The 70,112-nt window shown below is 42.2% G+C and overlaps 7 protein-coding genes across 9 annotated transcripts in view; 4 read left to right on the top strand and 3 right to left on the bottom strand.

Moving 5' to 3' along the window:
• RNPC3 (RNA binding region (RNP1, RRM) containing 3) overlaps positions 1–8,691 on the top strand; it is a 15,628-nt gene extending 6,937 nt beyond the window's left edge. The window contains exons 8-15 of the mRNA XM_084291090.1: positions 607–732; positions 1,528–1,664; positions 2,533–2,694; positions 2,871–2,965; positions 3,046–3,104; positions 3,634–3,766; positions 4,856–4,928; positions 8,483–8,691. Of these exons, the coding sequence (XP_084147216.1) occupies positions 607–732; positions 1,528–1,664; positions 2,533–2,694; positions 2,871–2,965; positions 3,046–3,104; positions 3,634–3,766; positions 4,856–4,915 (772 nt within the window). The 3' untranslated portion in view covers positions 4,916–4,928; positions 8,483–8,691. The remainder of the gene's footprint in view (positions 1–606; positions 733–1,527; positions 1,665–2,532; positions 2,695–2,870; positions 2,966–3,045; positions 3,105–3,633; positions 3,767–4,855; positions 4,929–8,482) is intronic.
• A 1,618-nt stretch (positions 8,692–10,309) lies between these two features.
• On the top strand, positions 10,310–18,378 carry LOC311211818 (pancreatic alpha-amylase-like). Of its 3 annotated transcripts, none has more exons than XM_084290776.1 (11): positions 10,310–10,582; positions 11,929–12,144; positions 12,984–13,130; positions 13,428–13,625; positions 15,012–15,242; positions 16,140–16,273; positions 16,361–16,483; positions 16,598–16,697; positions 16,857–16,978; positions 17,088–17,213; positions 17,958–18,378. In XM_084290776.1, the coding sequence occupies exons 2-11, from the start codon at positions 11,977–11,979 to the stop codon at positions 18,145–18,147; spliced, it is 1,539 nt and encodes a 512-aa protein (XP_084146902.1). In that variant the 5' UTR covers positions 10,310–10,582; positions 11,929–11,976; the 3' UTR covers positions 18,148–18,378. The 3 variants fall into 3 exon arrangements, with proteins under 3 accessions (XP_084146902.1, XP_084146903.1, XP_084146901.1); XM_084290777.1 differs by having other exon boundaries at positions 10,310–10,607; positions 12,008–12,144; positions 17,958–18,377; XM_084290775.1 differs by having other exon boundaries at positions 10,310–10,607; positions 17,958–18,377.
• Positions 18,379–23,494: 5,116 nt separating this feature from the next.
• Positions 23,495–26,029, bottom strand: LOC311212084 (pancreatic alpha-amylase-like; the record flags this gene model as incomplete). Its single annotated transcript, XM_084291191.1, has 7 exons — positions 23,495–23,603; positions 24,170–24,295; positions 24,405–24,526; positions 24,688–24,787; positions 24,902–25,024; positions 25,112–25,245; positions 25,922–26,029. The coding sequence occupies 7 exons, from the start codon at positions 26,027–26,029 to the stop codon at positions 23,495–23,497; spliced, it is 822 nt and encodes a 273-aa protein (XP_084147317.1).
• A 1,396-nt stretch (positions 26,030–27,425) lies between these two features.
• AMY1A (amylase alpha 1A) lies at positions 27,426–32,451 on the top strand (the record flags this gene model as incomplete). The annotated part of the gene is made up of 10 exons (XM_084290778.1): positions 27,426–27,593; positions 28,210–28,356; positions 28,558–28,755; positions 29,781–30,011; positions 30,443–30,576; positions 30,664–30,786; positions 30,901–31,000; positions 31,161–31,282; positions 31,392–31,517; positions 32,262–32,451. 10 exons carry the CDS (start codon positions 27,426–27,428, stop codon positions 32,449–32,451), a joined length of 1,539 nt encoding a protein of 512 aa, XP_084146904.1.
• Positions 32,452–35,578: 3,127 nt separating this feature from the next.
• Positions 35,579–40,725, bottom strand: LOC311212128 (pancreatic alpha-amylase-like; the record flags this gene model as incomplete). The annotated part of the gene is made up of 10 exons (XM_084291272.1): positions 35,579–36,002; positions 36,747–36,872; positions 36,982–37,103; positions 37,263–37,362; positions 37,477–37,599; positions 37,687–37,820; positions 38,252–38,482; positions 39,396–39,593; positions 39,795–39,941; positions 40,558–40,725. The coding sequence occupies 10 exons, from the start codon at positions 40,723–40,725 to the stop codon at positions 35,813–35,815; spliced, it is 1,539 nt and encodes a 512-aa protein (XP_084147398.1). The 3' UTR covers positions 35,579–35,812.
• A 1,256-nt stretch (positions 40,726–41,981) lies between these two features.
• LOC311211955 (pancreatic alpha-amylase-like) lies at positions 41,982–47,164 on the top strand (the record flags this gene model as incomplete). The annotated part of the gene is made up of 10 exons (XM_084290976.1): positions 41,982–42,149; positions 42,766–42,912; positions 43,114–43,311; positions 44,261–44,491; positions 44,923–45,056; positions 45,144–45,266; positions 45,381–45,480; positions 45,640–45,761; positions 45,871–45,996; positions 46,741–47,164. 10 exons carry the CDS (start codon positions 41,982–41,984, stop codon positions 46,928–46,930), a joined length of 1,539 nt encoding a protein of 512 aa, XP_084147102.1. The 3' UTR covers positions 46,931–47,164.
• A 3,127-nt stretch (positions 47,165–50,291) lies between these two features.
• Positions 50,292–55,122, bottom strand: LOC311212270 (pancreatic alpha-amylase; the record flags this gene model as incomplete). The annotated part of the gene is made up of 10 exons (XM_084291531.1): positions 50,292–50,481; positions 51,226–51,351; positions 51,461–51,582; positions 51,743–51,842; positions 51,957–52,079; positions 52,167–52,300; positions 52,732–52,962; positions 53,793–53,990; positions 54,192–54,338; positions 54,955–55,122. 10 exons carry the CDS (start codon positions 55,120–55,122, stop codon positions 50,292–50,294), a joined length of 1,539 nt encoding a protein of 512 aa, XP_084147657.1.
• Positions 55,123–70,112: the final 14,990 nt, after the last annotated feature.

The raw sequence follows: 70,112 nt of genomic DNA, 5'->3' as shown, positions 1-70,112 counted from the left end.
TGCACTCTGACTTCCAAACTGTTCTTTGTATATCAGTGTGTATTGCTATAAGTAATAATAATGTGCGTGCTGAGGATTTTCTTACAGCTTTAGAGCTGAATTGGTGTAAATTAGAACTGTTTTTTAAGCTTTGTAATAATAGTAAATGAAGAAACAGTCTTCTTTTCCTGCCATTTAAACTGACAGGAAAAGTAAATGAGGAAATAATTAGCTATATGCAGAAAATACATGCATTTGGAAAAAAAACAAAAGGTTCTGTTAGGTGAAAATGGCATTATGACAAAGGTTCAGCTTGGAGCTTTTTAGTATTCTTACTGCTTTGATGTCCAACTTAAATGCATACTTTGGGAAGGAAAGGATGTCACTGAACTCATGATTTTGTTTTTTTCCTTATGTGATGCTCCTTTACTCCAGGTATATCAGATTACTGTAACTATAACAATAGTTTTAGTGTGGTTTAGATCTTAAAGCAGCTTGACAAATAACTTGTGTTCTGAAAAGTTGCATTTCCAGGGTTTTAAGGAAGGGAGAAGGGTTATATTTGCGCATATGCATTCTCAAACCGTGCTTCTTTTTTTTTTTTTTTTTTTTTTTTTTTTATCATAGAATGACCAAATTGATGGAATTAGCAACCCTTCAGCCTAAAAGACCAATAAACACAAAGAGGCGTGGTGTTAGAAAAAAACAAAGAATTAAAGATTTACTCAATGTTCCAGTGTGTGCTCCCCACAGGTTTGTATTATTTCTATGGTGCTTCCTCTTTTTAAGAAAACTATTCTTTTTTACTAAATGTCTTTTTTCTGCGTTCTGTTTGCTTTAGTGTTGTGTTGATAAAAGTATTCTTTTCTCACTGATACGTAATTAGTCCAAATTGTCACATAGTTTGAACTAAATTCTGCTCAACAACTTCAGTGTGTAATGTTTGCATAGTTGAAGCTCTTTATCTTGCTATCAAACTAATCAAGAATCCCTTTTTCATTAAAAAAAAAAAGTCATATCACAGTGCTGACAGAAGTGATCTGGATTTATTGCCTGGGGTAACTGTCTTAAAAAATAAAAACTGCTTTGGCCTAAGTCATTTTGATTTTTGAAATTGCAGTACTCTGAAACAGTAGATATTAGTGAAGTATTTCTATCCAGTGATGATCTACTGAGAATGCATTTTTTTCAACAGCCTTCCTCTTCCTCCAAGTGCTTTGGTATATTTTTATACTATGTGAGAGCAGCAGACGTGATGATTATTTTTCTTATTGAGGTTCCCTACAGCTTTTTGGGAAGTGTCTGCATATATTGTAATATAGGATGTTCTTTTTTTGTTGTTGTTTTCAGTGTCAGTCAACCCTAATGTATTTGCAGTGTTTTAATCAAATTAAATTGTATTAAATGAAATTTATGAAATGAAATTTATGGAACTTGTTTATTTGTGATAAAAAAAAAAAAAGTAGGATGAACTCTATCTGGAATAGATCTTTTATTGAGTATGCATTTGTCAGTCACTGAATCTTTAATGTTTTTTGTTTTAAACAGTAATATGCACCCTACACTGTCACCTTCAGATGTCTTTGAGCAGCCACAGCATGTAGGTCATAAAAAAATTGAGTTCCATATTACTACTGACATCCCATCTGTTCTTCAGATAAACTCGGAAAGAGAAGAAAAAAATGGTAGGAGTATATACTTCAAATGTATTTAATATTAACTTGAAAAAAAAAAAAGCTGTTTTCCAGAGAAAGCTGTTAGAATTCCATTGCCTACATTTTTTCTTCTTTTGTGTTGGAGGAGTTTTCATAAATTGTATCTGTCAATGTCTGTTTAAAAAACAAACCTTTGTTTAAGAACACAAACTTGAATCTTGTCTGCATTTGTTGTTTTTTCCTATTTTAAAGCACAGAGCTCTGTGCTTTGATATAGTAGAGGATCTAGAGGATTTTGAAGGTCTTTTGAAGTTCACCATGTTTAATGGTGAACTGCTCTTTTATAAAAATTTAGGTTACTTTTAACAAATATTGTACGAACGCATTCACATTATAGTGTAATTGAATATATCAAGCTAATTTTAGATTTTCCCTTTCCAGCTCTTAGACTAGTATTCATGTGTTTGCCAGCTGCTTCTCTGTGACACAGTGATAATCTGCTATACCATGCTAACTGTGAAGTGTGATGATTTCTAGAAGGGTTGTGGGTCAGTCTGTTTTTCAGTATTTTATAATAATACACTTTTTTTTTTTTTTTTTTTTAATGAAAATTAAGTAAACTGTTCATACAGGCTTGAACAGTGGGCTCACTTTTAATTTAACCGGCGTGTGGTGCAGCTGTTCTTGGTAATGCAGTTGATTTCATTGAGCTATATAGATCAAATGTATTTGTCAAGCCAGGAAATAAGATACATTTCCTTAACGATGTGTTCATATTTAGTTACAGAGTCAACTATGTTCAAATGTTACTAAAAGGAATATACTTTTTTTGTTTGCTGTTGTTCCTCTTGTGAATAATTATATGAGCTACTTGTTTAATGTGTTGTTCAAATTACAGACCTTCATGCTGCTGCGGAAGAAATCAATAACACAGGATTTGGAAGGATTTTCCCAGCTCCTAGCTCAAATGATAAAATGGAAACTGAGGAAGAAGATGAGGAAATACCATCAGAATTTATTTCTAGAAGGGAACTAGAAAAAAACAGGCTTTCTAGAGAAGGTACAATGACGAGAATAAATTATTTAATAGATCTTTGCTTTGTTGTAATGAAAAGTTTTAAGTATTTCTTCTTTTAGTTTATTGCATACAATTTTATAATTTGTCTTGTACTGAGCAAAAATATACAATAATTACATGACCTAAAATATTTAGACTGTTTTTCTGTCTTCTTCAAGAAATGGAAAAATTTTCTGTCTTCAAAAACTATGAGCCAGGTGATCCAAATTGCAGAATATATGTGAAGAATTTAGCTAAACAAGTTCAAGAAAAGGTAGGTAAACAACAAAATTTGAATATTTATCAAAAAGTCTTTTTAGCAGCTTTCTTCTTATGCCTGTCCTTTAATTGCAGGATCTTAAGTTCATTTTTGGAAGATACGTGGACTTCCAGTCAGAACTGGAACGAAATATGTAAGTGACTTTGATACTTGGTTAAAAGTAAACTTTTACCAGTTTATAATACTGGTGAAAATTATGATTTGAAAACTAGTCGTTTTTACTTTTTTCCCCACTCTTTTCTTTCTGCTTCCGTGTTTTTATGGGGGAAAAATGCTTCTCATCTGAAAATCTTCCTTCATCAGAAGTACAGAAATAAAACATATTTTTTGCACAGTTTCTGAAGACCTCATTATTTTGCCTTTATATTTTGCTTACTAAATTTACTGTTTATTGGCTGAGCAATGCAGAATGAATACAGTGCAGATAATAGTGTGTATCTGGTCAATTTGCATACCTTGTATTTATTGCAGTTGCACACCAACGTCCAGTCCTGCAACCTAATGCCACTAAATAGCTTCTCCCAGCCTCCAATGACTTAATGCCTGCACGTAGGCACTGCTTCTATTTTTGACATTCCTACTTTATGCATGAGCATTGTATCTGTACTGTGAAATATCAGTGTGTTTAAACAATACTTCCTAATTCTCAATTTTGCCTCTAGGTTTGATATACGTTTGATGAAAGAAGGTCGTATGAAGGGACAGGCTTTCATTGGACTTCCTAATGAAAAAGCAGCTGCTAAAGCTTTAAAAGAAGCAAACGGATATGTCTTATTCGAAAAACCCATGGTGGTTGTATCTTTTTTGTCAAATTACATTATATTCTCTGGAATTTCTGTCAGTCTCTAGTTTTGTCTCTATAGAGGGTTCTGCTTTGTTAGAATTTGATGGCAAGAGAAGATACCTTAAGAAAACCAGACAGCATACCCTAGCGTGCTATTGGTAATTTTATTATAACTTATATGTAGACACCCCTTCTGAAATAGGAAAGTAAGTGTGCTTTATGTAAGACTTAAATTGACTTTTCTGCTCTTTGATCCTGAAAACACAATCAAAAAGATAATTTAGCTTGTATAACCATTGCATTTAAATTAGGTAGGTTTTTCAACTTGGTTAAGCATACATTTGCAGAATTGGGAGGTCAAGTGAGTTGTTTTTTTTTTTTTTTTTTTTTTTTTTTTTTTTTTTTTTTTTAGCATAATGTACAAACTCCTTTTGTCAAGGATTTACATTCACAAATATGTGTTCTATTTCAATTACAATGTAAAACCAAGAATATTTAGAAATGCCCCTGTCAGAGTCAGCCCTCTTTGTTTAGATTTCTTTTCCGGGTGGAACTGTTAGTTACTTTGCAGGCAACTATTAGTTACCTTTTTTGTTCGGATTGTCTTTTTTTTTTTTTTTTTTTTTTTTTGTCTTAAGGTATTAAATCTTCACCTGTCCCTTTTTTTCACTTAAGTGTTTTTTAGTTTATTTCCTTTCTTTGTAGTCTTGTTCCCTCCAGCCTGTTCTCCTTTTTCTTTTTTTTCTTTTTTTTTTTTTTTAATCTTTTTTCCTCCCAGGTATCTTTAGAGATCTTGAGTGTGTCCTCTGCTTTTATTTGTCAGTTTGCACCTGCACCTAAACAATTCCTAATTTGTCCTTCTTACTTAGTATTGTGAACTCCTGAATAGCTATCTTAATGAATGCTGCAGTTCAGCAAGGTCCTAATCTTCGACTAGTATACACTATTGTTACCATATTTAATACCATAGTAGAACTCAGTCACAGAAAAACAAAAAGATGGTTTTTAAACTACCCTTTGCTGAAATTACGCTCCCATTTTGCTCCTTGGTTGACTCCTCTGTTTATCATTGACACTTGTGGTCCTTAACAGAATCTCAGCAATTTGCTCGTTCAGCTAGACCAAAGCAGGATTCCAATGAAGGCAAAAGAAAAAAATAGAACGCTGCAGAAGGTATGGATTCTCTGCCTAAAAAAAAAAAAAAAGTTGTGTTGTGGTGGTGTTGTGTTTTATTTATTTATTTAATGTCTGCTTTGGGAATAGTAATGGTGAAATAGAAATATTCCATACAAATTTTCTTTTCTTCAATGTGTTCTACTAGAAAAACAGGCTGCAAGATGCGTAGTTGTTGTGAGATAAAAATGTTGCTTTATCAAACTCTGTTTGGAATCCCGGAGACTTGCCAGTTCCATAATCCTGAGATCCTATGGTGGTTGTCAGTTTTTCTGATCCTTAATCTGGGGGCTCATGACCTGGGGAGAAAAACTTTGTGGAATCTGATCAATTAGCTTATAGTAATATTCTGAGGTTTCGGCTTTGAAAAGGGTTGCTCCTTTGCCCCCTCCCAGACACACACACACGTTGTAAAGGACCTTCGGTAACTTTGGAAAATGAGATCTTAGTAATTTTGCGGCATCCTTCAAGCTTGTCTCATTTGGGAAAGGACAGTTACTTACAGAGTGCACTGGTGCTAATTCTTGGCATTTCTGTCTAAACAGATGAGAAACTTCTAGTAGAAAGCAATCACTTTATTTCCTACCATACAACTTCATTTCTGCTTACTCTTAAGTATTTACTTTATAGTGAGTAACTCTGGCAAAATCAGCTGTAATTTTAACTGTGAGCATTTTCATGGCCCCAAAGATTTTAGTGAACGGTCATATTAGCATTTGAAGTAACTGTTGGAAGACAGAAGCACTCTGTGCTCAGCCTGCACTCTTTGATAGCACCAATAGCTCAAATTTAAAGGGCGTTTATCTGAATTACATATAGTTGGGCATCACTCTGATTATCCATCCTTATATCTTAATGCAATTGAACTTGCAGCTCAGGTTGAGTGTTTCTGAAACATTTTGCTTACTCAAGCATACTTTTTAATCTGGATGTTTTGATGATTATTACTCTTGAAGAAAACTGAAGTTTGAAAGCAAAGATGTAAACAACTGATTTTTATTCTTTAAAAATTGTTTTGATTCCCTGGTACTATTGTTATGAGGGTACTATTTCTATTCATAACAGCCACTTCAGTTGTAGGTTTCTTGTTGTGTCAGTTGTCTAAAATGTTTCATCAGATTCCCATAGAGCTTGTTTACCTCATTTCTGCTGTTTGGTCTTACTAGTTACTTGTTTGTGGTTTGCAAAATTTGTATCTTTTATTAAATTAAAGATAACTTTTTTTTTTACAGGCATTCTTTTGTATTCGTTGTTGAAAGTAGACAAATGAGCTGTGACTAAATTATTCTGTATTATATTTTTTCTAGTGTGGGATAAGAATAATATTTCTTAAAATGCAAAAAAAAAAAAAAAAAAAAAAAGTATTTTAGCTAGTGGAAAGCCTTACAAGTGAAGTCTGAATGGTTTTATTTAAGGCATTCCATACCTTTCCAGGTAGTTTACTCTGTTAAATTTGATTCTGACTTCACTAAATGTGCTAAATAATACTTGAATTGCTTACAGAAAATAGGTGCACACTTGACTATTAATCATGTTGATGATCAACTCAGTAGCTATTTCTAGAATGAGCAAACATTTATGCAAGACTTATTTGTACATCTGAAAGTCTAGATCCGTTATCTTGCTGTCACTGATTTAATATTTCGTGGATAGGACTTCTTCCTTGCCTTGCCCATTTATACGTAAAGATCAGAGTGCACCACAGACTAATGCAGATCCCTTGGAATCCTGAAGGTTTTAGCACAGATTATTTCATTCACTTCCAAGCTAATGATGAGGCTGAACCCTATTTATACACAAATGTGTCCTCCTGTCCCTGCTTTGATGGATGCTGCTGATTTGTGATGCAAAATTCCATAAAATTTGACTGTGTGAGCAAGAAGGACGTAAGAATCTTACTTAAAAAATACACGTGTATAAATAAATTTATGCAAACATCTGGAAGACATCAAATTTGACTGCATCTCAGTATGGTTTTTCTTTTTTTTGTAAGAAGGCTAAATTGATGTAAGTTTAAACTTTGATTATTTTTGAACAGGAAGAAATGGTGATTAAGTCATGAAATTTATTGCAAATACTTTATTATTTTGCAAATACTTTGTTATTTTCTCTATAAAGTTTTTTTTTTACTTGTAGAGAAAATACATATGGTTTGTAAAAATACTGTGACTCGTTAACTGAAATGTCTTTTTCTAATGGATTGACAAAACCTTCCTTCAGTTGGTATTTGGGGTGACTATGTTTTCTGTAGCTAAAATACAATTTATTGGGATAAGGGTTATGTAGAAGAAACCGATGTTGAGAGGTCACCAGCTTCTTTGTAGAGAATAAGTGACCTGAAAGCCTGCATTGAATGGAAACATGATTGGGTTTTGGACCTGATGGAAAAAGTGAGTCTGTAAAACTGAAAGACTTGAAGGAGAATTAATGAGACAGAACAATCTGGTATTGTCCTAGTGGTTACCAAAAGATGTGCTTACTTTTGCGTATGGAGTTTGTGTTGGTGGACTCATCAGCCCTCATTAAATCTTGTAAGGAGTCAAAAACGTATTTTATTAAACGAGGCATTTTTGTTTATGATAGGTAGCATAAAATTGTGTGTGCAATACTGAGAATCAAGTAAAATTAAACAACATTCTGCTGTTCTTCTTTAGAAACATTCCTGCGTAAATACTGCAATAATACTGTCATGCAGAGTGTATCCTTTCTTGTTGTATCCTTTTTTGTGCAATGTTTCCCATAGCACTCAACTACCTCTTAAGTTTTACACCTAGAGTAGGTGTGGGGAGGAGTTTATACATTTTAGAATTTGAACTAATCTGGCAATTTTAAAAGCAAAGGGCACTTTTTCAGGGGGGAAAAAAAATCAGAGTCATCTTTGTTGGGTGAATAGATGCAATGAAGCTTCATAATCCTAAAAGGTGGCCTTCACCTTTTTCTTCAAAGGTTATATAACTTGATTTGTGATACAATTCCTTAGCTTGTATGGGCTCGAAGTGTTACACTGATGTGTGTGGAGCTGTGCTGAGCTCACATTGAGGATGCCTTGCTTTTCTTTAAATAAATATTGTATGTCACAAAGCCATTCTTACTGTTATTAAAGGGTAGGCAAGTGTCTTGGACAGTTTGATTTCTGTTGTCCTGGTATATGAGAAACTGTATTGATTTTAGTCTGTACTTTCCTTTTTCTTTTTTGAGTAGAGAACAAAATCTAATAGTATCTCATAATGAAGTAATAGAGTTTGGCATTGAACTATTAATCACTGCTACTATTTTGTTTTTATTTTTTCTATGCACTGAGGTAGTGTATAGAACTTCTATGAGAGCTATATAGCACACTGACTTATATTTGTCTTGTGGATTTTGTATTACGTTATTGTTTAATTTACTGTAGTATAAAATTAATACAGGCTGTATCTGTTAAGTCAGATTTTTTTTTTTTCAGATAGCAATTTTAGAATATTAAGCATCTTTCAATTTAGTTGTCAAAAGAAAGCATATCGCTACTATTATCTGGCTGTTCATACTTCTAACGTGCCTTTGTGATGTTCCAGGTCCTTTTTGTGTTCCAACTCTTTCAAGTATTACCAAGCTTGGCGAAGAAGCAGTGTAATCATCAGGACTCTGAACTGTGCGTAGTGCATTTCTAAAGTATTTAATGCAGAGTATAAATTTTCTCATCTTAAAGATTCAAAATGTGTTGAAACTGTCATGAGACTTATCCAATAAATGTATGTACGTTGCTTTTGAAATATCTAATAAATTATTTCCTTTCTCTTAATTTTGCGTTTGTTTGTGGGATTTGGGAATGGGAAGAAGGAAGACAATTTTTTTTTAAGAGGTAAAGAATCCAGTTGTAATTGTACAACATGTTCTAGATGATTCACAATATGTGTTCATAGGCGTATAGGGTGAATGTTCTCTTTGTTAAATCTGATGTTCAGTTGATGCTGGTTCAGGGTATAAAAGGTAAGTAAATCTCTAAAATATCTTTAGCGTAAACCTTACCATGGAAACCAAACTGGACTGGTGCACTGGCATGAATTCATTCTGTGTAACTAGCTATTTTGATTTTTTTCCTTAATTCATTGTTTATTCACATGTTGAAAGATGCCACTAGTGCGACTAAAGTAGTTGAAACAAGTTTAACAGTTCAAACACTGTTAGACCAGCATAGGTGCCCTGGTGAACCATGTTTAAAAAAAATCAATGTGAAGGGCACAAAGTAAGATCTGTTGCATACTGAGGCTAGCGCAGCTTTCCAAAATCACATGGGAAACGTTGCAATGACACTTGTCGAGAAGGTCCAATAGATTTAAAGATAAAATTATTCTATAAAATATGAATTCACAAGTGATGGTGTGATAACAAGCTAGTGTAAAGATGTTTTGCCTTATCCCAGTTGAAGACAGTCTAAATTGGTTGCTGGACCAAAAAATACATTATGATAGCTGTTTTTCTGTATGATCTCAATTAACAGATACTCAAAAATTTACTTGAATTTTGATAAGTTTATTGCTGCATTCTTGTGCGGTCACTATACGTGTTTGTTAGTTTCTTACCTGTTTTTGGAGTAGCAGGCCAGGAACAATAAAACTACTTTATATGTGAGTGTCACAGGACAACAGCGTTCTTTGCATGTTGGATGGTAGAATGTCAACAGCCTGTTTCACAGATTTTATAACTCCACCTACTGATTATCAGTGTAATTAAGCCTGAGTGGCATGCAAGCAATCTACGCAAGAGGAAGGGGGAAATGCCACTTGCTGTGTAGGCAAGGCACAATATTGGTACCAATTACTATTATCTGTTGATGAACCACTGATGGGAAAACTGGTGACCTCTTACATTCTTTGTCATGATGTCAGATGTGTTCTTTGCCAGGCGCTACCCCTGGCCAGCCTGCAAGAGCTGCCCCCAGTTGGCACTGGGGCACGCTGTAGGATTGCGGCTCCCTGCCCCTGGCACGATTGGCAGGATGATGTGAGGTGTGTCAGTCACAGCAGTGCCCCAGACCGAAGCGAGGCACGTTTCAGATGCTTCATAAATCTGACAGTCTTGATGTCGTCCTAAGGAGGCTGCTGTTTGGGCTGTCACGGGGCTGAGCTCAGCTCCCTTGGTGTAAGCGGGTTGTACGAGCCTGCTCTGCCAGCACCGGAGAGTGTCTGCCAGCTCTGAGACCTTCAGCAGGGTTCGCGCTGTTAAGATGCGAGAAAAAAAAAAGGGGTCTTTAAATAAAATAAAAGTTAATTTTTCTGTGGCCTGCCCCTCACAACCAAAGCTGTGTTAGCAGGGTTCCTGCTGCCATTACGCCACTAAGCCCTGTCACGGGGGCGAGGCCTCGCAGGGGCGGGGCGGCCCCAGGCCTCGGTGCTCTTCCCTTCACGGGGCGGCCGGCGGGGCCGGGCTGCTTGGCGGCGCTGAGCCGCGGGGAGCCCTCAGGAGCTGCGATGAACCAAGCCCCAAACGCTCCGTTTTTTCCCATCGCGAAGCAAGCCCCGTGCCACACAGGAGTGAACAAGCTGTGCCGGCGGAACACGCTGTGAGAGGCTGCGCGGAGCAGAGCTTCTGGCCGGAGGACAGCCTGGCAGCCCACGCTTGGTGTGGATGGGATATGCTGAAAATGCTGAACTCTGCTTAGGCTGTGGACATTGGTGCGCATACCGATCTGTAATTCTTGTAAGTGTAGCATTGCAGTAACTTCTGCAATGTTTTCATACGCTGGTTTTAAGCCGTATAAGAATTGTGGCTGCTTTTGGACTGTAATTCTGTAAGAAATTTTAGATACTGATAATTTATGATTTTGGATCGTGTCATATTAGTTTTTTTATTAGATAGATGACACCAGGTATGAAAGACAGTGATTAATTTAGTAATGCACGCTCTCTTCTCCCACTTTTATATATACTATTATTAGCACTTGTGGTATTTTGGAAATGCCAGCGGAGTTTTGTACCACTGACTTAACCCAGCAGAAGACAAGTTGGCAGGCCACGGTAGAGTTGTTCAGGAGCAACAATCCCCTCCCATTTCCTCTGACTTGCAGCAGGTGCATCTCTGCCTGGCTCTCTCATCCTCCCAGTGGGAATACAGACCTTTTTTTTTTTTCCTTTTTTTTTTTTTCTTCCCCCCCCCCCATTTCAGAAGCATTTTGAGGCTAGACCCTTCAGTCTGCTGGGGCTTCCAACACCTCCATTCCCGTGTTGCTGCTTGTACTGACACCAGAACAGCCCTAAGCCTTATTCCAAAGAAACAAGATGCTACATTCAGTCTCCTCTTCGAGCACTAGGCCCTGGGCTATTTGGTCAAAATACATTCCTACTGCTTTGTGTAATTTAGTTGTTGCTTTCTCAATTGCATTATTTACATTAAGGAAACAAGGACATGGATCTGCTTCTCTACCAGTAAAATTCTACAGCTATCACTGATTATAACATAAGCACACAACAGGAAAACGTTACATTAAACATTCAGTGGTTTTTAGGTTTGGAGTTGTTATGGTCGCTTCTGTATTTGAGGAATCTTCAATATTTGTGTTTGAATGGTGGACATCACGTCTATCATAACCTCCAAAATACCCTAATTTTCTTGGCAAGTCACAATAAGGAACATACGACTTTTCAAAGTCCTTTTTTAAATATGCACAAGTCATAGTAATGGATTATGAAAAAAAAAAAAGATGCCATGCAAGGATAAATAGCAACAGAGAGTATTATACATTAAAATGAAAAATAAAATGCCAGTTTCAGTCTATATAAACCACTCAATCCTTTGGTGTTTGTGATTAGTTTCATTTTTATACTAATAAAAACACTACTTTGTGCATTAGAGACAGCCTATATTAAGCAACATCACCATTAGTACATGAAGTTCATGTAGCTTAGATAAAACTAATTCTCAAATGAAATGAAAGTCAGGTGAAGTTAAATAAATACGATGCCAGGGATTAACATTTAAAAGTAAATGCCTGTTCTGTAATGTGTACTTTACCCTCTTGCAGGAGAATAGATAAGCAGTAAGAAGAGCACAACTGGTCACAGAGCACACCATGGGTATCTGTTTTCTTCTGTTAATTGTAGGGGTTTGCTGGGCACAGTACAACCCCAACACTCAGGCTGGGAGGACTTCTATTGTTCATCTCTTTGAATGGCGCTGGGCCGATATTGCTCTTGAGTGTGAACGCTATTTAGCTCCTAATGGATTTGGAGGAGTTCAGGTATGTCTGTTCCTATCAGTAGGTAGTAAAATTGCTTCATTGATGGTAATTTCTTTTTCAAATGAAAATATTCAATTTACCAAAGGACAGGTACTGAAACAGAAAAAAAAAGAATAAAAGAAATTGGTAGTGCGAGTAGTAAATGCTGGCAATATGTTCCTCAGCCATCATTATGTTAGAGTGAATTTATTTCATCATTCCAAAGCACATGTTTTGCTCTATGTGCTATTATGTTTAAATGAATTAGAATTGCTTATCACTGGCTAAACCTCTAAATCTTTTTTTTTTTTTTTTTTTTATACTACTGTGAATAACCTAAACTTATCTGCTTGATATTTAAATCAAAAGAAGTGCTTAAGAACTAGATAAACATAAAATTAAACTATGACTAAGAAAAATGAGCTCCCAGGAAAAGTACCAAAGTGCTGAAGATTTCAAATAAATTAAAATGCTACTAATTCTGTTCACCCAAGCTGGCAAGCTTCTCTCTGCCTGTCAGAGTGTCCGAGTACGCCATTAAAAGGCCCAGCTTCACATCATTTCAGACTATTTGATCTGTGAGGCATGCAGTCCAAAAGATGATTAGGAAACTATCTCCATGGACATAATTTTTCTAATATGTTTCTAACTGCTGAACATCTGGGCCTAAGTCTTTTAATTGCAGCTCGCTACAGTTTAAGAAGAGGATACTGGGGATCTGTGTGGGTTAAGTATTGTGAGTTGCTTCCATTAAAGGGACCTTGTTTTATATTTTTATGTTCTTTCTCTAACGATACTGAGCAAACGTAATTAAACCATTATTGGTATCCTGTTACCAAGAGACACCATCTTATTCACAGATCTCACCTCCAAATGAAAACGTTATTGTTGCTGACCCCTGGCATCCATGGTGGGAAAGATACCAGCCAGTCAGCTACAAGCTCTGCACACGATCTGGAAATGAAACCGAATTTAGAGACATGGTGACCAGGTGCAACAGTGTTGGAGTAAGTGCTTAGAAAACCTTGTGGTGTGTGTAGCGCTAGGATATAGACATCAGCTAATGTAGAAGGGAAGACAAGGTAGCTGTGGAGTAAAGATGTTTTTCTTCTATGTGTTGAGCTGTGTGTTGTACCACAACTGCCGTATATTAATAAAAGAAGTATCTTAAATAAAATGTTGAGGGAAGCAAGCAAGCAGAAATAGGAGGATATGGCAGGAGGTAAGAGAAAGATAACATTCTTCAGATAGTAGCACTATGGAAAGTAACTTTCTTAAGCTGAAACATGAGCATCATTCTGTAGGTGCATATTTATGTGGATGCGGTAATCAACCATATGTGCGGAGGTACTGCTGGTGCTGGCAACCATTCTACTTGTGGAAGCTATTTCAATGCAAAGACTGAAGACTTTCCAGCTGTGCCATATTCTGCCTGGGACTTTAATGATGGTAAATGTAAATCTGAAAGTGGAGACATTGAGAACTATCATGATGCATCTCAGGTAAAACCTAAAACTATAAATGCATTTTTATGTCCATCTGTTTCAGGGCTGTTATTTCTTTGCTCCCTTTTACTGTCAGACATCATATAGAAAATAAAACTCATGGAAAACTATCCTAATTGATAATAGAGGTTAGCGTTACTATCATGAACTCCAGTTCTTTATCTAGAGCAAAGGGATAGCTCTACTTGAGCTAATGGCTCACCTTAAGATTTAAGTAATGTGCTTAGGTATTTTATAAGGAGAGTTTTAAAGATCATTAACTCTATTTAGGGATTCTTATTTGTGTTTTCCGTGCTTTAAAAAATATGAATTATTATTTACCCCTTGCTACAATTTGGAAGTTTTCTTTGGTCTTAATTTCAGAAGAGAGAGATTAGGATTTACTAAAGAAAAACAGTAAGGCTAAAATATTGAAAACCAACTTTCTTTTTAGAGATTTCCCTTGCTAAGAAAGACCTCCTTTTGTGCAGATAAGGGGAGTCTGTCTGTTCCTGTGTATCTAATTATATGGTCAGGACTTTAAAACTACCACAGAACTGAAATTATTTTATAAAGATAAATATGTGTTTTGCTTGAGCAATGTCATGCCTTTCAACTGTATTTAATCTTTCCTGAACCTAAGTTTAGGGGAGAGGAGTTTTAGGGAAATGGCAGAAGGGGGGAGATATAAATGTCTCTGGGATCTTGAGCAGCTGTAAAGGGTCATCTCTATTGTAGGTTCTTTAGTACAGGTTGCCACATAGGCTGATGTACCTTGCTGTTTCCACACAGATGTGTCCATAGCTGTGGAAACCCAACATAAGATTTATTAAACATATATTGAGTATACTGAAACACTTTTTTAAAATACTCTTTTTGTGGAAATCTATGACCATCATTCTGTATTTACAAAAACTAAGGCAAAAAAAGAGACAGAAGAGAAGAGTTTAATGTTTAGTAAGACTATAGAATTCAATATATTTTAAATATTTTGAAATATCATTTCCAGAAGTCTTACCTGCATCACAAAAGAAGTAAGTGGACTTGAAATAATAATGAATCCGCGTGTTAATACACTGGACTAAAAATAACATGATATTTTTGCCTTATACTTGCATTAAAAAGCTGATTATAGATTTAATTATGGCTCTCTGGTACATTCCTTCATCACTTGCAGCTGTGTATGCTGGGCAAATGTAGGCTTTGTAATGCTCCTTCTACGTAGAGGACTGTCCATGATGTCAGTCTAGATGACTGTCCAAGGTGTAAGATACGCATGGTGAATGATGAACAGGGAAGGTTTCCTTTTGTCGTTGTAACACAGAGAAATTCAAAGAAACATATGTAGAACATTAGATTTAGGTTGCGGGGTGAAAAATGTTTCATTTCGGAATTTTCATACAGGTCCGAAACTGCCGCTTGGTTAATCTTCTTGATCTGGCCCTGGAGAAGGACTATGTGCGCTCCAAAGTTGCAGAGTATCTGAACTACCTCATTGATATTGGTGTAGCAGGGTTCCGGATTGATGCTGCCAAGCATATGTGGCCAGAGGATGTGAAGGCAATTTTATACAAGCTGAAAGACCTAAATACTAAGTGGTTTTCTGCAGGAGCTAAACCTTTCATTTATCAGGAGGTAATCTCTATTTTCTTAATTGTAGTTTACATACGTCTTTTTTGCAGACAGAGTGTAGACTCAGTCCTGTACCTAAAGCAGTGCTTTGCTTGAGCTGGGCCTGAGCAACTTTCAGTCTTGATCTATAGAAAGTGATGTCAAGATTTAACAACCATAATTTGAAATATCTAATTTGCCTGCAGAAGGTCATTGACATGAAAAGTGCCTCAATTGTTTTGCACCTTTTGGAGCTAGTTAACCTGGAAATCTTATTGAGATGTAATTTACTGCATTGAATTAAATGTAAAAATTCTGTCAATCTCAAAAAGGTAAGATTTCAGTCTCAGAATTTTAAATTATAAGTACATAAATTGCAACAGAGTATTATAAATGGTGATTACGTCTGAAATGGCAACTGATTGCATAATGGTCTGAAACTGTTTTCCCATGGCACAGCCAGTGTTCATTTCACATTCCCAATTTGTGTATGATGTTTCAGAAAGAAATCCAAGTAAGAAAAACAAAAAATAGATTCCAGTCAGTAAAAGCTAAAGTTGCCAGATACATTATATTAAAAATGTGTTGCCAAAAGATCTAAGGCAAATAGGTAATTGTCCTTTACGTATATCATGAAATAAGTAATGAGGTTGCACATGTGCTGGAAGCAGAGGTACTGGTGCTTACATTTTAGATAAAGCTCATGCGGCCCAAGCTATAATTATGCAGTAGTCATCGGACACAGTAAATAGATTGAGGATGGAGATGCAAAAAAAAAAATTTAGTGAGTTTGAGATAAAATTAACAAAATAGCAATCAATGCAATATTGAAAAGAAATCAGATAGTAATATTAGCAAAAGTAGTGACTTTTCATTACCCCTTTCTGTTCTAGTTGTAAGGAATGTTCTTTCACGTATTAGGTAATTGACTTGGGTGGCGAGCCAATCACAGGCAGTCAGTACTTTGGAAATGGCCGAGTGACCGAATTCAAATACGGCGCAAAACTGGGGACAGTGATCCGCAAGTGGAATGGAGAAAAGATGGCCTACTTAAAGTAAGGGCACCCATCGTGCAGCTTGCCTAGGATATGCTGGATGCACAGCTTGGCGGGGTAGATTCAAGTCCTTGTGTTTTTGGCCAGGAACTGGGGAGAAGGCTGGGGCTTTGTGCCTTCTGACAGAGCCCTGGTCTTTGTGGATAACCATGACAACCAGCGGGGGCACGGGGCTGGTGGAGCTTCCATTCTCACCTTCTGGGATGCCAGGTAAGGAATGCGGGGTTGTCTGGCTGATGCCTCTTCCTCTTGCTGATTTGTTTGTCTCTTTGTTCCCCGGCACGCTTTTTCTAGCCACGTCTCATTATGCTTTTGGCCCAACAGGCTTTATAAAATGGCCGTTGGTTTCATGTTGGCTCATCCGTATGGATTCACACGTGTGATGTCAAGTTATCGTTGGACAAGAAATTTTGTAAATGGGCAGGTAAGTTTGTAACGCTCAAGATTCACGTTTGCTAAACTTCTCAAGTGATTTCTCTGTCCAATCTTGGATCGGGTGGGTGGAAATTAGGTGCGCCATCCATCCCGCTTTTTGCTCTGCTTTTTCCAGTAAGAACTTTCAAATGTCTCTTTTCAATAAAAGGACGCCAACGACTGGATTGGACCACCTAGCAACTCGGATGGATCAACAAAGTCGGTTACAATCAATGCGGACACCACCTGTGGCAACGACTGGGTATGTGAGCATCGCTGGCGGCAAATAAGGTAGGAGACTCTGGAGCAAAACGCAGTAAAAGCAGTGACTTTTGCATGATGAGCCTCTTGGCTGTGGAGCTCTTGCAACTCCAGTGACAGCCATTCCTGGCATTTTCAGGAACATGGTTATCTTCCGTAACGTGGTAGACGGCCAGCCTTTCTCAAACTGGTGGGACAATGACAGCAATCAAGTAGCTTTTGGCCGTGGCAATAAAGGCTTCATCGTCTTTAATAATGACGACTGGTAAGTTGGTGGGAGAGACCATATCCCCGAGGAGAAGCAGAGCTCCCCAGCCGAAACGCTGAAAGGGCTCAGGTGTTGGGAGGGGGGATGTCCTTCAGCTAGAGCGCTGACAGGTGAATGGAGAACATCGAAAGCAAGGCTGAGGTGTCTGAGTGGAGCGTCTGAAGATGTACAGATTGCTCGTTAGCATCTTGAGCATCCCATTCCTGTGGTCTGCCGCACATATCGTGTCATCTCCAGTACACCCACAGATGAGTTCGCATGAGAAGAGGCTGGTGCTGTGGACAGAGCAGTGCCCAAGGATGGAAGCAGTAGGAGCTGAAGTTTTGGTAGTTCTGAGCGGGACAGGCACTCTCTCACTTCCCTCATCCAAACTTGCCCGTCCAATCCAAGCCAGTCCAAGCCCGTTCAACCCTAATGGATTGAACGCTCATCACAATTAGGATTACCTTTAGCAGCACGCGTCCTGTTGTGAAGCTCTTTTATGCTTTGATTTTGTCCTGTTCTTTTCTTCCAATGAGAACAACTCCTGCAGCCTGAGCTAGATTCACACAGTGGCCTCCCCATTTCTGGAGGGCTGATAAAGGAGTGCAGGGAGAGAAGCAGGGTCAGGCTTAGTAACTCCCTTGCATCGCATTGCCTTTCCAAGTCATGCAATAGCATCAGCTTCAGAATTCCTTTACCCAGTTGCAAATATCTGTTTTGAAAACAACAGAGAAGCAACGTTCACTGATTTTCACACAGGTACATGAACGTCAATTTGCAAACTGGTCTGCCTGCTGGTACCTACTGTGATGTTATTTCTGGACAAAAGGAGGGCAACGCGTGTACTGGAAAGCAGGTGTATGTTTCTGGGGATGGAACGGCTAACTTCCAGATCAGTAACACTGACGACGATCCATTTGTTGCAATTCACGTTGATGCCAAGTTATAACTTCAATCAGAATTTGTTTCTCTCCTGTCCGTCTGTACGTATGCTGTTTCCCCCATCTGCGATTCCCTGGTGTTCAAGATCCTGTGACTCTCCGTTCCCAGTGAACAATAAATGGCAATCAAACTGAAGAGTGATGTCTTTCCTCCTAATGAACTGGGTCGTAGTAGCATTATCACGTCATAACTGGGGGCCATACCATTGGCAGCTCTTAAGGCTACCAAGAGAGCACTGCATTTCCCAGATCACAGAAACACAGAAGAAAATAAAAAATAAGACAAAAGAAGCCAGCACCTGAGAAAGTTAAAATGTTCTGTGTACAAGGCTGATAGGTGCACGCATAGCCGTAAGCTGGAGCAGGCACATTGGGGCAGGCAGCTGCAAGCAGTGCCTCTGCTTGCCGGCAGAATGTCCTTTCTCTGGGGCAAAGCCAGTGTGGAGCCCAGGTCAGCAGATGGGCTGTGCCAATCAGTTATTCCAGCCTTTGACATCAGTCAAGCCAGTGTGTGGCCTGGTTCACACTCCATTTATGTCCTTTTCGCAAACAAAAGATCAGTTCTCCCACTGTTATCTCCCGTGGCTTCCTGCAAACTAACGGTCATGCTGGCGGTTCCACAGGCTGTTCCACCTCTTTATTTATTTATGTATTTATATTATTTTTTTTCTTTGTTGTTAGGTTGTTTAGTGTTTCTTTTTCATGCTCATGTTAACGTGCAGTCTATCACTCACAAAGTGTGTGATTCTATACTAGCTATGAGATGAACGTTACCTAATCCCAAATGTAAACGTCTAGCCATAAAGATTGCAAGCTCTAACCACCATAACTTTTGTGGAAAATGATTGAAATGACACATATCCACCTGTGGTTTCTGTAAGTATTAGGCAATAAAGGCCTGCAGAATACAGAGAGGGATATATCCCTGCTTGTAATCATTCCTCAATCCAAATGTTCCATGATGTTTGAGTGCAGCATTTATTTTATGTGATGTAGCAATTGAAGAGTCAGTCTTTGCTGTCTGTTTCATTCTAGAACGTCAAAGAAAATAATTCTTGTCACTGTCTTCTTAAGTGAATTCAAAATTTGGTCGCTAAACTGTTCACTGCTTTTGAAAGATCAGGCCTGCACCCAGTCCCTGAAAAGGTGTTGGAACAACTTGTTCTGGACGCTATCTCCAAGCAATTCAAAGAGAAGTATGTTATTTGCAGTAGTCAGCACGGATTCACCAAGGGGAAGTCGTGCTCGACCAACCTTGTTGCCTTCTATAATGGCATCACCAGCTGGGTAGATGGGGGGAGAGGAGTGGATGTGATCTACCTTGACTTTAGCAAGGCTTTCCATACTGTCTCCCATGACATCCTGCTAGCAAAGCTAAGAAAGTGTGGGATAGAGGAGTGGACAGTAAGGTGGGTTGAGAACTGGCTGACTGGCCGAGCTCAGAGGGTGGTGATCGGTGGCGCGGAGTCTGGCTGGAGACCCGTGAGTAGCGGTGTTCCCCAGGGGTCGGTGCTGGGCCCGGTGTTGCTCAACATCTTCATCGATGACCTTGATGAGGGAATAGTGTCTGCCCTCAGCAAGTACGCCAATGACACAAAGCTGGGAGGAGTGGCTGATGCGCCAGAAGGCTGTGCTGTCATTCAGCAAGACCTGGACAGGTTGGAGAGATGGGCAGGAAGAAACCAAATGAGGTTTAATAAGAGCGAGTGTAGAGTCCTGCACCTGGGAAGGAACAACCGCACGTATCAATACAGGCTGGGGGGTGACCTGCTGGAGAGGAGCTCTGAGGAGAAGGCCGTCCTGGTGGACGACACGTTGACCATGAGCCAGCAGTGTGCTCTGGTGGCCAAGAGGGCCAATGGGATCCTGGTGTGCATGAAAAGGAGCGTGGCCAGCAGGTAATGGAGGTGATCCTCCCCCTCTACTCTGCCCTGGTCAAGCCTCACCTGGAGTACTGTGTCCAGTTCTGGGCTCCTCAGTACAAAAAAAAAAGACAGGGATCTCCTGGAAAGAGTCCAGCGAAGGGCCACAAAGATGATAGGGGGCCTGGAGCATCTTCCCTATGAAGAAAGGCTGAGAGACGTGGCTCTGTTCAGCCTGGAGAAAAGAAGACTGAGAGGGGATCTCATCAATGTGTATAAATACCTGAGGTGTGGGAGACAGAGGGATTTGGCCAACTTCTTTTCAGTGGTTTGTGGGGACAGAACAAGGTGGAGCAAGATGGAGCACAGGAAGTTGCGCACCAACATGCGAAAGAATTTCTTCACGGTGAGGGTGACGGAGCGCTGGAACAGGCTGCCCAGGGAGGTTGTGGAGTCTCCTTCTCTGGAGATATTCAAGGCCTGTCTGGACGCCTACCTGGGCAGCCTGCTCTAAGGAACCTGCTTTGGCAGCATGGTTGGACCCGATGATCTTTTGAGGTCCCTTCCAACCCCTACGATTCAGTGATTCTGTGATTCTGTGACCCAGCGTTTGTTTTTGTTCCTTTTGTTTCAAGCTCTTTTTGGTACATATTTGCTTCCTAAAACAATACAAAGAAGGTGAAAAAAGCAAGTGTCTTCCTGAACAACAACAGGTCTTTGAGATGAGTCAGGAAACCTAGAGGTACTGTTAAGATTATTGTTGATCTTCAGGTTTTTCAGAATTAGTTATCACTGTTTTCTTCATTATTATTTCTTCTGCTTTATATGCAGTGGTACCATTAAGTCTTCATGCAAACTAATGCTCGTGCCGGCTGTTCCAAAGGTAAAAGTGAAATGTAGGTCTTTCTCAGGCATACTCAACTTAGACCTTGTGAACCAGTTTAAAGGCAGAAATCCTACTTGCATGTGTTAATATACAGTATTAATTCCAGTGGTACGTGCAGTGCTGAGGCCGAGTCTTCAATTTCTACATCACGTAAAATACACGCTGCAGTCCAACATGATGGAAGATTTGGATTCAGACATGATCACAAGCTAAGACATATCCATCTGACAGATGATGCCAAGCTGGGGAGATGTGTCTATCTGCCAGAGGGTAGGAAGGCCCTGCAGCGGGACCTGTACAGCTTGGATTGATGGGCAGAGGCCAAGGGGATAACGTTCAACACGGCTAAGTGCTGGCTCCTGCCCTCTGGCCACAACAACTCCATGCAGCGCCACAGGCTTGGGGCCGAGTGGCTGGAAAGCAATTATTATTATAAGAGGATATGGGGGTGTTGGTCAATGCTCACCTGAGCACGAGCCAGCAGTGTGCCCAGGTGGCCCAGAAGGCCGATGGCGTCCTGTCTTGTATCAGGAATAGTGTAGCCAGCAGGACCGGGGAGGTGACCGCTCCCTGTACTCTGCTTTGGCAAGGCCGCACCTCGACTACTGTGTTCAGTTTTGGGCCCCTTAGTACAAGAAGGACACCAAGGCCCTGGAGCTGGTCCAGAGAAGGGCTACAAAGTTGGCAAAGTGTCTGGAACACAAGTCTTATGAGGAGTGGCTGAGAGAACTGGGGTTGTTTAGTCTAGAGAAGAGGAGGTTCAGTGCAGGCCTTACTGCTCCCTACAGCGACCCTAGAGGAAGGTGTGGGGAGCTGGCGGCCGGCCTCCTCTCGCACATTACTAGCGACAAGAGGGGATGAACCACCCCTTGCACCAGGGGTGGTTCAAGTTGGAAATTAGGAGACATTTCTTCTCAGAAAGAGCAGTTAGGCACTGGAATGGGTTTCCAGGGAAGTGGTAGAGTCACCGTCCCTGGGGGTGTTCAAGGAAGGATTGGACTTGGTACACAGGGACATGGTTTAGTGGGTGACCCTAGTGGTAGGGGGATGATCTGGGATGACCAGATGATCTGGGAGGCCTTTTCCAACCTTAATGATCCTGTGATTCCACGATCTCTGCATTCTGCATGCCTTTGTTGCCTGTTATTTATGGACACCTCAGGTGGATGTACATGTAGGTCATTTCAATCATTTTCCACAGAAGGTACGGTGGTTAGAGCTTGCAATCTTTATGGCTAGACTTTTACATTTGGGGTTAGGTAATGTCTGTCTAATAGTTAGCAGAGAACCATCCAGTTTCTGAGTGTTAGACCTGAATGTCAACATGGGCCAGAACCAAAACTAAACAACAATCAAGCAAGCAACCAACCAAAACCAAAATCAACCAACCAAAACAGACAAACAAAAAACTTTACAACAACCTAGTGCAGCATGGAGACGAGCATACGCTGTGCTCCACTCTCTGTCAGGATATCCATTGCAAACCTGACTTTTGCCCCTGGGATCAGGCCAGGCAGCACTCCTGCCCCTATGAAAGAGGCTGGCTCCCCATTCCGGTTGCTGCTTGACTGCCCGGAGCCTGTTGCTTGCAGTGTGGGATAGCACAAGACAACCCAGATGGCAGTGAAAGATTTTGGTCAAGCCACATCTGCACAGACAGCGAATGACTTAGTGTTATTTGCTTGGAAGAAAACAGTTGTCTTACTCATGAGATATGTTATGAACAAATTATTGATGGCCACCATTTCCAGAGAACGCTTCCTAGCAAATGGATAACCTTTAATTAAGAGTATTCATTTGCAACACTTGTTTTGATAAGAATAACCTTGGGATAGCTTACAGTTTCTGCACTCTAAATTAGAGGTATCTGAGATAGTTTTCTTCTGATGTCCTTTTGTTTTTATTCTTGTTTTTATGTGGTAGTGATTTTTGTTTGTTTGTGTTTTTTTTTTTTTTTGTTTTGTTTTGTTTTGTTTTGTTTTCCCTCTGCACAGCTCCAAAACTGTGAAGGTTATAGACTGATTTTAAAGTGCAGCTTGTCAAAAAACAGAGCTTTAAACTTTGTGCTGTTTGGGAGAGAGGAGATCTGCTGGCTGCAAAAATTAAAGAAAAGCTACTACCTCCATTTTTTAGTGTCCTGATGAAGGATGAAGTGACACAAACTTGTCCTTACATGCCAAGCCCCTATAGTGTCACAAGAAGCAAGAGATCGCAGTGGAATGAAACTGAGACACAGCAGAGCTACTTCAACACAGAGACAATATTATGCTGTGCTTTCACTATCATCAAGAGGACTAAGTGATGTTTGGCTGTGCAGCTCACTTCACATTTACCAGTGGAACAGCCAGCATGGCTGATAGCAGCTGGGAAATGCAGTGCTCTCTTGGTAGCCTTAAGAGGTACCAATGGTATGGCCCCTGGTTATGATGTGATAATGCTACTACGATCCAGTTCATTAGGAGAAAAGACATCACTCTTCAGTTTGATTGCCGTTTATTGTTCACTGGGAACAGAGAGTCACAGGATCTTAAACACCAGGGAATCGCAAATGGGGGAAACAGCATACATACAGACGGACAGGAGAGAAACAAATTCTGATTGAAGATATTACTTGGCATCAATGTGAATTGCAACAAATGGATCTTCGTCAGTGTTACTGATCTGGAAGTTAGCCATTCCATCCCCGGAAACATATATCTGCTTTAGAACTATAGAACTAGGGTGCCACTGCGTAAATCTAGCTCAGGCAGCAGGAGTTGTTCTCATTGGAAGAAAAGAACAGGACAAAATCAAAGCATAAAAGAGCTTCACAACAGGACGCGTGCTGCTAAAGGTAATCCTAATTGTGATGAGCGTTCAATCCATTAGGGTTGAACGGGCTTGGACTGGCTTGGATTGGACGGGCAAGTTTGGATGAGGGAAGTGAGAGAGTGCCTGCTCCGCTCAAAACTACCAAAACTTCAGCTCCTACTGCCTCCATCCTTGGGCACTGCTCTGTCCACAGCACCAGCCTCTTCTCATGTGAACTCATCTGTGGGTGTACTGGAGATGCCATGGTATGTGCGGCAGACCACAGGAATGGGATGCTCAAGATGCTAATGAGCAATCTGTACATCTTCAGACGCTCCACTCAGACACCTCAGCCTTGCTTTCAATGTTCTCCATTCACCTGTCAGCGCTCTAGCTGAAGGACATCCCCCCTCCCAACACCTGAGCCCTTTCAGCATTCCGTCTGGGGAGCTCTGCTTCTCCTCGGGGATACGGTCTCTCCCACCAACTTACCAGTCGTCATTATTAAAGACGATGAAGCCTTTATTGCCACGGCCAAAAGCTACTTGATTGCTGCCATTGTCCCACCAGTTTGAGAAAGGCTGGCCGTCTACCACGTTACGGAAGATAACCATGTTCCTGAAAATGCCAGGAATGGCTGTCACTGGAGTTGCAAGAGCTCCACAGCCAAGAGGCTCATCATGCAAAAGTCACTGCTTTTACTGCGTTTTGCTCCAGAGTCTCCTACCTTATTTGCCGCCAGCGATGCTCACATACCCAGTCGTTGCCACAGGTGGTATCCGCATTGATTGTAACAGACTTTGTTGATCCATCCGAGTTGCTAGGCAGTCCAATCCAGTCATTGGCATCCTTTTTATTGAAAAGAGACATTTGAAAGTTCTTACTGGAAAAAGCAGAGCAAAAAGCGGGATGGTTAGTGCATCTATTTTTCCACCCACCCGATCCAAGATTGGACAGAGAAATCACTTGAGAAGTTTAGCAAACATGAATCTTGAGCGTTACAAACTTACCTGCCCATTTACAAAATTTCTTGTCCAACGATAACTTGACATCACACGTGTGAATCCATACGGATGAGCCAACATGAAACCAACGGCCATTTTATAAAGCCTGTTGGGCCAAAAGCATAATGAGACGTGGCTAGAAAAAGCGTGCCGGGGAACAAAGAGACAAACAAATCAGCAAGAGGAAGAGGCATCAGCCAGACAACCCCGCATTCCTTACCTGGCATCCCAGAAGGTGAGAATGGAAGCTCCACCAGCCCCGTGCCCCCGCTGGTTGTCATGGTTATCCACAAAGACCAGGGCTCTGTCAGAAGGCACAAAGCCCCAGCCTTCTCCCCAGTTCCTGGCCAAAAACACAAGGACTTGAATCTACCCCGCCAAGCTGTGCATCCAGCATATCCTAGGCAAGCTGCACGATGGGTGCCCTTACTTTAAGTAGGCCATCTTTTCTCCATTCCACTTGCGGATCACTGTCCCCAGTTTTGCGCCGTATTTGAATTCGGTCACTCGGCCATTTCCAAAGTACTGACTGCCTGTGATTGGCTCACCACCCAAGTCAATTACCTAGTACAGGAAGCAGAAGGTAATCATCTTTCCTGTTCCCATAGAGAGGAAAAATTTGCTGTCCCTTCAGCATAAGGGGGTGGTCTCTCCACTGGCCATTTATACTCCTGCAAGATGACAAAGTTCCTTTTGCAGTTGTAGATTTCTCAGAGATAAACACTATCAGTTCTTGTTTGGCTAGCAAGCTGGGTATCACTCTTCCATTCTGTTTTTTTTGTTTGTTTGTGTGTTATTTTTTTTTTCTGTATTGCCGCACAGCTGAAGATAAAATACCTTTTCACAATGTTTATGCCTTATCATTAAACAAGCAGTCTGTGCGCAGTTCACTCAAATTTGGGACTGTATTCTTTCCAGTCATATAAACAAAGATAATGTATCAGAAGTTAGCCCAGGTGTGACATGTGGACCCTTGAGGGGAGCTCTGGAACGTAGCCGGGAAAAGGAACGGAGGGGAGGGAAGGGGAGAGGATTGAGGAGAGGAAAGGGGAGGGGAAGAATTATGAGATAAGTGGAACTCTAATAGGTCTCAGAGAATGAATGAATTCAGAGGGATTCAGAGGCATCTAGCACTCAGGATTAATCCCAGCTCACACCTGGCTACCAGACCAGCCTCTCTAAGTCAATAGCTGATGCATCACACAACACGTTGTGAGGCTTGAGCAGCCGAATAACGTACCTTTAGCTTAATACAAGTCTCAAGGGAACGGTGTTTTAAAATTTTACCATGCATTGGGTTGGTCTTGGTAATAATGACAGTCAATAGGTTTGTTCTCACTATCCTCATAATCACAATTTGTAATCACCTCACTGGTTGCTTGCTGTTGGAATGTAGACAAGGTCATGTGTGGAGCTGGTGCATATTTTTGTAAGAATGAATTGACTCCTTTTACTTACGATGTTAGAATCCTTATTCCCTCTTGCTCCCATTTGGAACAGTTTGTCTTCTACTGTGACAGTACTGAAGATAGAAACCAATGAACCAAAGTTCCCACCAATCAATGTGTCATTGCTGTTAGTTAAAATAAAGTCAATTCATTTGTTTGTATTTGAAAAAGACCTCTCGTAAGTTCTATGATAGGAAAATGAACAGGTGGGCAAACATGACCTGCTTTTGCATTTCATCCTTGAACACAAATTCTGGGAAAGACAAGAATGTATCTGACACATACGGAATGTCATGGCTAGTTTAGAAAGGACATAATCGAGGCAGTTCAGGTACAAAATGTAATGACATTTTCTCTTGGAGTGGGTATGCCTGTTGGTGGACTTCTTGCGTTTCTCACAGTTATTCACTAAGTGTCAGGGATTTTCTTGTTTTTGAATTCTCACAGAGTGCTGTTTTATCATTGGCCTGACTCCAGCTTATTCAGGGAGTGTTGTACTAGGAACTTGACGTTATATATTAGTTCCAAATGAGATCCTCAAATCATGGTACAATGAAAAGCGGGAAGGTCTTTGAAAGAGGAAATAGCAGGAAAATCCAGAACAGGCTTAGGCAATGGATCCATTTGACTTTCCAATTCATTTTTATGACAGACATCAAAAATTCACCTGCACTATCTCTTTACATCTAATTTTGCATTTCCCTCCTTGACTATGTGAAATAACAGGAAAAAACATAAGGCCAATTTCCTATTTCCAGTGTGATTCAGCTGTTCAAGTCTCACAATGTGTTGTGTGATGCATCTGCCTTTGACTGAGAGTGGCTGATCTGGTACCCAGATGTGAGCTGGGATTAATCCTGAGTGCTAGATGCCGCTGAATCACTCTGAATTCATTCATTCTCTGAGACCTATTAGAGTTCCTCTTGTCTTATAATGCCTTTCATTTCATATTCCAGAGATCCCGTTGAGGGTCCACGTGTCACGCCTGGGCTAACTTCTGATACATTATCTTTGTTTATATGACTGGAAAGAATACAGTCCCAAATTTGGGTGAACTGCGCACAGACTGCTTGGTTTATGATAAGGCATAAACATTGTGAAAAGTTATTTTATCTTCAGCTGTGGGGCAATTCGGGGAAAAAAAAACAAAACGGAAGAGTGATACCCAGATCGCTACCCAAACAATAACTGATAGTGTTTATCTCTGAGAAATCTGTCAGCTGCAAAAGGAACTTTGTCATCTTGCAGGAGTATAAATTGGCAGTGGAGAGACCACAGCCTTATGCTGAAGGCACCATGCAAGTCCTCCTTCTCCTCGCAGCCGTAGGGCTTTGCGGAGCGCAGTACAACTCCAACACTCGGGCTGGGAGGACATCTATTGTACATCTCTTTGAATGGCGCTGGGCCGATATTGCTCTCGAGTGTGAACGCTACTTAGCTCCTAATGGATTTGGAGGAGTTCAGGTACGTTGTTTCCTGCCCGTAGGTAGTGAAACTGCTTTGTAACATTTGATTAATAAACCGCAAAAGGCCAGAATCAGAGACAGCCAGCTCCAAGTAACTTTGGTGTGGAACGTGGGGATGGAAGTAGTAAATGCTGTTAGGCGTAACCAGAGATCCTGCCGGCCTGGGTCGGGTTTCTCTCCATCAGACCAGCTGCAAAGGTGCACGCTTTCCCCTGATGGGCTTCCCTTGGAAGGCTAAGTTTTCCTCTTCCCTTTTTACTGAGGCAAGTGTCTCAGCGTGGAGTTTTGGCTTTCCGAAGGATGTCTCTATTGCAGACAAAAGTAGTTCCTGTGGCTTCAGCCCTCCCATGTGCGTGCCCTTGGACAGCAGGCCCAGGCTGGACATGGGCAGCCCATGGGAACAAAAGAAAACTTCCTTGCTACCAGTCTACAACACAGACATCTCGCAGACCCCAGCTTGTGCTGCAGGGAGGGAGAGAGAGCGAGAGAGACCGGGTCCGGCGCAAAGCCTGTCTCTCATGGGAATCCAGGACTAATCTTGGTGCATGTTTTGCACTTTGAACTTGAAACAGGAACTACTAGTTTCTTACTGAGGTCCATCATCTCATCTGCAGGTTTCGCCTCCAAATGAAAATATCGTCATTACTAACCCATTCAGACCCTGGTGGGAAAGATACCAGCCCATCAGCTACAAGCTCTGCACTCGATCAGGAAATGAAAAAGAATTCAGAGACATGGTGACCAGATGCAACAACGTTGGAGTAAGTGCCTTTAAAACACGTAACTGATACAGCGAGCAGTGTGGTTTCAACTGAGGGACGTCACTGCTCCTGTCCTCAAAGGAGGCATAAATGGAGAATATGAAAGGGGAAAAAGGGTCAAATTAACAGTGATGTGATAAAGCTCTGACTGTTGCTTCCCAGCGCTACAAAGCATACTGAAGTGCAATCACTACGTTTCAGGTTTATATTTATGTGGATGCTGTCGTCAACCACATGTGTGGGTCTGCAGGTGGCTCAGGCACCCATTCAACGTGTGGAAGCTATTTTGATGCTGGGAACGAAAATTTTCCAGCAGTGCCGTACTCTGGCTGGGATTTCAATGATGGCAAATGTCACACCTCAAATGGAGAAATCCAGAATTATGGAGACACGTATCAGGTAAATTTCTATGGGAAAACTGTGAATTCTTTTTTAACCTGTTCTATAAAGACTACTGTATGGCGACACAAAGGGAGTAGGTGACCACAGATTCAGCGCTTCGCCACCTGACCAGTGAATACAGTGAGCATCATAGATTTGTCTTCAGGGAAGGTACTTGTGCACAGTATAGTAGGCACTGAGAAATCACAAACCTGTCCCACATGTTTCATGTGGGCATGCGCAGGACTGCGCCTGAACTGATGGAGCCCAAAGCACTCAGCTGCACCAGTGAGCTCTTCCTTACAGCTGCAAAACTCAGCTGAGCCTGATAAGGTGCCTCCTGGAAAACTGGCAGCAGTGCAAGATGCTACCCTGGCTGCGCGCGGTAGTGTTTTTGTACATGGAATGTGTGGCAGGTCTTTCTCAAGTTCACAGCTCAGCCTTTATCAGCTTTGCAATGATACGCTGTGCAGATTCCCATCCGGAATGCTGATGACATCAAGATGGGGAGGTGATATTTTACTGACCACTGCTTTATAAGCTGCTGCATGGAGTGAGACCACAGTGCTCTTTATTACCTTCCCCTTTCTCCATTTTCCTTTTCAATTTCCTTTGTCATTTGTCCTTTATCTTTTCCTTTTTCTTTCCCTTTCCTTTGTCTTTTTTCTTTTGCTTTTACTTTTCCTTTCTCTTTGTCCTTTTTGTTTTTCTTTTTCATTTTCTAATTTTTCTTTTTCATTTTATTTTTTATTTCAACTTTTTTCTTTTCCCTTTTATTTTCCCTATTCCTTTCCTTTTTTTTATTCTTTTTCTCTTTCTTTTTCCTTTTCCTTATCCATTTCTTTTTCTTTTAACTTTTATTATTTTTTTTTTTTACTTTTTTTCCTCTTCCTCTTCCTCTTCCTCTTCCTCTTCTTTTTCCTTTTCCTTTTCCTTTTTTTTTTTTCCTTTTCTTTTTCCTTTGCCTTTTGGATCTGCGTTTGCTTTCCCTTTTCTGTTCTACTTTCCCTTTTCTTTTACATTATTCTTTATTCATTTCACAGGTTCGTGACTGTCGCTTGAGTGGCCTTCTTGATCTGGCCCTGGGGAAGGACTATGTACGCACAAAAATTGCAGAGTACATGAATTACCTCATTGATATTGGTGTAGCAGGCTTCCGGATTGATGCTTCCAAGCATATGTGGCCTGGGGACATCAAAGCATTTCTGGATAAGCTGAATACTCTGAATACTCGATGGTTTCCTTCAGGAACAAAACCGTTCATTTACCAAGAGGTAATCTCCATGAATTTCCTTTCTGCTTCTCTTTGTGCATGTGTCTTTTCTACCTTCCTCCTCCTGAGGAGTGGCAGTGATGCCATGGGCCTGTTCCTACACACCAGGAAAGGCTGAGCTCCGCAGTCCAGTGGGCGAGTGATACCTGCCCTTCAGAAATGCAAGGCACCTTGAAATCTATGTGGGGATTTCTAATGGTCAACTAACTAGGAGGTGGTAGGCGGCAGCTTAGGGCAACTCTACAGCCCCTTCTTTTCACATGGTTACAGCATGTATTGTACCAACTTTTGGCTGATTTGCCCAGCAGAAACGAACGTGCTGAGCAATGCATTTCTCTCAAGCTAAAAGATGAGGTAAAGTTGCTGAGTGAATGCAGCAATTTTGTCTATGTGGGACCAGAAAAGATGATTACCACCTGCTTCCTGTACTAGGTAATTGACTTGGGTGGCGAGCCAATCACAGGCAGTCAGTACTTTGGAAATGGCCGAGTGACCGAATTCAAATACGGCGCAAGACTGGGGACAGTGATCCGCAAGTGGAATGGAGAAAAGATGGCCTACTTAAAGTAAGGGCACCCATCGTGCAGCTTGCCTAGGATATGCTGGATGCACAGCTTGGCGGGGTAGATTCAAGTCCTTGTGTTTTTGGCCAGGAACTGGGGAGAAGGCTGGGGCTTTGTGCCTTCTGACAGAGCCCTGGTCTTTGTGGATAACCATGACAACCAGCGGGGGCACGGGGCTGGTGGAGCTTCCATTCTCACCTTCTGGGACGCCAGGTAAGGAATGCGGGGTTGTCTGGCTGATGCCTCTTCCTCTTGCTGATTTGTTTGTCTCTTTGTTCCCCGGCACGCTTTTTCTAGCCACGTCTCATTATGCTTTTGGCCCAACAGGCTTTATAAAATGGCCGTTGGTTTCATGTTGGCTCATCCGTATGGATTCACACGTGTGATGTCAAGTTATCGTTGGACAAGAAATTTTGTAAATGGGCAGGTAAGTTTGTAACGCTCAAGATTCATGTTTGCTAAACTTCTCAAGTGATTTCTCTGTCCAATCCTGGATCGGGTGGGTGGAAATTAGGTGCGCCATCCATCCCGCTTTTTGCTCTGCTTTTTCCAGTAAGAACTTTCAAATGTCTCTTTTCAATAAAAAGGATGCCAATGACTGGATTGGACCACCTAGCAACTCGGATGGATCAACAAAGTCTGTTAAAATCAATGCGGACTCCACCTGTGGCAACGACTGGGTATGTGAGCATCGCTGGCGGCAAATAAGGTAGGAGACTCTGGAGCAAAACGCAGTAAAAGCAGTGACTTTTGCATGATGAGCCTCTTGGCTGTGGAGCTCTTGCAACTCCAGTGACAGCCATTCCTGGCATTTTCAGGAACATGGTTATCTTCCGTAACGTGGTAGACGGCCAGCCTTTCTCAAACTGGTGGGACAATGGCAGCAATCAAGTAGCTTTTGGCCGTGGCAATAAAGGCTTCATCGTCTTTAATAATGACGACTGGTAAGTTGGTGGGAGAGACCGTATCCCCGAGGAGAAGCAGAGCTCCCCAGACGGAATGCTGAAAGGGCTCAGGTGTTGGGAGGGGGGATGTCCTTCAGCTAGAGCGCTGACAGGTGAATGGAGAACATTGAAAGCAAGGCTGAGGTGTCTGAGTGGAGCGTCTGAAGATGTACAGATTGCTCATTAGCATCTTGAGCATCCCATTCCTGTGGTCTGCCGCACATACCATGGCATCTCCAGTACACCCACAGATGAGTTCACATGAGAAGAGGCTGGTGCTGTGGACAGAGCAGTGCCCAAGGATGGAGGCAGTAGGAGCTGAAGTTTTGGTAGTTCTGAGCGGAGCAGGCACTCTCTCACTTCCCTCATCCAAACTTGCCCGTCCAATCCAAGCCAGTCCAAGCCCGTTCAACCCTAATGGATTGAACGCTCATCACAATTAGGATTACCTTTAGCAGCACGCGTCCTGTTGTGAAGCTCTTTTATGCTTTGATTTTGTCCTGTTCTTTTCTTCCAATGAGAACAACTCCTGCAGCCTGAGCTAGATTCACACAGTGGCCTCCCCATTTCTGGAGGGCCGATAAAGGAGTGCAGGGAGAGAAGCAGGGTCAGGCTTAGTAACTCCCTTGCATCGCATTGCCTTTCCAAGTCATGCAATAGCATCAGCTTCAGAATTCCTTTACCCAGTTGCAAATATCTGTTTTGAAAACAACAGAGAAGCAACGTTCACTGATTTTCACACAGGTACATGAACGTCAATTTGCAAACTGGTCTGCCTGCTGGTACCTACTGTGATGTTATTTCTGGACAAAAGGAGGGCAACGCGTGTACTGGAAAGCAGGTGTATGTTTCTGGGGATGGAACGGCTAAATTCCAGATCAGTAACACTGACGACGATCCATTTGTTGCAATTCACGTTAATGCCAAGTTATAACTTCAATCAGAATTTGTTTCTCTCCTGTCCGTCTGTATGTATGCTGTTTCTCCCATTTGCGATTCCCTGGTGTTCAAGATCCTGTGACTCTCCGTTCCCAGTGAACAATAAATGGCAATCAAACTGAAGAGTGATGTCTTTCCTCCTAATGAACTGGGTCGTAATAGCATTATTACGTCAAAACCATATGCTATACCAGTAGTAGGAATTAGGGCGCTATCCCAAGCAATCCCAAATTTATTCTGATCAAAACGAGTGTTACAAGTGAACACTCTTAATTAAAGGTTATCCATTTGCTAGGAAGCGTTCTCTGGAAATGGTGGCCATCAATAATTTGTTCATAACATATCTCATGAGTAAGACAACTGTTTTCTTCCAAGCAAATAACACTAAGTCATTCGCTGTCTGTGCAGATGTGGCTTGACCAAAATCTTTCACTGCCATCTGGGTTGTCTTGTGCTATCCCACACTGCAAGCAACAGGCTCCGGGCAGTCAAGCAGCAACCGGAATGGGGAGCCAGCCTCTTTCATAGGGGCAGGAGTGCTGCCTGGCCTGATCCCAGGGGCAAAAGTCAGGTTTGCAATGGATATCCTGACAGAGAGTGGAGCACAGCGTATGCTCGTCTCCATGCTGCACTAGGTTGTTGTAAAGTTTTTTGTTTGTCTGTTTTGGTTGGTTGATTTTGGTTTTGGTTGGTTGCTTGCTTGATTGTTGTTTAGTTTTGGTTCTGGCCCATGTTGACATTCAGGTCTAACACTCAGAAACTGGATGGTTCTCTGCTAACTATTAGACAGACATTACCTAACCCCAAATGTAAAAGTCTAGCCATAAAGATTGCAAGCTCTAACCACCGTACCTTCTGTGGAAAATGATTGAAATGACCTACATGTACATCCACCTGAGGTGTCCATAAATAACAGGCAACAAAGGCATGCAGAATGCAGAGATCGTGGAATCACAGGATCATTAAGGTTGGAAAAGGCCTCCCAGATCATCTGGTCATCCCAGATCATCCCCCTACCACTAGGGTCACCCACTAAACCATGTCCCTGTGTACCAAGTCCAATCCTTCCTTGAACACCCCCAGGGACGGTGACTCTACCACTTCCCTGGAAACCCATTCCAGTGCCTAACTGCTCTTTCTGAGAAGAAATGTCTCCTAATTTCCAACTTGAACCACCCCTGGTGCAAGGGGTGGTTCATCCCCTCTTGTCGCTAGTAATGTGCGAGAGGAGGCCGGCCGCCAGCTCCCCACACCTTCCTCTAGGGTCGCTGTAGGGAGCAGTAAGGCCTGCACTGAACCTCCTCTTCTCTAGACTAAACAACCCCAGTTCTCTCAGCCACTCCTCATAAGACTTGTGTTCCAGACACTTTGCCAACTTTGTAGCCCTTCTCTGGACCAGCTCCAGGGCCTTGGTGTCCTTCTTGTACTAAGGGGCCCAAAACTGAACACAGTAGTCGAGGTGCGGCCTTGCCAAAGCAGAGTACAGGGAGCGGTCACCTCCCCGGTCCTGCTGGCTACACTATTCCTGATACAAGACAGGACGCCATCGGCCTTCTGGGCCACCTGGGCACACTGCTGGCTCGTGCTCAGGTGAGCATTGACCAACACCCCCATATCCTCTTATAATAATAATTGCTTTCCAGCCACTCGGCCCCAAGCCTGTGGCGCTGCATGGAGTTGTTGTGGCCAGAGGGCAGGAGCCAGCACTTAGCCGTGTTGAACGTTATCCCCTTGGCCTCTGCCCATCAATCCAAGCTGTACAGGTCCCGCTGCAGGGCCTTCCTACCCTCTGGCAGATAGACACATCTCCCCAGCTTGGCATCATCTGTCAGATGGATATGTCTTGGCTTGTGATCATGTCTGAATCCAAATCTTCCATCATGTTGGCCTGCAGCGTGTATTTTACGTGATGTAGAAATTGAAGAGCTCGGCCAGTCAGCCAGTTCTCAACCCACCTTACTGTCCACTCCTCTATCCCACACTTTCTTAGCTTTGCTAGCAGGATGTCATGGGAGACAGTATGGAAAGCCTTGCTAAAGTCAAGGTAGATCACATCCACTCCTCTCCCCCCATCTACCCAGCTGGTGATGCCATTATAGAAGGCAACAAGGTTGGTCGAGCACGACTTCCCCTTGGTGAATCCGTGCTGACTACTGCAAATAACATACTTCTCTTTGAATTGCTTGGAGATAGCGTCCAGAACAAGTTGTTCCAACACCTTTTCAGGGACTGGGTGCAGGCCTGATCTTTCAAAAGCAGTGAACAGTTTGGCGACCAAATTTTGAATTCACTTAAGAAGACAGTGGCAAGAATTATTTTCTTTGACGTTCTAGAATGAAACAGACAGCAAAGACTGACTCTTCAATTGCTACATCACATAAAATAAATGCTGCACTCAAACATCATGGAACATTTGGATTGAGGAATGATTACAAGCAGGGATATATCCCTCTCTGTATTCTGCAGGCCTTTATTGCCTAATACTTACAGAAACCACAGGTGGATATGTGTCATTTCAATCATTTTCCACAAAAGTTATGGTGGTTAGAGCTTGCAATCTTTATGGCTAGACGTTTACATTTGGGATTAGGTAATGTTCATCTCATAGCTAGTACAGAATAACACACTTTGTGAGTGATAGACTGCACGTTAACATGAGCATGAAAAAAAAAACACTAAACAACCTAACAACAAAGAAAAAAAATAATATAAATACATAAATAAATAAAGAGGTGGAACAGCCTGTGGAACCGCCAGCATGACCGTTAGTTTGCAGGAAGCCACGGGAGATAACAGTGGGAGAACTGATCTTTTGTTTGCTAAAGGACATAAACGGAGTGTGAACCAGGCCACACACTGGCTTGACTGATGTCAAAGGCTGGAATAACTGATTGGCACAGCCCATCTGCTGACCTGGGCTCCACATTGGCTTTGCCCCAGAGAAAGGACATTCTGCCGGCAAGCAGAGGCACTGCTTGCAGCTGCCTGCCCCAATGTGCCTGCTCCAGCTTACGGCTATGCGTGCACCTATCAGCCTTGTACACAGAACATTTTAACTTTCTCAGGTGCTGGCTTCTTTTGTCTTATTTTTTATTTTCTTCTGTGTTTCTGTGATCTGGGAAATGCAGTGCTCTCTTGGTAGCCTTAAGAGCTGCCAATGGTATGGCCCCCAGTTATGACGTGATAATGCTACTACGACCCAGTTCATTAGGAGGAAAGACATCACTCTTCAGTTTGATTGCCATTTATTGTTCACTGGGAACGGAGAGTCACAGGATCTTGAACACCAGGGAATCGCAGATGGGGGAAACAGCATACGTACAGACGGACAGGAGAGAAACAAATTCTGATTGAAGTTATAACTTGGCATCAACGTGAATTGCAACAAATGGATCGTCGTCAGTGTTACTGATCTGGAAGTTAGCCGTTCCATCCCCAGAAACATACACCTGCTTTCCAGTACACGCGTTGCCCTCCTTTTGTCCAGAAATAACATCACAGTAGGTACCAGCAGGCAGACCAGTTTGCAAATTGACGTTCATGTACCTGTGTGAAAATCAGTGAACGTTGCTTCTCTGTTGTTTTCAAAACAGATATTTGCAACTGGGTAAAGGAATTCTGAAGCTGATGCTATTGCATGACTTGGAAAGGCAATGCGATGCAAGGGAGTTACTAAGCCTGACCCTGCTTCTCTCCCTGCACTCCTTTATCAGCCCTCCAGAAATGGGGAGGCCACTGTGTGAATCTAGCTCAGGCTGCAGGAGTTGTTCTCATTGGAAGAAAAGAACAGGACAAAATCAAAGCATAAAAGAGCTTCACAACAGGACGCGTGCTGCTAAAGGTAATCCTAATTGTGATGAGCGTTCAATCCATTAGGGTTGAACGGGCTTGGACTGGCTTGGATTGGACGGGCAAGTTTGGATGAGGGAAGTGAGAGAGTGCCTGTCCCGCTCAGAACTACCAAAACTTCAGCTCCTACTGCTTCCATCCTTGGGCACTGCTCTGTCCACAGCACCAGCCTCTTCTCATGCGAACTCATCTGTGGGTGTACTGGAGATGACACGATATGTGCGGCAGACCACAGGAATGGGATGCTCAAGATGCTAACGAGCAATCTGTACATCTTCAGACGCTCCACTCAGACACCTCAGCCTTGCTTTCGATGTTCTCCATTCACCTGTCAGCGCTCTAGCTGAAGGACATCCCCCCTCCCAACACCTGAGCCCTTTCAGCGTTTCGGCTGGGGAGCTCTGCTTCTCCTCGGGGATATGGTCTCTCCCACCAACTTACCAGTCGTCATTATTAAAGACGATGAAGCCTTTATTGCCACGGCCAAAAGCTACTTGATTGCTGTCATTGTCCCACCAGTTTGAGAAAGGCTGGCCGTCTACCACGTTACGGAAGATAACCATGTTCCTGAAAATGCCAGGAATGGCTGTCACTGGAGTTGCAAGAGCTCCACAGCCAAGAGGCTCATCATGCAAAAGTCACTGCTTTTACTGCGTTTTGCTCCAGAGTCTCCTACCTTATTTGCCGCCAGCGATGCTCACATACCCAGTCGTTACCACAGGTGGTGTCCGCATTGATTGTAACCGACTTTGTTGATCCATCCGAGTTGCTAGGTGGTCCAATCCAGTCGTTGGCGTCCTTTTATTGAAAAGAGACATTTGAAAGTTCTTACTGGAAAAAGCAGAGCAAAAAGCAGGATGGATGGCGCACCTAATTTCCATCCACCCGATCCAAGATTGGACAGAGAAATCACTTGAGAAGTTTAGCAAACGTGAATCTTGAGCGTTACAAACTTACCTGCCCATTTACAAAATTTCTTGTCCAACGATAACTTGACATCACACGTGTGAATCCATACGGATGAGCCAACATGAAACCAACGGCCATTTTATAAAGCCTGTTGGGCCAAAAGCATAATGAGACGTGGCTAGAAAAAGCGTGCCGGGGAACAAAGAGACAAACAAATCAGCAAGAGGAAGAGGCATCAGCCAGACAACCCCGCATTCCTTACCTGGCGTCCCAGAAGGTGAGAATGGAAGCTCCACCAGCCCCGTGCCCCCGCTGGTTGTCATGGTTATCCACAAAGACCAAGGCTCTGTCAGAAGGCACAAAGCCCCAGTCTTCTCCCCAGTTCCTGGCCAAAAACACAAGGACTTGAATCTACCCCGCCAAGCTGTGCATCCAGCATATCCTAGGCAAGCTGCACGATGGGTGCCCTTACTCTAAGTAGGCCATCTTTTCTCCATTCCACTTGCGGATCACTGTCCCCAGTTTTGCGCCGTATTTGAATTCGGTCACTCGGCCATTTTCAAAGTACTGACTGCCTGTGATTGGCTCGCCACCCAAGTCAATTACCTAGTACAGGAAGCAGAAGGTAATCATTATTCTGGACTCACAGAGACAAAAAATGCTGCATTCACTCAGCAACTTTACCTCATCTTTTAGTTTGAGAGAAATGCATTGCCCAGCACGTTCGTTTCTGCTGGGCAGATCAGCCAAAAGTTGGTACAATACATGTTGTAACCATGTGTAAAGAAGGGGCTGTAGAGTTGCCCTAAGCTGCCACCTACCACCTCCTAGTTAGTTGACCATTAGAAATCCCCACATAGATTTCAAGGTGCCTTGCATTTCTGAAGGGCAGGTATCACTCGCCCACTGGACTGCGGAGCTCAGCCTTTCCTGGTGTGTAGGAACAGGCCCATGGCATCACTGCCACTCCTCAGGAGGAGGAAGGTAGAAAAGACACATGCACAAAGAGAAGCAGAAAGGAAATTCATGGAGATTACCTCTTGGTAAATGAACGGTTTTGTTCCTGAAGGAAACCATTGAGTATTCAGAGTATTCAGCTTGTCCAGAAATGCTTTGATGTCCCCAGGCCACATATGCTTGGCAGCATCAATCCGGAAGCCTGCTACACCAATATCAATGAGGTAATTCATGTACTCTGCAATTTTTGTGCGTACATAGTCCTTCTCCTGGGCCAGATCAAGAAGGCCACTCAAGCGACAGTCGCGGACCTGTGAAAGGAAAGAAGAGCAAGTTAAAGGAGAAGGAGAAAGGAAAAAGGTAAAGGAACATGAAAAGTACAAAGGAAAGAGGTTAAATATGGGGTAGAAAGGAAAGGAAAAAGGAAAAGGGAAAAGGGAAAGGGAAAGGGAAAAGGAAAAGGAAAAGGAAAAGGAAAAGGAAAAGGAAAAGGAAAAGGAAAAGGAAAAGGACAAAAGAAATGGGAGAGAAGAGAGAGGAGAGAGAAAGGAAGAGAGAGGAGAGAGGAGAGATGCGAGAGAGGAGAGAGGAGAGATGCGAGAGAGGAGAGAGGAGACAGGAGAGAGGAGACAGGAGAGAGGAGATAGGACAAAGGGGAAGGTAATGAAGAACACTGTGGTCTCACTCCATGCAGCAGCTTATAAAGCAGTGGTCAGTAAAATATCACCTCCCCATCTTGATGTCATCAGCGTTCCAGATGGGAATCTGCACAGTGTATCATTGCAAAGCTGATGAAGGCTGAGCTGTGAACTTGAGAAAGACCTGCCACACATTCCATGTACAAAAACACTACCGCGCGCAGCCAGGTAGCATCTTGCACTGCTGCCAGTTTTCCAGGAGGCACCTTATCAGGCTCAGCTGAGTTTTGCAGCTGTAAGGAAGAGCTCACTGGTGCAGCTGAGTGCTTTGGGCTCCATCAGTTCAGGCGCACAGTCCTGCGCATGCCCACATGAAACATGTGGGACAGGTTTGTGATTTCTCAGTGCCTACTATACTGTGCACCACAAGTACCTTCCCTGAAGACAAATCTATGATGCTCACTGTATTCACTGGTCAGGTGGCGAAGCGCTGAATCTGTGGTCACCTACTCCCTTTGTGTGGCCTTACAGTAGTCTTTATAGAACAGGTTAAAAAAGAATTCACAGTTTTCCCATAGAAATTTACCTGATACATGTCTCCATAATTCTGGATTTCTCCATTTGAGGTGTAACATCTGCCATCATTGAAATCCCAGCCAGAGTACGGCACTGCTGGAAAATTTTCGTTCCCAGCGTCAAAATAGCTTCCACACGTTGAATGGGTGCCTGAGCCACCTGCAGCCCCACACATGTGGTTGACGACAGCATCCACATAAATATAAACCTGAAACGTAGTGATTGCACTTCAGTATGCTTTGTAGCGCTGGGAAGCAACAGTCAGAGCTTTATCACATCACTGTTAATTCGACCCTTTTTCCCCTTTCATATTCTCCATTTATGCCTCCTTTGAGGACAGGAGCAGTGACGTCCCTCAGTTGAAACCACACTGCTCGCTGTATCAGTTACGTGTTTTAAAGGCACTTACTCCAACGTTGTTGCATCTGGTCACCATGTCTCTGAATTCATCTTCATTTCCCGATCGAGTGCAGAGCTTGTAGCTGATGGGCTGGTATCTTTCCCACCAGGGTCTGAATGGGTTTGTAACGATGATATTTTCATTTGGAGGAGAAACCTGCAGATGAGGTGATGGACCTCAGTAAGAAACCAGTAGTTCCTGTTTCAAGTTCAAAGTGCAAAACATGCACCAAGATTAGTCCTGGATTCCCATGAGAGACAGGCTTTGCGCCGGACCCGGTCTCTCTCGCTCTCTCTCCCTCCCTGCAGCACAAGCTGGGGTCTGCGAGATGTCCGTGTTGTAGACTGGTAGCAAGGAAGTTTTCTTTTGTTCCCATGGGCTGCCCATGTCCAGCCTGGGCCTGCTGTCCAAGGGCACGCACATGGGAGGGCTGAAGCCACAGGAACTACTTTTGTCTGCAATAGAGACATCCTTCGGAAAGCCAAAACTCCACGCTGAGACACTTGCCTCAGTAAAAAGGGAAGAGGAAAACTTAGCCTTCCAAGGGAAGCCCATCAGGGGAAAGCGTGCACCTTTGCAGCTGGTCTGATGGAGAGAAACCCGACCCAGGCCGGCAGGATCTCTGGTTACGCCTAACAGCATTTACTACTTCCATCCCCACGTTCCACACCAAAGTTACTTGGAGCTGGCTGTCTCTGATTCTGGCCTTTTGCGGTTTATTAATCAAATGTTACAAAGCAGTTTCACTACCTACGGGCAGGAAACAACGTACCTGAACTCCTCCAAATCCATTAGGAGCTAAGTAGCGTTCACACTCGAGAGCAATATCGGCCCAGCGCCATTCAAAGAGATGTACAATAGATGTCCTCCCAGCCTGAGTGTTGGAGTTGTACTGCGCTCCGCAAAGCCCTACGGCTGCGAGGAGAAGGAGGACTTGCATGGTGCCTTCAGCATAAGGCTGTGGTCTCTCCACTGCCAATTTATACTCCTGCAAGATGACAAAGTTCCTTTTGCAGCTGACAGATTTCTCAGAGATAAACACTATCAGTTATTGTTTGGGTAGCGATCTGGGTATCACTCTTCCGTTTTGTTTTTTCCTGAATTGCCTCACAGCTGAAGATAAAATACCTTTTCACAATGTTTATGCCTTACTATATACCAGTATGTGCTGTGCACCCAAATTTGGGACTGTATTCTTTCCAGTCATATAAACAAAGATAATGACTGATAGAGGCTGGTCATCTAGCACTCAGGATTCATCCCAGCTCACACCTAGCTACCAGACCAGCCTCTCTCAGTCAATAGCAGATGCATCACACCACACGCTGTGAGACTTGAGCAGCTGAATTACACACCTTTAGCTTAATACAAGTCTCGAGCGAACGGTGTTTTAAAATTTTATCATGCATTGGGATGGTCTTGGTAATAATGACAATCAATAGATTTGTTCTCACTGTCCTCGTAATCACAATTTGTAATCACCTCACTGGTTGCTTGCTGTTGAAGTGTAGACAAGGTCATATGTGGAGCTGGTTTTTGTATGAATGAATTGACTCCTTTTACTTACGATGTCAGAATCGTTATTCCCTCTTGCTCCCATTTGGAACAGTTTGTCTTCTACTGTGACAGTACTGAAGATAGAAACCAATGAACCAAAGTTCCCACCAATAAATGTGCCATTGCTGTTAGTTAAAATAAAGGCAATTTACTATTTTAGTTTGATTTAGAGTGGCTGATCTGGTACCCAGATGTGAGCTGGGATTAATCCTAAGTGCTAGATGCCTCTGAATCCCTCTGAATTCATTCATTCTCCGAGACCTATTAGAGTTCCTCTTGTCTTATAATGCCTTTCATTTCATGTTCCTGAGCTCCCGTTGAGGGTCCACATGTCACGCCTGGGCTAACTTCTGATACATTATCTTTGTTTATATGACTGGAAAGAATACAGTCCCAAATTTGGGTGCACAGCACATACTGGTATATAGTAAGGCATAAACATTGTGAAAAGGTATTTTATCTTCAGCTGTGAGGCAATTCAGGAAAAAACAAAACGGAAGAGTGATACCCAGATCGCTACCCAAACAATAACTGATAGTGTTTATCTCTGAGAAATCTGTCAGCTGCAAAAGGAACTTTGTCATCTTGCAGGAGTATAAATTGGCAGTGGAGAGACCACAGCCTTATGCTGAAGGCACCATGCAAGTCCTCCTTCTCCTCGCAGCCGTAGGGCTTTGCGGAGCGCAGTACAACTCCAACACTCAGGCTGGGAGGACATCTATTGTACATCTCTTTGAATGGCGCTGGGCCGATATTGCTCTCGAGTGTGAACGCTACTTAGCTCCTAATGGATTTGGAGGAGTTCAGGTACGTTGTTTCCTGCCCGTAGGTAGTGAAACTGCTTTGTAACATTTGATTAATAAACCGCAAAAGGCCAGAATCAGAGACAGCCAGCTCCAAGTAACTTTGGTGTGGAACGTGGGGATGGAAGTAGTAAATGCTGTTAGGCGTAACCAGAGATCCTGCCGGCCTGGGTCGGGTTTCTCTCCATCAGACCAGCTGCAAAGGTGCACGCTTTCCCCTGATGGGCTTCCCTTGGAAGGCTAAGTTTTCCTCTTCCCTTTTTACTGAGGCAAGTGTCTCAGCGTGGAGTTTTGGCTTTCCGAAGGATGTCTCTATTGCAGACAAAAGTAGTTCCTGTGGCTTCAGCCCTCCCATGTGCGTGCCCTTGGACAGCAGGCCCAGGCTGGACATGGGCAGCCCATGGGAACAAAAGAAAACTTCCTTGCTACCAGTCTACAACACGGACATCTCGCAGACCCCAGCTTGTGCTGCAGGGAGGGAGAGAGAGCGAGAGAGACCGGGTCCGGCGCAAAGCCTGTCTCTCATGGGAATCCAGGACTAATCTTGGTGCATGTTTTGCACTTTGAACTTGAAACAGGAACTACTGGTTTCTTACTGAGGTCCATCACCTCATCTGCAGGTTTCTCCTCCAAATGAAAATATCATCGTTACAAACCCATTCAGACCCTGGTGGGAAAGATACCAGCCCATCAGCTACAAGCTCTGCACTCGATCGGGAAATGAAGATGAATTCAGAGACATGGTGACCAGATGCAACAACGTTGGAGTAAGTGCCTTTAAAACACGTAACTGATACAGCGAGCAGTGTGGTTTCAACTGAGGGACGTCACTGCTCCTGTCCTCAAAGGAGGCATAAATGGAGAATATGAAAGGGGAAAAAGGGTCGAATTAACAGTGATGTGATAAAGCTCTGACTGTTGCTTCCCAGCGCTACAAAGCATACTGAAGTGCAATCACTACGTTTCAGGTTTATATTTATGTGGATGCTGTCGTCAACCACATGTGTGGGGCTGCAGGTGGCTCAGGCACCCATTCAACGTGTGGAAGCTATTTTGACGCTGGGAACGAAAATTTTCCAGCAGTGCCGTACTCTGGCTGGGATTTCAATGATGGCAGATGTTACACCTCAAATGGAGAAATCCAGAATTATGGAGACATGTATCAGGTAAATTTCTATGGGAAAACTGTGAATTCTTTTTTAACCTGTTCTATAAAGACTACTGTAAGGCCACACAAAGGGAGTAGGTGACCACAGATTCAGCGCTTCGCCACCTGACCAGTGAATACAGTGAGCATCATAGATTTGTCTTCAGGGAAGGTACTTGTGGTGCACAGTATAGTAGGCACTGAGAAATCACAAACCTGTCCCACATGTTTCATGTGGGCATGCGCAGGACTGTGCGCCTGAACTGATGGAGCCCAAAGCACTCAGCTGCACCAGTGAGCTCTTCCTTACAGCTGCAAAACTCAGCTGAGCCTGATAAGGTGCCTCCTGGAAAACTGGCAGCAGTGCAAGATGCTACCTGGCTGCGCGCGGTAGTGTTTTTGTACATGGAATGTGTGGCAGGTCTTTCTCAAGTTCACAGCTCAGCCTTCATCAGCTTTGCAATGATACACTGTGCAGATTCCCATCTGGAACGCTGATGACATCAAGATGGGGAGGTGATATTTTACTGACCACTGCTTTATAAGCTGCTGCATGGAGTGAGACCACAGTGTTCTTCATTACCTTCCCCTTTGTCCTATCTCCTCTCTCCTGTCTCCTCTCTCCTGTCTCCTCTCTCCTCTCTCGCATCTCTCCTCTCTCCTCTCTCGCATCTCTCCTCTCTCCTCTCTCTTCCTTTCTCTCTCCTCTCTCTTCTCTCCCATTTCTTTTGTCCTTTTCCTTTTCCTTTTCCTTTTCCTTTTCCTTTTCCTTTTCCTTTTCCTTTTCCTTTTCCTTTTCCTTTTCCTTTTCCTTTTCCTTTTCCTTTTCCCTTTCCCTTTCCCTTTTCCCTTTTCCTTTTTCCTTTCCTTTCTACCCCATATTTAACCTCTTTCCTTTGTACTTTTCATGTTCCTTTACCTTTTTCCTTTCTCCTTCTCCTTTAACTTGCTCTTCTTTCCTTTCACAGGTCCGCGACTGTCGCTTGAGTGGCCTTCTTGATCTGGCCCAGGAGAAGGACTATGTACGCACAAAAATTGCAGAGTACATGAATTACCTCATTGATATTGGTGTAGCAGGCTTCCGGATTGATGCTGCCAAGCATATGTGGCCTGGGGACATCAAAGCATTTCTGGACAAGCTGAATACTCTGAATACTCAATGGTTTCCTTCAGGAACAAAACCGTTCATTTACCAAGAGGTAATCTCCATGAATTTCCTTTCTGCTTCTCTTTGTGCATGTGTCTTTTCTACCTTCCTCCTCCTGAGGAGTGGCAGTGATGCCATGGGCCTGTTCCTACACACCAGGAAAGGCTGAGCTCCGCAGTCCAGTGGGCGAGTGATACCTGCCCTTCAGAAATGCAAGGCACCTTGAAATCTATGTGGGGATTTCTAATGGTCAACTAACTAGGAGGTGGTAGGTGGCAGCTTAGGGCAACTCTACAGCCCCTTCTTTACACATGGTTACAACATGTATTGTACCAACTTTTGGCTGATCTGCCCAGCAGAAACGAACGTGCTGGGCAATGCATTTCTCTCAAACTAAAAGATGAGGTAAAGTTGCTGAGTGAATGCAGCATTTTTTGTCTCTGTGAGTCCAGAATAATGATTACCTTCTGCTTCCTGTACTAGGTAATTGACTTGGGTGGCGAGCCAATCACAGGCAGTCAGTACTTTGAAAATGGCCGAGTGACCGAATTCAAATACGGCGCAAAACTGGGGACAGTGATCCGCAAGTGGAATGGAGAAAAGATGGCCTACTTAGAGTAAGGGCACCCATCGTGCAGCTTGCCTAGGATATGCTGGATGCACAGCTTGGCGGGGTAGATTCAAGTCCTTGTGTTTTTGGCCAGGAACTGGGGAGAAGACTGGGGCTTTGTGCCTTCTGACAGAGCCTTGGTCTTTGTGGATAACCATGACAACCAGCGGGGGCACGGGGCTGGTGGAGCTTCCATTCTCACCTTCTGGGACGCCAGGTAAGGAATGCGGGGTTGTCTGGCTGATGCCTCTTCCTCTTGCTGATTTGTTTGTCTCTTTGTTCCCCGGCACGCTTTTTCTAGCCACGTCTCATTATGCTTTTGGCCCAACAGGCTTTATAAAATGGCCGTTGGTTTCATGTTGGCTCATCCGTATGGATTCACACGTGTGATGTCAAGTTATCGTTGGACAAGAAATTTTGTAAATGGGCAGGTAAGTTTGTAACGCTCAAGATTCACGTTTGCTAAACTTCTCAAGTGATTTCTCTGTCCAATCTTGGATCGGGTGGATGGAAATTAGGTGCGCCATCCATCCTGCTTTTTGCTCTGCTTTTTCCAGTAAGAACTTTCAAATGTCTCTTTTCAATAAAAGGACGCCAACGACTGGATTGGACCACCTAGCAACTCGGATGGATCAACAAAGTCGGTTACAATCAATGCGGACACCACCTGTGGCAACGACTGGGTATGTGAGCATCGCTGGCGGCAAATAAGGTAGGAGACTCTGGAGCAAAACGCAGTAAAAGCAGTGACTTTTGCATGATGAGCCTCTTGGCTGTGGAGCTCTTGCAACTCCAGTGACAGCCATTCCTGGCATTTTCAGGAACATGGTTATCTTCCGTAACGTGGTAGACGGCCAGCCTTTCTCAAACTGGTGGGACAATGACAGCAATCAAGTAGCTTTTGGCCGTGGCAATAAAGGCTTCATCGTCTTTAATAATGACGACTGGTAAGTTGGTGGGAGAGACCATATCCCCGAGGAGAAGCAGAGCTCCCCAGCCGAAACGCTGAAAGGGCTCAGGTGTTGGGAGGGGGGATGTCCTTCAGCTAGAGCGCTGACAGGTGAATGGAGAACATCGAAAGCAAGGCTGAGGTGTCTGAGTGGAGCGTCTGAAGATGTACAGATTGCTCGTTAGCATCTTGAGCATCCCATTCCTGTGGTCTGCCGCACATATCGTGTCATCTCCAGTACACCCACAGATGAGTTCGCATGAGAAGAGGCTGGTGCTGTGGACAGAGCAGTGCCCAAGGATGGAAGCAGTAGGAGCTGAAGTTTTGGTAGTTCTGAGCGGAGCAGGCACTCTCTCACTTCCCTCATCCAAACTTGCCCGTCCAATCCAAGCCAGTCCAAGCCCGTTCAACCCTAATGGATTGAACGCTCATCACAATTAGGATTACCTTTAGCAGCACGCGTCCTGTTGTGAAGCTCTTTTATGCTTTGATTTTGTCCTGTTCTTTTCTTCCAATGAGAACAACTCCTGCAGCCTGAGCTAGATTCACACAGTGGCCTCCCCATTTCTGGAGGGCTGATAAAGGAGTGCAGGGAGAGAAGCAGGGTCAGGCTTAGTAACTCCCTTGCATCGCATTGCCTTTCCAAGTCATGCAATAGCATCAGCTTCAGAATTCCTTTACCCAGTTGCAAATATCTGTTTTGAAAACAACAGAGAAGCAACGTTCACTGATTTTCACACAGGTACATGAACGTCAATTTGCAAACTGGTCTGCCTGCTGGTACCTACTGTGATGTTATTTCTGGACAAAAGGAGGGCAACGCGTGTACTGGAAAGCAGGTGTATGTTTCTGGGGATGGAACGGCTAACTTCCAGATCAGTAACACTGACGACGATCCATTTGTTGCAATTCACGTTGATGCCAAGTTATAACTTCAATCAGAATTTGTTTCTCTCCTGTCCGTCTGTACGTATGCTGTTTCCCCCATCTGCGATTCCCTGGTGTTCAAGATCCTGTGACTCTCCGTTCCCAGTGAACAATAAATGGCAATCAAACTGAAGAGTGATGTCTTTCCTCCTAATGAACTGGGTCGTAGTAGCATTATCACGTCATAACTGGGGGCCATACCATTGGCAGCTCTTAAGGCTACCAAGAGAGCACTGCATTTCCCAGATCACAGAAACACAGAAGAAAATAAAAAATAAGACAAAAGAAGCCAGCACCTGAGAAAGTTAAAATGTTCTGTGTACAAGGCTGATAGGTGCACGCATAGCCGTAAGCTGGAGCAGGCACATTGGGGCAGGCAGCTGCAAGCAGTGCCTCTGCTTGCCGGCAGAATGTCCTTTCTCTGGGGCAAAGCCAATGTGGAGCCCAGGTCAGCAGATGGGCTGTGCCAATCAGTTATTCCAGCCTTTGACATCAGTCAAGCCAGTGTGTGGCCTGGTTCACACTCCGTTTATGTCCTTTAGCAAACAAAAGATCAGTTCTCCCACTGTTATCTCCCGTGGCTTCCTGCAAACTAACGGTCATGCTGGCGGTTCCACAGGCTGTTCCACCTCTTTATTTATTTATGTATTTATATTATTTTTTTTCTTTGTTGTTAGGTTGTTTAGTGTTTTTTTTTTCATGCTCATGTTAACGTGCAGTCTATCACTCACAAAGTGTGTTATTCTGTACTAGCTATGAGATGAACATTACCTAATCCCAAATGTAAACGTCTAGCCATAAAGATTGCAAGCTCTAACCACCATAACTTTTGTGGAAAATGATTGAAATGACACATATCCACCTGTGGTTTCTGTAAGTATTAGGCAATAAAGGCCTGCAGAATACAGAGAGGGATATATCCCTGCTTGTAATCATTCCTCAATCCAAATGTTCCATGATGTTTGAGTGCAGCATTTATTTTATGTGATGTAGCAATTGAAGAGTCAGTCTTTGCTGTCTGTTTCATTCTAGAACGTCAAAGAAAATAATTCTTGTCACTGTCTTCTTAAGTGAATTCAAAATTTGGTCGCCAAACTGTTCACTGCTTTTGAAAGATCAGGCCTGCACCCAGTCCCTGAAAAGGTGTTGGAACAACTTGTTCTGGACGCTATCTCCAAGCAATTCAAAGAGAAGTATGTTATTTGCAGTAGTCAGCACGGATTCACCAAGGGGAAGTCGTGCTCGACCAACCTTGTTGCCTTCTATAATGGCATCACCAGCTGGGTAGATGGGGGGAGAGGAGTGGATGTGATCTACCTTGACTTTAGCAAGGCTTTCCATACTGTCTCCCATGACATCCTGCTAGCAAAGCTAAGAAAGTGTGGGATAGAGGAGTGGACAGTAAGGTGGGTTGAGAACTGGCTGACTGGCCGAGCTCTTCAATTTCTACATCACGTAAAATACACGCTGCAGGCCAACATGATGGAAGATTTGGATTCAGACATGATCACAAGCCAAGACATATCCATCTGACAGATGATGCCAAGCTGGGGAGATGTGTCTATCTGCCAGAGGGTAGGAAGGCCCTGCAGCGGGACCTGTACAGCTTGGATTGATGGGCAGAGGCCAAGGGGATAACGTTCAACACGGCTAAGTGCTGGCTCCTGCCCTCTGGCCACAACAACTCCATGCAGCGCCACAGGCTTGGGGCCGAGTGGCTGGAAAGCAATTATTATTATAAGAGGATATGGGGGTGTTGGTCAATGCTCACCTGAGCACGAGCCAGCAGTGTGCCCAGGTGGCCCAGAAGGCCGATGGCGTCCTGTCTTGTATCAGGAATAGTGTAGCCAGCAGGACCGGGGAGGTGACCGCTCCCTGTACTCTGCTTTGGCAAGGCCGCACCTCGACTACTGTGTTCAGTTTTGGGCCCCTTAGTACAAGAAGGACACCAAGGCCCTGGAGCTGGTCCAGAGAAGGGCTACAAAGTTGGCAAAGTGTCTGGAACACAAGTCTTATGAGGAGTGGCTGAGAGAACTGGGGTTGTTTAGTCTAGAGAAGAGGAGGTTCAGTGCAGGCCTTACTGCTCCCTACAGCGACCCTAGAGGAAGGTGTGGGGAGCTGGCGGCCGGCCTCCTCTCGCACATTACTAGCGACAAGAGGGGATGAACCACCCCTTGCACCAGGGGTGGTTCAAGTTGGAAATTAGGAGACATTTCTTCTCAGAAAGAGCAGTTAGGCACTGGAATGGGTTTCCAGGGAAGTGGTAGAGTCACCGTCCCTGGGGGTGTTCAAGGAAGGATTGGACTTGGTACACAGGGACATGGTTTAGTGGGTGACCCTAGTGGTAGGGGGATGATCTGGGATGACCAGATGATCTGGGAGGCCTTTTCCAACCTTAATGATCCTGTGATTCCACGATCTCTGCATTCTGCATGCCTTTGTTGCCTGTTATTTATGGACACCTCAGGTGGATGTACATGTAGGTCATTTCAATCATTTTCCACAGAAGGTACGGTGGTTAGAGCTTGCAATCTTTATGGCTAGACTTTTACATTTGGGGTTAGGTAATGTCTGTCTAATAGTTAGCAGAGAACCATCCAGTTTCTGAGTGTTAGACCTGAATGTCAACATGGGCCAGAACCAAAACTAAACAACAATCAAGCAAGCAACCAACCAAAACCAAAATCAACCAACCAAAACAGACAAACAAAAAACTTTACAACAACCTAGTGCAGCATGGAGACGAGCATACGCTGTGCTCCACTCTCTGTCAGGATATCCATTGCAAACCTGACTTTTGCCCCTGGGATCAGGCCAGGCAGCACTCCTGCCCCTATGAAAGAGGCTGGCTCCCCATTCCGGTTGCTGCTTGACTGCCCGGAGCCTGTTGCTTGCAGTGTGGGATAGCACAAGACAACCCAGATGGCAGTGAAAGATTTTGGTCAAGCCACATCTGCACAGACAGCGAATGACTTAGTGTTATTTGCTTGGAAGAAAACAGTTGTCTTACTCATGAGATATGTTATGAACAAATTATTGATGGCCACCATTTCCAGAGAACGCATCCTAGCAAATGGATAACCTTTAATTAAGAGTGTTCACTTGTAACACTCGTTTTGATCAGAATAAATTTGGGATTGCTTGGGATAGCGCCCTAATTCCTACTACTGGTATAGCATACGGTTTTGACGTAATAATGCTATTACGACCCAGTTCATTAGGAGGAAAGACATCACTCTTCAGTTTGATTGCCATTTATTGTTCACTGGGAACGGAGAGTCACAGGATCTTGAACACCAGGGAATCGCAAATGGGAGAAACAACATACATACAGACGGACAGGAGAGAAACAAATTCTGATTGAAGTTATAACTTGGCATTAACGTGAATTGCAACAAATGGATCGTCGTCAGTGTTACTGATCTGGAAGTTAGCCGTTCCATCCCCAGAAACATACACCTGCTTTCCAGTACACGCGTTGCCCTCCTTTTGTCCAGAAATAACATCACAGTAAGTACCAGCAGGCAGACCAGTTTGCAAATTGACGTTCATGTACCTGTGTGAAAATCAGTGAACGTTGCTTCTCTGTTGTTTTCAAAACAGATATTTGCAACTGGGTAAAGGAATTCTGAAGCTGATGCTATTGCATGACTTGGAAAGGCAATGCGATGCAAGGGAGTTACTAAGCCTGACCCTGCTTCTCTCCCTGCACTCCTTTATCAGCCCTCCAGAAATGGGGAGGCCACTGTGTGAATCTAGCTCAGGCTGCAGGAGTTGTTCTCATTGGAAGAAAAGAACAGGACAAAATCAAAGCATAAAAGAGCTTCACAACAGGACGCGTGCTGCTAAAGGTAATCCTAATTGTGATGAGAGTTCAATCCATTAGGGTTGAACGGGCTTGGACTGGCTTGGATTGGACGGGCAAGTTTGGATGAGGGAAGTGAGAGAGTGCCTGCTCCGCTCAGAACTACCAAAACTTCAGCTCCTACTGCTTCCATCCTTGGGCACTGCTCTGTCCACAGCACCAGCCTCTTCTCATGTGAATTCATCTGTGGGTGTACTGGAGATGCCATGGTATGTGCGGCAGACCACAGGAATGGGATGCTCAAGATGCTAATGAGCAATCTGTACATCTTCAGAAGCTCCACTCAGACACCTCAGCCTTGCTTTCAATGTTCTCCATTCACCTGTCAGCGCTCTAGCTGAAGGACATCCCCCCTCCCAACACCTGAGCCCTTTCAGCATTCCGTCTGGGGAGCTCTGCTTCTCCTCGGGGATACGGTCTCTCCCACCAACTTACCAGTCGTCATTATTAAAGACGATGAAGCCTTTATTGCCACGGCCAAAAGCTACTTGATTGCTGCCATTGTCCCACCAGTTTGAGAAAGGCTGGCCGTCTACCACGTTACGGAAGATAACCATGTTCCTGAAAATGCCAGGAATGGCTGTCACTGGAGTTGCAAGAGCTCCACAGCCAAGAGGCTCATCATGCAAAAGTCACTGCTTTTACTGCGTTTTGCTCCAGAGTCTCCTACCTTATTTGCCGCCAGCGATGCTCACATACCCAGTCGTTGCCACAGGTGGAGTCCGCATTGATTTTAACAGACTTTGTTGATCCATCCGAGTTGCTAGGTGGTCCAATCCAGTCATTGGCATCCTTTTTATTGAAAAGAGACATTTGAAAGTTCTTACTGGAAAAAGCAGAGCAAAAAGCGGGATGGATGGCGCACCTAATTTCCACCCACCCGATCCAGGATTGGACCGAGAAATCACTTGAGAAGTTTAGCAAACATGAATCTTGAGCGTTACAAACTTACCTGCCCATTTACAAAATTTCTTGTCCAACGATAACTTGACATCACACGTGTGAATCCATACGGATGAGCCAACATGAAACCAACGGCCATTTTATAAAGCCTGTTGGGCCAAAAGCATAATGAGACGTGGCTAGAAAAAGCATGCCGGGGAACAAAGAGACAAACAAATCAGCAAGAGGAAGAGGCATCAGCCAGACAACCCCGCATTCCTTACCTGGCATCCCAGAAGGTGAGAATGGAAGCTCCACCAGCCCCGTGCCCCCGCTGGTTGTCATGGTTATCCACAAAGACCAGGGCTCTGTCAGAAGGCACAAAGCCCCAGCCTTCTCCCCAGTTCCTGGCCAAAAACACAAGGACTTGAATCTACCCCGCCAAGCTGTGCATCCAGCATATCCTAGGCAAGCTGCACGATGGGTGCCCTTACTTTAAGTAGGCCATCTTTTCTCCATTCCACTTGCGGATCACTGTCCCCAGTTTTGCGCCGTATTTGAATTCGGTCACTCGGCCATTTCCAAAGTACTGACTGCCTGTGATTGGCTCGCCACCCAAGTCAATTACCTAGTACAGGAAGCAGGTGGTAATCATCTTTTCTGGTCCCACATAGACAAAATTGCTGCATTCACTCAGCAACTTTACCTCATCTTTTAGCTTGAGAGAAATGCATTGCCCAGCACGTTCGTTTCTGCTGGGCAAATCAGCCAAAAGTTGGTACAATACATGCTGTAACCATGTGAAAAGAAGGGGCTGTAGAGTTGCCCTAAGCTGCCACCTACCACCTCCTAGTTAGTTGACCATTAGAAATCCCCACATAGATTTCAAGGTGCCTTGCATTTCTGAAGGGCAGGTATCACTCGCCCACTGGACTGCGGAGCTCAGCCTTTCCTGGTGTGTAGGAACAGGCCCATGGCATCACTGCCACTCCTCAGGAGGAGGAAGGTAGAAAAGACACATGCACAAAGAGAAGCAGAAAGGAAATTCATGGAGATTACCTCTTGGTAAATGAACGGTTTTGTTCCTGAAGGAAACCATCGAGTATTCAGAGTATTCAGCTTATCCAGAAATGCTTTGATGTCCCCAGGCCACATATGCTTGGCAGCATCAATCCGGAAGCCTGCTACACCAATATCAATGAGGTAATTCATGTACTCTGCAATTTTTGTGCGTACATAGTCCTTCTCCAGGGCCAGATCAAGAAGACCAACCAAGCGACAGTCACGGACCTGTGAAAGGAAAACTGAGCAATGTAAAGGAGAAGTGAATGGAGAATGGAAAAGGGAAAGCGAAAGCATATTCCAAAAAAAAAAAAAAAAAAAAGGAGAAGAAAATGGAAAAGAAAAATATGAAAAGGAAAAAGAAAAACAAAAAGGACAAAGGAGATAGGAAAAGTAACAGCAAAAGCAAAAAGACAAAGGAAAGGGAAAGAAAAAGGAAAAGATAAAGGACAAATGACAAAGGAAATGAAAAAAGAGAAAGGAGAAAGGGAAAGTAATGAAGAGCACTGTGGTCTCACTCCATGCAGCAGCTTATAAAGCAGTGGTCAGTAAAATATCACCTCCCCATCTTGATGTCATCAGCATTCCGGATGGGAATCTGCACAGCGTATCATTGCAAAGCTGATGAAGGCTGAGCTGTGAACTTGAGAAAGACCTGCCACACATTCCATGTACAAAAACACTACCGCGCGCAGCCAGGGTAGCATCTTGCACTGCTGCCAGTTTTCCAGGAGGCACCTTATCAGGCTCAGCTGAGTTTTGCAGCTGTAAGGAAGAGCTCACTGGTGCAGCTGAGTGCTTTGGGCTCCATCAGTTCAGGCGCACAGTCCTGTGCATGCGCACATGAAACATGTGGGACAGGTTTGTGATTTCTCAGTGCCTACAATACTGTGCACCACAAGTACCTTCCCTGAAGACAAATCTATGATGCTCACTGTATTCACTGGTCAGGTGGCGAAGCGCTGAATCTATGGTCACCTACTCCCTTTGTGTGGCCTTACAGTAGTCTTTATAGAACAGGTTAAAAAAGAATTCACAGTTTTCCCATAGAAATTTACCTGATACATATCTCCATAATTCTGGATTTCTCCATTTGAGGTGTGACATTTGCCATCATTGAAATCCCAGCCAGAGTACGGCACTGCTGGAAAATTTTCGTTCCCAGCGTCAAAATAGCTTCCACACGTTGAATGGGTGCCTGAGCCACCTGCAGACCCACACATGTGGTTGACGACAGCATCCACATAAATATAAACCTGAAACGTAGTGATTGCACTTCAGTATGCTTTGTAGCGCTGGGAAGCAACAGTCAGAGCTTTACCACATCACTGTTAATTCGACCCTTTTTCCCCTTTCATATTCTCCATTTATGCCTCCTTTGAGGACAGGAGCAGTGACGTCCCTCAGTTGAAACCACACTGCTCGCTGTATCAGTTACGTGTTTTAAAGGCACTTACTCCAACGTTGTTGCATCTGGTCACCATGTCTCTGAATTCATTTTCATTTCCTGATCGAGTGCAGAGCTTGTAGCTGATGGGCTGGTATCTTTCCCACCAGGGTCTGAATGGGTTAGTAATAACAATATTTTCATTTGGAGGCGAAACCTGCAGATGAGATGATGGACCTCAGTAAGAAACTAGTAGTTCCTGTTTCAAGTTCAAAGTGCAAAACATGCACCAAGATTAGTCCTGGATTCCCATGAGAGACAGGCTTTGCGCCGGACCCGGTCTCTCTCGCTCTCTCTCCCTCCCTGCAGCACAAGCTGGGGTCTGCGAGATGTCCGTGTTGTAGACTGGTAGCAAGGAAGTTCTCTTTTGTTCCCATGGGCTGCCCATGTCCAGCCTGGGCCTGCTGTCCAAGGGCACGCACATGGGAGGGCTGAAGCCACAGGAACTACTTTTGTCTGCAATAGAGACATCCTTCGGAAAGCCAAAACTCCACGCTGAGACACTTGCCTCAGTAAAAAGGGAAGAGGAAAACTTAGCCTTCCAAGGGAAGCCCATCAGGGGAAAGCGTGCACCTTTGCAGCTGGTCTGATGGAGAGAAACCCGACCCAGGCCGGCAGGATCTCTGGTTACGCCTAACAGCATTTACTACTTCCATCCCCACGTTCCACACCAAAGTTACTTGGAGCTGGCTGTCTCTGATTCTGGCCTTTTGCGGTTTATTAATCAAATGTTACAAAGCAGTTTCACTACCTACGGGCAGGAAACAACGTACCTGAACTCCTCCAAATCCATTAGGAGCTAAGTAGCGTTCACACTCAAGAGCAATATCGGCCCAGCGCCATTCAAAGAGATGTACAATAGATGTCCTCCCAGCCCGAGTGTTGGAGTTGTACTGCGCTCCGCAAAGCCCTACGGCTGCGAGGAGAAGGAGGACTTGCATGGTGCCTTCAGCATAAGGCTGTGGTCTCTCCACTGCCAATTTATACTCCTGCAAGATGACAAAGTTCCTTTTGCAGCTGACAGATTTCTCAGAGATAAACACTATCAGTTATTGTTTGGGTAGCGATCTGGGTATCACTCTTCCATTTTGTTTTTCTCCCAAATTGACCCACAGCTGAAGATAAAATACCTTTTCACAATGTTTATGCCTTATCATAAACCAAGCCATCTGTGTGCTGTGCACCCAAATTTGGGACTGTATTCTTTCCAGTCATATAAACAAAGATAATGTATCAGAAATTAGCCCAGTCGTGACACGTGGACCCTTGAGGGGAGCTCTGCAACATGAAATGAAAGGCATTATAAGACAAGAGGAACTCTAATAGGTCTCAGAGAATGAATGAATTCAGAGGGATTCAGAGGCATCTAGCACTCAGGATTAATCCCAGCTCACACCTGGCTACCAGACCAGCCTCTCTCAGTCAATAGCTGATGCATCACACAACACGTTGTGAGGCTTGAGCAGCTGAATAACGTACCTTTAGCTTAATACAAGTCTCGAGGGAACGGTGTTTTAAAATTTTACCATGCATTGGGTTGGTCTTGGTAATAATGACAATCAATAGGTTTGTTCTCACTATCCTCATAATCACAATTTGTAATCACTTCACTGGTTGCTTTCTGTTTTGGAGTAGACAAGGTCATATATGGAGCTGGTGCATATTTTTGTAAGAATGAATTGACTCCTTTTACTTATGATGTTAGAATTCCCTCTTGCTCCCATTTGGAACAGTTTGTCTTCTACTGTGACAGTACTGAAGATAGAAACCAGTGAACCAAATTTCCTATCAATCAATGTGTCATTGCTGTTAGTTAGAATAAAGTCAATTTACTATTTTAGTGTTTCTTTTTTGTAGTTGAAAAAGACCTCTCGTAAGTTCTATGATAGGAAAATGAACAGGTGGGCAAACATGACCTGCTTTTGCATTTCATCCTTGAACACAAATTCTGGGAAAGACAAGAATGTATCTGACACATACGGAATGTCATGGCTAGTTTAGAAAGGACATAATCGAGGCAGTTCAGGTACAAAATGTAATGACATTTTCTCTTGGAGTGGGTATGCCTGTTGGTGGACTTCTTGCGTTTCTCACAGTTATTCACTAAGTGTCAGGGATTTTCTTGTTTTTGAATTCTCACAGAGTGCTGTTTTATCATTGGCCTGACTCCAGCTTATTCAGGGAGTGTTGTACTAGGAACTTGACATTATATATTAGTTCCAAATGAGATCCTCAAATCATGGTACAATGAAAAGCGGGAAGGTCTTTGAAAGAGGAAATAGCAGGAAAATCCAGAACAGGCTTAGGCAATGGATCCATTTGACTTTCCAATTCATTTTTATGCCAGACATCAAAAATTCACCTGCACTATCTCTTTACATCTAATTTTGCATTTCCCTCCTTGACTCGGATATATCGGTGGTCACTTAAAGGAAGGTGAAAGCTTACCCAGGTGCTCTACAGAAATGTACTTGAAACTCTCATCACTTTAAGTCAGGTAGAGCAACAGTTACTCTGCATGATTGTGTGATGAAAAACTGTAATAATTGGTAGTAGGCACTGTGAAAGAACATGAAAAAAACATAAGGCCAATTTCCGATTACCAGTGTGATTCAGCTGTTCAAGTCTCACAATGTGTTGTGTGATGCATCTGCCTTTGACTGAGAGTGGCTGATCTGGTACCCAGATGTGAGCTGGGATTAATCCTGAGTACTAGATGCCGCTGAATCACTCTGAATTCATTCATTCTCTGAGACCTATTAGAGTTCCTCTTGTCTTATAATGCCTTTCATTTCATGTTCCAGAGCTCCCATTGAGGGTCCACATGTCACGCATGGGCTAACTTCTGATACATTATCTTTGTTTATATGACTGGAAAGAATACAGTCCCAAATTTGGGTGCACAGCACACAGATGGCTTGGTTTATGATAAGGCATAAACATTGTGAAAAGGTATTTTATCTTCAGCTGTGGGGCAATTTGGGAAAAAAAAAATAATGGAAGAGGGAAAAAAACAATAATGGCTCAGGTGTTGGGAGGGGGGATGTCCTTCAGCTAGAGTGCTGACGGGTGAATGGAGAACATTGAAAGCAAGGCTGAGGTGTCTGAGTGGAGCGTCTGAAGATGTACAGATTGCTCGTTAGCATCTTGAGCATCCCATTCCTGTGGTCTGCCGCACATATCGTGCCATCTCCAGTACACCCACAGATGAGTTCACATGAGAAGAGGCTGGTGCTGTGGACAGAGCAGTGCCCAAGGATGGAAGCAGTAGGAGCTGAAGTTTTGGTAGTTCTGAGCGGAGCAGGCACTCTCTCACTTCCCTCATCCAAACTTGCCCGTCCAATCCAAGCCAGTCCAAGCCCGTTCAACCCTAATGGATTGAACGCTCATCACAATTAGGATTACCTTTAGCAGCACGCGTCCTGTTGTGAAGCTCTTTTATGCTTTGATTTTGTCCTGTTCTTTTCTTCCAATGAGAACAACTCCTGCAGCCTGAGCTAGATTCACACAGTGGCCTCCCCATTTCTGGAGGGCTGATAAAGGAGTGCAGGGAGAGAAGCAGGGTCAGGCTTAGTAACTCCCTTGCATCGCATTGCCTTTCCAAGTCATGCAATAGCATCAGCTTCAGAATTCCTTTACCCAGTTGCAAATATCTGTTTTGAAAACAACAGAGAAGCAACGTTCACTGATTTTCACACAGGTACATGAACGTCAATTTGCAAACTGGTCTGCCTGCTGGTACCTACTGTGATGTTATTTCTGGACAAAAGGAGGGCAACGCGTGTACTGGAAAGCGGGTGTATGTTTCTGGGGATGGAACGGCTAACTTCCAGATCAGTAACACTGACGACGATCCATTTGTTGCAATTCACGTTAATGCCAAGTTATAACTTCAATCAGAATTTGTTTCTCTCCTGTCCGTCTGTACGTATGCTGTTTCCCCCATCTGCGATTCCCTGGTGTTCAAGATCCTGTGACTCTCCGTTCCCAGTGAACAATAAATGGCAATCAAACTGAAGAGTGATGTCTTTCCTCCTAATGAACTGGGTCGTAGTAGCATTATCACGTCATAACTGGGGGCCATACCATTGGCAGCTCTTAAGGCTACCAAGAGAGCACTGCATTTCCCAGATCACAGAAACACAGAAAAAAATAAAAAATAAGACAAAAGAAGCCAGCACCTGAGAAAGTTAAAATGTTCTGTGTACAAGGCTGATAGGTGCACGCATAGCCGTAAGCTGGAGCAGGCACATTGGGGCAGGCAGCTGCAAGCAGTGCCTCTGCTTGCCGGCAGAATGTCCTTTCTCTGGGGCAAAGCCAATGTGGAGCCCAGGTCAGCAGATGGGCTGTGCCAATCAGTTATTCCAGCCTTTGACATCAGTCAAGCCAGTGTGTGGCCTGGTTCACACTCCGTTTATGTCCTTTAGCAAACAAAAGATCAGTTCTCCCACTGTTATCTCCTGTGGCTTCCTGCAAACTAACGGTCATGCTGGCGGTTCCACAGGCTGTTCCACCTCTTTATTTATTTATTTTTATTTTTATTTTTATTTTTATTTTTATTTTTATTTTTATTTTTATTTTTATTTTTATTTTTATTTTTATTTTTATTTTTTATTTTTATTTTTATTTTTATTATTTTTTATATTATGATTGATGTTGGTTTGTTCTTTATTTTTTTTTTTTCATGCTCATGTTAACGTTCAATCTATCACTCACAAAGTGTGTGATTCTATTCTTGCTATTAGATGAACATTACGTAACCCCAAATGTAAGCGTCTAGCCATAAAGTTTTCAAGCTCTAAGCACCATACCTTTTGTGGAAAATGATTGAAATGACACATATCCGCCTGAGGTTTCTATAAGTATTAGATATTTAGAATACAGAGTGGGATATATCTCTGCTTGTAATCATTCCTCAATCCAAATATTCCATGATGTTTGAGTGCAGCATTTATTTTATATGATGTAGCAATTGAAGACTCAATCTTAGCTCTCTGTTTCATTTTAGAACTATATACATCATTGAAGAAAATAAATCTTGTCACTGTCTTCTTAAGTGAATTCAAAATTTGGTGACCAAACTGTTTACTGTTTTTGAAGGATCAGACCTGCATCCAGGGTTTGTTTTTGTTCCTTTTGTTTCAAGCTTTTTTTGGTACATATTTGCCTCATAGAACAACACAAAGAAGGTGAAAAAATAAGTGTCTTCCAGAACAACAAGAGGTCTTTGATATGAGTCAGGAAACCCAGAGGTACTGTCAATTTTATTGCTGATCTTCAGAACTAGTTAGCACTGTTTTCTTCATTATTATTTCTTCTGCTTTATATGCAGTGGTATCATTAAGACCTTATTTTTGTATGCCAGTTATGATTAAAATTTGAATTCATTTTATGTGAATTTATGAAGTTAAAATTAAGGTATTTTCTCAAGCACAGCAGGACATCTAATAAATTTGCTGAAGTGTAATATTTCAGATTTTTGTGGGCATTATGCAATAGTTCATTTTCTGTCACTAACAAAACTGCTCGCTTTCTTTGTTCAACAGTCAGTTTAACTGAGTAATGTCAAAACCTTTTATAGACTGATATTCTAAAGTTTTGTTGTAATATTGTCTGTCTCAAACCTTGGAGAACAACAGCTCAAACCATACACATTCTTAGATGAATTATTTTTAATGTAGCAGGTCATGAGAAACTTGAGCACTAGCAGAGATAAATATTCTTACATTTTATATACTATGAGATTATCATACTCGTTTAAGATTGAGTGGAAGAAAAATCATGGCTAGTAATAGATTATTTTTCCTTGATATGTATAAGTTTTCTCTTTATGAGGAGTTTAAGTATTTCTGTTACACAATTTCCTTTTCATTTCTTTCACTGCAGAAAAACACTTACACGTATGAGGAACCGCTCCGTTGACTTCTGTGGGGAAGAAGGTGAATCTGTCAATCTCCACATATTAGAAATTGGATAATACCATATCTGAAAAATCTGGCCTTCTTTTTCTGCTTTGCCTCTACTTGACTCTTTGAACTGCCCTGTGTTCTATTTGTCTGGTGAAAAAGATTTTTTTTTTCTACTATACTTCCCCACACCTTTGCTGCAGCTTTGCTTTTCCTGCTCTTCTGCCTTATCTGTCATGTGCTGAATACCGCTTCACTCCTAGTCAGCTCTTTCCAAGTCCTTCAGGAAGCTCAGAGGAACTGTGGCTATGTGTTAGGTTCAGGCAGCCATGAAGAGGGGATGCTCTTTACATATTTTACTTAATTCATTAATTGCTCTTGTGTTAAATTCGGTCATAAATAAATAAATGTGCTTTGCTTTCTAAATAATTGTTGTGAAGAAGTGTTTTAATTGTAGTGGGTGTAATAGGATGGGAAAGGCAGTAGAATGTTGTCAATTCTGTAAGTATAAAGCACTTATTGTTCACTTAAAATTCTGACAATTAAAACATGGAAAAAGAACAAAAAAAGGAAGCATAGCAATAAGTGTCATTTTCTTGTTGTGTCCCTTTGCTTAGGGCACATGTTTTCTGAACATGTGTAGACAAAGCTCCCTGCACTGTACTGAGCAGAACAGATTGTTTTACTAGTGATAACTAGTAAACCAGGTAAATTAAAATTAGGACATTTTTAGTGTTATTAGTAGATTATGAGAGGAAGATAAAGTATAGAAATATCCTCAGAAAAGCAGTTTCTCAGTCTCATTAGAACCTTACATGAAATGTTGAGCCTAGAGCTATAAAGCCTATGCTGCTATAAGTTGTTATCTCTTGCATTTCCTAATCTGCTCACAAAAGTATTATGTTTTCAGTGAATATTTATAGTAGAGTATTTCTAGTTATGCAGACTAAAACAATAGTAATCAGATTGAAGACTTCAGCATCTGCAAGTATTCGCTTTAGAACAGGGAAAACAATTCACTACTGAGCTGTGCAACTTTTCCAAACTGTACAGCTTTCTAGGAATGTTGGCTAAATATATTTTCAATGAGGTGAGTTTTAATAAATCACTGTCAATTCCCATATTTTATCTGACTATAAGGGAAAGTTAGGTGAAATATTCAAAGTGGCTCAAAGACAATGTGGTATAATTTGACACCCATAGCAATGTTTATACAAAAACAAAACCCAATATAATTTATTCTATGATTCTGTACACGCATAATGAGTTTATACTTTTTTCTTTTTTTTTTTAATATATATTTATTTCTTACTATAGTTCTATCTTTGTGTGTAGCTTTCCACAGATATAAAAGTGATCAGAATTTAATGGAAGTGATGTGCCATAGAGCAAAGTGAATGGCAACACTGTATGTGAACCTGACCAAGAATACATAAAAGTTAACAATATAGGCATATTTATGAGGCAAACACTTTCACAATCACCCAACTGCAAAAGAGAAATTGGGGGGGGGTCTGATACATCACAGTATTATTATATACTTGGCCTTTTGGTGTTTTTAAGCCACAGAGTTAAAATTATGTTTTTGTCAAATAAGGTGAAATAACCAATGTATTTAGAAAAATCATGACCTTATAGCTGTTTTCCTATGAGTGGACCAGAAGGTTAAAATTACTGAATTATTCTTGGCAATTCATTTTCCCATCTCAATGCAACAGCATAATTGGAAACTTCTGTTCAGCCCTACATGCTTCTGTGTCAGCTTATTTTTCTGAACCACTGTTATTTTTCTAGCAGAAGAAAGCTCTGTAAAGGGAAACTAACAGTCTATTGTCTCTTAATAAAGCCTGTGAAAATCTTATTTAATTTAGCATTTTGTTTTAAATGGAAATAAATGAAAACTCAAAACACTACCTTTTAAAGTTCTGATCAAGTGTAAGGTTCGTTTATATGCAGTTAGTGTATTTAACAGTCTACCAGTCTTACTGCACAACGTTTTCTGAACAATATACAGATATTGCCCTTGTAAATGCTTTCATGCTATAGCAATTTTCACTTTGCCTTAATGTTAAATCAGAATGGTGTAAGAAGGAATGAAGTAGAAAGTAGAAATAACATTACTAAATATGTTGCCCTTCAGATGACATTTAATACAAAGGCCTTCATCATAAATATTCTGGTGACAGTGTTTGAGATAGTGGTGAATTATCTCCAGTCCATCAAAGTGAAAGTCCTTGGGTTTTCACCCAGTTGTCACACCAGTTTCTCTGGGATACATAGCCAGAACATTTCATGTATGATGCAGAAGCTGACTTACACCCTTTAAAAAGAGGAGTAAAACATGAGAGATTCTATGACGCTTGTGAGTTAAAAAATATTTGTCAGAAAAAGAAATTCCATTGTCTTCCTTAGTCTTAAACTAAAAATTGCATTGCGTTAACCACCCACCAAGACTGAGAAGTAGCCACTTTAACTAACTGCATTATACTTCCTTACTATCCCAAGAATTCTTATTTATTTACCTATCTATTAATTTATTTATTTCAGAAACAAAGAATGGGTGACATCATGTGCATATCTTATACACATATCATATCTACACATATCTTATTTTTCATTCCAATTGTGAAGAAAACCTTTGGAAGTTTTGCAATTTCTGTCTGTCTGTAATAGACAAATAGTAATAATTGTGGATGCTAATTTTTGGCAATGTTCTGAATGTTTTGTGGAACATAAAATCAATCAGAAGACCCATGAAAAAAAAGTTAACCTTAAGAATTAGGGCAAGATGACTACAGGGAACTCATTATGTTTACAATGATGAACATTCATATGGTAGGCTTATTTATGCTGGTATTTTTCCCTTGTAGTGTGTGAGGGAGGCAATCACTAAAATTTTGATTCATTATCTTGACATATTACAGTACTTTGAGTGGTATATTTTAAGTATCAGAATTTGTCTGTGTTTAAAATGAACATGTTAAATCATTATTGTTCAAAGTCTTCTGCCTTTGAAATTTTGTGAACATATATGTGTCTTGGGAATTGTGAAGATTAAGCTCAAGTAATTGCCACCTGAGCTCATAGGCTAAAATCACTTGCAGAATAGCCACTGACCAAATTTAGGTAATTTAAACCCTGATCAAGTTGAATCTCACCAACCATAATGTTTTGCAACAACAAAAATATGATGACAAGAACTTTGAGCTAACCAGATTGAGTGCAGAAAGAGAGGAAGTCCCCTTTTTCCCATCATTTACTTCCCAGACCCAACGCTGAACCCACACTAAACAGAAAAAGATTCTTGAATAGCCTTAGTTAACCAAACCAAACCAACCAACCAACCAAACAAACAAAAACAAACAAACAAAAACACCAAAAAAAAAAAAAAAAAAAAAAAAAACCACTTAATGGAGTCACAGTACACTGTTAAAAGTACAGCAGATGCAACTGCAACATTGGTCTGTGGGCCTAGTAATGCTTTTCACAGGGCAATAAAATTTGCAAGAACAGCATTTTCCCAAACTGAAGTTTCTTGGAAATGAAGTAGATTCACAAATATATATCCATACCTCTCTAAGGACATCTGAATACCTCTGTTGTCTTTTACTTTCCCAATTTTCAGCATTTGTAACATACATTTTGATTGTATTTAGACATATATAATTTGCATAACTTGGTAGACAATGGCAGGGCAATCTTACTGTGGAGCTGCAGGCAGATAATAGAAGGATTAATAATACATCATATCCTTCGTGTTAAGATGGCATAGGCCCTAGGATGGAAAAATTGCAATGGAGGAAATGTGGATTTTCATAAGCTAAACTCACTGCAACTCAAACAATTTCCCCTGACAGATAATGGATTATAGCAGTAGCCAAGGCAATAAAAGCTATATAAAGAAAGCATATAAAGAAAGAATTTTAGCTTTCTCAATCTGGGTTCAGTGCACATTTCTGCCTTTGCACAAATACTCCTTGAATCTGCCCTTTGCTAGACAGTGTAGTTAGAGACAGACAGCTGGTATGCACAGTGGTGATAGTGAGACAATAGAGTAGTCAGTGGTGAATAGACAGCATGGCAGAACAATTAGCTAGTAAGACAGAATGAATACTGATGTTGATAAATGGATGATATGACAAGACAAACACAAATAACAGACAACAATACAGAACACAGAGACTAGGCAAACTCCTTCTGGATCATTTAGCTAGGGAGCCAAACTATATATTCACAGGTAGCAATTGTAGATGGTTGAAATAACAGAGACAGGATGAAGCCAAGTGGATCAGCAAGTGCTGTGTTCGTGTATAGCAGATGGGACTTTGATGCTGTAGACGAGAAAAGACTTTACGTCTTAGAACAACTATGACAGAATTGTTATGATGCTTTAACCTGTTGTAAATTGTCTATATACTCTATGAGAATAAAAGTAATAATCTTGCCAGCAAAAATAGACTGTCACATTGTACTGTCAGGATGTAAGAGGAGTAGGATGTTAAAACTCTTGATAGGAGACTTCAGATGATACAAGACAGAAGGAGATGTGGCAGGAAATCTTGAGCTTTAGATTTGAACCAAGTTTTTCACACTTTAGAATCCATTTCAGTCTCTGTGTCTACAGATTTATTTATTTTTATTTTCCAGCTTTAATATATCACGGTTGCCACATTCAACCCCTGTCTCAATTCTGTAGATTATGCAGTGCCCTCCAGATAAGTGCACTGTTGCTTGCTATCTGCCAAGGCAAGTGAAGTTAATGTGGCAGTTCTGCAAATGTAGCCCCTATATATGCAAAACCAGAAGTCACAATAGCTGCAATAAATACCACTTTTCTGATTTTCTACCTTGTGGGAATAGAGACTCTTGCCTTCTAACCTCTCTTCATGAGGAAAGCCAAGTTTTGTTCCTGACATTCCATTGTAGCACTGTGTGAGCATTATAAACTTACTGCACAACTTTTCCACAAGACTGGAGAATGTTTGTCTCAACAAGTCTGCAGCTTATTTTCAAAGCGAATTGGAGAAGTGATGTAACCACTGCACAGGGCTGTGTTTTTCTAAAAGAAGAACCCATCACATCGTCTAGCCCTGAATTACTACTAACACCTTCCTATGTGTCATGAATGCAAAACAATTTTTCTTTGCATGTCTGCTGACTTCAGAAAAATGTTCATTGTTTAGTGTCACAGGTAACTTCCTGATCATTCAGTCTTCACACTCAAATGCTGTATTCCATTTATTCCACACCTAGCAATCAGAAGGTTGTATAAGATCACTGGGGTCATTTCAGCTGCACTATAATTACAAGTTGATCCTCTTCACTAAACTCCTGTTTTATCTGGTCTACTTTGAACATAGCTTTGTTGTTGCTTCAGTGGCTTTTGAAAAGCTGCTCTTCTGCCTAATGGACTTTATAGACAGATTATTTTTATCATTAAGCTAAACTTCACACTTTTATATTACTTTAATCACCTTAAATAATGCTTTGTCTTTCCCTGACATTTCCTCTCAGTAGCTGAGAAAGTAGTATTATGCTGAATGTCAGTGTATGTCAATGCTGCATAGATTAATTGAAATTAAGTCTAATGTCGCAAAATGAAAGCCACTTTCATTTTTTCCCTTCTTCTTTTTTATCTAGGTAGACATAAAAATCTGGTAAAGGATTTTTTTTTTTTTTCTGATCTTGCATGAATTAGTAGTTGTTCTGCCCTTGCATTATCTGATACTTATACTATCTTTGTTAGTTAACCTGTAATGATCTCAGGTATAGCCTTGTTTCAATGCATTTGTCTACCCTGAAAAATTAGGAAGTAAGTCATCTGGCTAATGCAAAATCAAGTAGAATATAAGCATGAGTGTATGTATCACATATTATATCTATGTATATACAAGCAATGCATGTTTATATGTATGTATTTTCATTCATTTTGCCTAAAGGATATCCCTTAGGTATTTAAATGGAAATTATATGAAATATATAAACTTCTCATTAAGTTCTATTTCTGTCATATGTGTTCAGAGATCTGAACCAGCAAGTAAGGGTTATTTCAGGGATAATCAATGGTCCAGCCTCTTACTTTTGCATAAAGAATTTTTATCAAGCAGAAATTGGTATTAAAAAAAAAAAAAAAAAAAAAAAGAGGCACCAAGATGGGTGACATTATGACTTTTATGTCCATATTGAGCTCTAATCTCAACTTTTTAGATGCCTGTATGATTCTGCACATAGCTGGACTTTTAATTCACTCTTATCCTGACAAATAGTGCAGGGGAAGTGCTTGCTCTGCTTCATCCTCATGCCTTGCTGATCAGACTCCAGAAAGCTTTTTATTTCCTGTTCATCTCTGATACAGCAACCAGTAACACTGCAGGTATAGACTTTTTGTTTCTACATGGCTACTCAAAATATTTACAGTGGTGGGAGGCAGCTTCAGGTTTGGAAGGAAGAAAAAGAGAATGAAAGATGATTTTTCTCACTTTCTATATACTCTATTGGTGGACTATAAGCATATAAGCATCTGACAATGCAGGTATGGTTTCACTACGGTATCACGAGCCTAGCCATGGGCCACAGACCATGCTGCGGCATGTTTTGGAATTCAGGATTTGCAGCAGGAGACAACATTGCTGTAGCTCAGAGTAGCATGGTGGCTCATGCTGGTGTGCAGCCTGAAGCCAGGGAGTTGCCTTGGGAGTGCTTATTATGCCAATACTTTGGTTGGGGAATAACATGTGGGGTCCACGTGGAAGAGTCTCATAAAGAAAGCATGAGAGTTGACAGGTCTGTTTGGTATCTGATTACAAGGCAGTCATGGAATGAAATCATTAATTACAGTAATACTTGTCTTAAAGTGAGATCAGTTCAAGGCTAAGAGAGGAATAAGGCCACGTCTATTTATATCCTCATTCCCTCCTTCTTCTTCTAAGATAAAAAACATCTGAAAATATGAACAAATTTATCACAGCAACTTGTGCTGGGGAAGGATTTGTGTAACAGAAACGTAACAGGCAAGAACAGCCTGGATCTGCCTGGCCATCAGCCTGCACAATTAAGGACTTGTTCAGAACAGACTCAGGCAGGAATAAGGTAGTGTTGTGGAAGCCTCAGAATAGCTCCATAACACCCAGAAAATTATCACTGGTACAGGAGCCATGGATGTTTCTGTAGGACAGTTCTATACTCCTGATGTGAAACAGGAAGACGCACTGGGCTGAAAAGTACTTCAGCTGCCCCATGACACCAGAGCCCCAGCATTTCTCTTAAAGGAAACTGCTCTTTATCTAATTTAGGCACAGCATTGGCCTTACTGCTGACTAGTCTCTCTCTCTTTGATGGAACTTTGGATAGTTAGTGGCACAGTTTCAACAGAAGACAGAGGAAACTCTTCCTTTCCTTCCCATATAATCTGCAGCCTAGTAGAGCAAATACAGGAGCAGAGCACCAAAGTCCCCCAAGACTGAAATTAGGCCTTAAGCCTAACCTGTTCCCTTCCATTAACTTCTCAGAAAGGGTCACTAACCATTCATCTCATGTACCAAAGACATGTAGCGACTCTGCTAGTAGTACATTCTGTGGTCTGAAGAGGACCTCTGACTTGAACGAGTCCAAGATCAAGATGATATCATAAATAAATAATGCAAAATATCCATAGTAGCATGATATTAGCTATATCAATTACAATAGAATGCAGTTTATTTTTAAGGAATAATTCAGTAAGTTGAACATGGATAAAGCTGCAATCTAAACACCAAAGACAACAATGAAAAATAAACATCAACTCAATATCAGGAAATTCATCTTATGAGAATGAGACAATTATTTTGTCACAATGGTCTATTCTCATGTTTTTACTGCTTTTTGACTACTTGATTAGCTATATACACAACCTAGTGTTTTTTACCTACTTTCTTAACAATGCTTCAAACCACTGTGCTTTTCTATGCTTCAACTGTTGTGCAATAAAGTGAATATTTTAAAGCTATATTTAGTAGATCTAATGAAAAAAAATACAAGGAAAATATACAGCTTAAATCTTCTGTAATTGAAAAGCTGTCTCCTGATTGAAAATATTTAATTTAGAGTTTTAAGTATGTACTGCTGTAGAGAACCATTGCAACACCTATTCAGTGTATTGCTCCATACATTTTTGAAAAATAATAGGCATTTCTGCCCTAAAAAACAAGTAAACAAACAAAAAGAAATCCTTGTGTCTTGTCATTAGAAAACTATTTTGCTTACAACTATGTTTAATTACTACCATAACGACAGTAATAACATGAAATTAAATATGAATAAGATTTCCAATCTACAGTATCTCAAATGTCAACTGAATTTTCTAAGTGTTACAATATACAGTGCTACAGATCTGGGGCCCCCAGCACAAGAAGAGGACGTGGACCCATTAGTGCAAGTCCACAGGAGGCCATAAGGATGATGACAGGTCTGGGGCACCTCTCTTTTTTAAGACAAGCTGAGAAAGCTGGGGAAGTTCAGCCCAGAGAAAAGAAGGCTCAAGGGAGACCTTTCAGTGGCCTTCTAGTACCTAAAGGGGGCTGCAGGAAAGGTGGGGAGGGACTCTTTGTCAGGTGGTGTAGGGACAGGCCAAGAAGTAATTGCTGTAAATTAAAACAGTGTAGATTTAGATTAGACATTAGGAAGAAATTCTTCACTCTGGGGTTGGTGAGGCACTGGAACAGGTTTCCCAGAAAGGCTGTGGATACCCCATCACTGGAAGTGTTCAAGACCAGGCTAGATGGGGCTTTAAGCAACTTGGTCTAGTGGGGGGTGTCCCTGCCCATGGCAGAGGGGTTGGAACTAGATGATCTTTAAGGTCCCTTCCAATCTAAAACATTCTATGGTTCAAGGATTCTATGAAAAACAGAACAAAACAAAACAACAAACAAAACAAACAAACAAAGATACTCTTTTACTCTATATGTTTATGATGTCTTTTTATCTTGCTTTTAGCTCAGATTCATACCACCCAGTTCCATGAATGTATGGATCAGAAAAGCTGAGAAATCCCCAAACTTTCCATGTGTAGGCATGTGACTCATGGAAAGCTGACTCCACAATCAATAAGATTGTAAAGTAGGTATGTTTATTCAGCACTGGGCAGCGCAGGGGGTAGTCCCACCAAAGTTGTGCACACCTAATGCGGCAACTTGCCATGGTTATATGCAGTAAAGAGTTACATATGCATGAAGTTTCCCAATATGCCTATACATATGCATAACCCGTCCCCGCTTAGTATTAAAATTAGCTACAAGAAGTCATTTCCATAAATTCCTCTTGTCTGCGCTTGTTCAGTGCCATGTGGTGGTGGGTGTTGAGGGTCGTGGGGATGAAGTAAGATGTCTTCATCAGGGTTGAACTTTTCACCTCATCTCTTTGCACATGCTCTCTGAGGCCTTGGTCACAATCTGGGCCATCAGGTTGGTTTGATCTGGTTCTTGGGGTCTGACGGACTCCTGTTATCTTGAGGCCTTGTATGTTTTACATTCCTTATCTTGTCCCTTTGTAAGCAGTCCTCCTTATCTCTGACCCCTTGGTTAAAGTCTGAACCATAAGGGCTCCTGTTATCTGGAGGCCTAAGCGCAGCACAGGTGCAGTACATCGCAAATATAGCACCTATTCATTCTTAATCAATTGCTCTCTAATTTCTAATCCCAATGATTCACATGAATATATTTTCTAAAGTGAGTATCTAGAGATTCTAGTGAAGCTGTTCATGGTGCCATTGACGTCATGGTCTCGATTTTGTTATATTAAATCATTCTGCTATTTACTTGATAATCCATATGCAATAGAACAGAGATAGTGTGTATAAAACCACAATTCTGCCACTAATTGTGAATGCATTTAAAATCTGCAAAATAAATACATTCGTACCATAGCTGCTGATGTCTAATATATTACGTATACAAACATATACACAAATCAAGTGTTGTATCTATATTTATATAGATACATATTTGTTTTTTCATTAAGTGCTGCATTTCTACTGAATGTAGCAGAGTTAT

This window comes from Netta rufina (assembly GCF_964035555.1).
Source record: "Netta rufina genome assembly, chromosome: 8".
Taxonomy (NCBI): domain Eukaryota; kingdom Metazoa; phylum Chordata; class Aves; order Anseriformes; family Anatidae; genus Netta; species Netta rufina.
This window is presented reverse-complemented; position numbering and strand designations above follow the sequence as displayed.

Bases quoted from the DNA above. Each gene is read 5' to 3' on its own strand.
- LOC311211818 (XM_084290776.1), top strand. From the start codon at position 11,977: ATGGGTATCTGTTTTCTTCTGTTAATTGTAGGGGTTTGCTGGGCACAG. The intron at 12,145-12,983 runs GTATGTCTGTTC...TCTTATTCACAG, and splicing joins ATGGATTTGGAGGAGTTCAG to ATCTCACCTCCAAATGAAAA. The intron at 17,214-17,957 runs GTAAGTTGGTGG...ATTTTCACACAG, and splicing joins GTCTTTAATAATGACGACTG to GTACATGAACGTCAATTTGC.